Source organism: Oncorhynchus gorbuscha, linkage group LG16 (genome assembly GCF_021184085.1).
Source record: "Oncorhynchus gorbuscha isolate QuinsamMale2020 ecotype Even-year linkage group LG16, OgorEven_v1.0, whole genome shotgun sequence".
NCBI classification, from domain to species: domain Eukaryota; kingdom Metazoa; phylum Chordata; class Actinopteri; order Salmoniformes; family Salmonidae; genus Oncorhynchus; species Oncorhynchus gorbuscha.
Genome location: NC_060188.1, coordinates 87,975,976 through 88,048,064, shown reverse-complemented (window position 1 = coordinate 88,048,064; position 72,089 = coordinate 87,975,976). Strand labels below are relative to the sequence as shown.

Here is a 72,089-nt window from a genome sequence, read left to right as displayed (position 1 = left end):
GTTGTGGTTCTCCAAGGAAGCCTTCCCAAATGAACATGAATGACCCCTCTCATCAATCACTCCTGGGAAAGAGACTCTTCCTCCATCATCCTCTTCCTAACACGGACCTGTGGTCCTTTTGGGGTGGGTTTGTAAATGTTTACTACTAATCATCTGGTGTCTCCAATGGAAGCGGTTCCTTCTCTGGGGTGAAGGTGGACTTACATGGGTCTTGTTGCCACTGGAGGCTTTGTTACTTCCTCAGTGTGTGACTGTCTCTCCTCTAATAATAATCCATACCTGTGTTTTCCTCTGCTGTTTTCTGACTGTGCTATTTTAATTTACTGTATGTGGTGGTTTAAGGGTGATGTGTTTTTTTTATTTTTATGAAATCAGTTATTGACAATCTTGAAAAATCAATCATTTCATTGCTCTAATCTGACCTCTTGACAAACTATTTCATTTGTGAAATGGACTTTAAATAAAGTTTGATTTTAATTTCCTCACCCAGACTCCTCAGATGCGTTACCAGAGCCTGAGGAAGAGGCAAAGGGTCAAAGTCCGACCCGCACACCACCCAGCACCCCTGTCAGAGCAGAGGAAGGTTAGTTGGCCTAGTCTGCCCGGCAACAAGCAACACAACATTTCAGCATGGCTTCATCTGGGCGACTATTGAGTGACAACATTCAGGGTCAAGGGTCAACAACAAGAAATGCTGGGACTGGGCTTCCTTTCTATGTCTTCCTTTGATGTCTTTAACATTGCAACTGTAGGTGCTGTTGAATGCGATGTTTAATGTGTAATAACAGGCCAAGAGGTTTGAGGCTAATTGAGGTCGATAGGGGGGTGAATTGGATTGTATGGGAAACAAACCAACTGTAACGTCAGGTAATGTTCAGTTGAATTCAGATGGAGAATTATGACATTTTCATTCCAAGGAATTAGATTATGATTCCTCAAGATCAGTAGATTTCTACAAATGGGTACTATACCAAAGAGCCATAACTTTTAGACAGCTGGGTGATTTTTTTTTTCTTACGTGAGATTAAGATCGAAGTTGGTTATGTTATTTTAAGAAAACATTTTTGTTTTATATTATATTTATCCCTCTTGGTCTTTATTACGGTTGGATTACACCTTTTAACGACGGCAAGAGAATGTCCAATATAGTGACATTACTGGATGTCTAATATGTCTAATATAATGAGACTACTGGTTCTAAAACCATAAAGTACAGTTTCTCAGACACTTGCCATGGCTTATACAAGAAGGAAGGCATCGAGATCTACGGATCCCTGTGAAGAGACGTGGCTATCCCCTGACATTCACAAGTCAGGATGTGCTCTCCCAGTATAAACCATGGACAAACTGTTCTCTCTTTACTAGGCCATTTACTGGTGTAATCTAATCAACGATGGTCTTACAAGACTGTAACACATGTTTCCGTTACTTCCCATCCCTGTTCACTTCTCCATTCTCCATCTTTTGGAGTCCTCGAAGAATGGCTTGTCGCCATTCTTTTTTCAAAATTTAATTTCTCCTGGTGTTTCTCCTATTTTCATTTTGACGTTATAATTTTAACACTGTGGTGGCTGTGATTGACCTGCATCTATAGACGTGTGTTTCTACCTGTGCTTCTTCTTCTTTTTTGTGGCTGCGTTACTATCAGGAGATGGGAATGCTAAAGAGTACCTGTTGCCATAGTAAGTACGTACTGTTCCAGCCACCTCCACCCTCATGGCTTGTGATCAAACCATTAAACCCCTCCGTTCCTTTTGCATGGCTTCACTTTTCCGACTCTTCTTCCTCTCTCTCCGTTCTCTTTCTCTGTGGCCCAAACCCATCCACTCGGGTTGAGTATCTATTCCTCCTCACTATGGTCCTTGACTTCCCGTTCTTTTCATTCTTATTGCCTTTTGTTGCCAGGTGCCAATTCTGAGGTCCTCCCTGTCGTAAAAAGTTTTCACAAATTATGAGTGATGTACAAAAGACAAAAATGGCGGCCTCTGTTCTCAGGCTTTTCTTCATAGTGCAAAATCTCAAAAGAATACGTAGAGATCATTATCAGATGATTATTCATATGGTGACTCATAGGATGGATAGGTTTCTCTCCTGTTTGAACTGAACACCACTCAGAAAGGTTAGACACCCATCCTCTATGGACTTATTCCCATACAGTTTATGGTCTGTGACAGTGGAGAGATCTGAGATAGACCCAGCAAACGCATCTCGTTTTAGGTTTCTATTCCTTCCCGGAGTTGACCTATTGTGAACTTGAACCTTTTGAGTATTACATGCAAACAATCTTATAATAAATCTATATTAAATCCCTACGTTCCTGCATTACGATTCACATGAAATGGGTAATGTATGTAGTTTTTTTTTTAGTTTTAAATGTATTGAATGTTCTATTTATTTTCCAGATGAGTCCAATCTCAGGTATACAGCGTTCATGTATTTGGCTGTAGTAGAATAAATGCTTTTGTCGCTTTGCTAAGTGTGAAGCTTGCTGTTGGCTTAGCGGTAAAGGTGATAAACAGCTGTTTTTCTCAGTGCTTTGTGTTATGCCTTATCTTTGACTACATTCTGAGGAGCTTCAACACTTCTGTGGATAATTAGTCTTAATGTTGATATCAATAGATCAGTAATACCAGTTGGAAACTGAGCACGTTGTCTGGTTTGTTGTGTACACGGTCACAATTAGAGACAATGGTTCTTCAGCAGAATGAAGTCGATGCACTGTACCGATGGATATTAGCGAGGAGCTAGTTAACACTACAAGATCCCTCGGCACTGAATATACATGTGTATCTGAATAAATCAATGATTTAAATACTTGGAGCACATGAATATGGTCCTACTGGACCCTTTTCACACTACTGAGCCAAGCTGTACTGTGCCGGCCTGGATACATGTCCACAATAGTTGCTGAAAAGGACAGTTTAAAAAATTTAAAAAAACACACAAAAAACGTTTGAATATATCTTTTTTGAGCATTAAATCATTGTTGGGCTTGGCTTTGTGGAATGATCTAGTGTTGTACTTGTCTGAGTCGTCAATGTAAAGCTAGTTGGTGGAGATGGCTAGCGTTGTACTATGTATAGGCATGCCTCTGCTGAGGAGCATGCTGTTTGATTGGTGCCTAAAGATTCTGATCTGCAGAAGTACTGTAGCCTGTCAGTTTTCATGGATGATGTAGTGCTACAGGCCTTTAGTTCTGTGTTCTCCACGAGTTGAACTATGGAACAAAGACTAAATGATTGCAGAAGAAAATTAGAGATATCACTCCTCCCAAGTGAGAGTAAAGTGAATCTGTTAATAGCTACATATCTTATTAGCTTTGAAATGGGCAGTTTTGTCTGTATTGCAGCCGCTTTTCAGGCCCTGCAGATGAACCATTTCCTCCCCCTCCTCACAGATTCTCAGCTGGAGCACACCTATAAGGATGAGAGTGATCAGGCTACACTGAGACAGACCCTCCCTGACCTGACCCCAGACGATGAACCCTCTGACGCCCCAGTCCCCGCCCTCCCTGCCGAAGATCCTGCCACTCCCGCTGCCACCGAACAGCCCACCGCCGTGGGAGAGGAGCCTGCTGATGCTGCCGGCGACCAAGACTGCGAACAGGACGGCGATGAATCCCCCAGCAAATCGCCTTCCAAGAAGAAGAAGAAGTTCCGCACTCCTTCCTTCCTCAAGAAAAACAAGAAGAAGACTGAAGAAAAGGAAGGCAAATGAAAGGAACCCTAGACCAGACCTCCCCTATTATGCTTTGTAACCCTTCGCTTCCCCTTGAGCGAGCCACAACCTTTGACCCTACGTGCTTAGTATTATTTGTCTGGCTTTATAACTCTGTTCACCTCCTAATGTGTGCCAATTTTATATATATAAAAATTTAAAAAAGGGGTCAATTGCTTATGAAGTTTTAAAAACGGTCGCTCTGTGGTGAATGACTGTGTGCATCCGGTCTGGTTCAGTGCAGCTGCGTGTCTATTTAGGCTTGCTACTTTAAGTGAGAAGTAGGTTTTTATTTCCCTTTTTTTTCATTTGTTTAAAACAATGTGTTTTACTAAAACCTGATTTAACCACTAGAATGTATCTAATTATATCAGTGTCTTAAAAAACAAAACAAGGAGGGCAAAAGCAAAGAAATGCTTGAACATTTAATTAAACTGGTGGAAACTGATTCCAGATTTAAAAACTACCAACTGCACGGTGCTAATTTCTGATGTCTAATATTAGCGCTAAATCTGTTCACTCAAACAGCATTGGGTACAAGAGCAGGTTTTCCTCTCTGCAGTATAACTGGTGGGTGTATATGAAAGGGGAAAGGGCCAGATGGCCAAGGTAAAACACTACCGTTTATACAGATGCATTGTGTGACTCCTCGTGCCCTGCGACCCCGTAAGAACTCAAATCATGTTGAGAATATCAGTCACCACCTCTATCAACCAGGGTTGGTGGTACCTGGTGAGACTGCTGGTAATCACACCAGTCTACACAGGCTGTATGGTCATGGGGCGGGAATGTGTAGGGACTCGGGCAGAAGGTTTTATTGTATACTCCTGTATCCTTGGCTTGCTTTAGCTCTCCCCTCCTTCCTAACCTAATCACTCCAATCACAGGAAAGACTAATGGAACATAAGAGGACAACATATGGCTACAGTTACAAGAGGGAACGCAGATTTTGTATGGTTAATGATATAGTCATCTTTTTTTGTTATTCTCAACAACAACAAAAACAAATTGAGTCATTTTCACTTGCTGTGAACTGAAACACCTCAATTACAATATAACACTGCCTGGAACTCACTGTTGTTTTACCATTTTGCTTTTAGAGAACCGATGGCTTGTCTGGATCCAAACAGAGGAAACGAAACCATTCCATCTGAATTCAGGCTAATAGTGGGTATATGGAATGTAGGAATATCGTTGCTTTAAGGCACATCTCACTATTTTAATGCTGCATGCATAACCAGTGACCACACCTCAATGGACTATCCTGTGAAACCCCTCTGAAATGAAAAGACTGTCTCAAGAAAACATCTCGCTTTCAAGTTGCACTCAAGACCCTATGGAGATATAGTACAGTAACCAATTTAGTTGGTGAGATCGTACAGCCTGGTCCCAGATCTGTTTGTGCTGTCATGCCAAACTGGGACGATAGGAGTTGGCAAGGCGACACAAACAGCTCTGGGACCAGACTAGCGATCTTACACCTTGTCTTTTAAAATGTTTGGCAAGCAGATGCATTAATACTGGATAATGTCATTAATTAATTCCACTTGTCTGTGAAGCTTGGTTTAGCTTGGGGCGGCAGGGTAGCCTAGTGGTTAGAGCGTTGGATTAGTAACCGGAAGGTTGCAATTTCAAATCCCTGAGCTGACAAGCTACAAATCTGTTTTTCTGCCCCCGAACAGGCAGTTAACCCACTGTTCCTAGGCCGTCATTGAAAATAAGAATTTGTTCTTAACTGACTTGCCTAGTTAAATAAAGGTAAAATAAAAAAATAAAAAGCTTGGTTTAGACCACTATAAAAATCTAGCCTTGTCCCAGATCAGTTTGTGCAGTCTTGAGAATGACCAAAGGAGTTAGGAAGGCTGCAATAACTGCTCTAGGACAAGGCTATTATAAACCTGCTATATTATGTGATGTAAGCTGAGAACATTAGCCTGTTCCCTGAACCTGAAGGACTGCATGGCATGAAACTAAGGCTTTGAGCTTGTATTGTATGTCTGTCTCTCTCCATTATGACTGTAACTCACTACTACTTTGCAATTGTTGTGCAATTCTTCTTTTATTTTGTGGTCAATTGTTTTAAACTCACAGTAATGTGTTCTTTGAACTATTTCCCATACAAACGTGTCATCATCCCATCTATCTCTTCACCTCCATTTTCTTCGTGGAACTGTTTGTCTTTTAACCATTAATAAAAATCCTTCCTTCAAAACCAATTTGTTTTTGTGTGATTTCAATTAAATATTTGTCTTAAATTACATTTGTTTTATACAGTGGTGTAAAGTACTTGTGTAAAAAATACTTTCAAGTAGTAAAGTTTTTTTGGGGTGTATCTGTACTCTACTATTTATATTTGTGACTACTTTTACTAAACTACATTCCTAAAGAAAATATTGTACTTTTTACTCCATACATTTTCCTTGACACCCAAAAGTACTCATTACATTTTGAATGCTTAGCAGGACAGGAAAATAGTTCAATTCACACACTTATCATCCAAACCTCCATGGTCATCCCTACTGCCTATGATCTGGGGGACTCATTAAACAGAGAACATCCCTGGTCATCCCTACTGCCTCTGATCTGGGGGACTCACTAAACAGAGAACATCCCTGGTCATCCCTACTGCCTATGATCTGGGGGACTCACTAAACAGAGAACATCCCTGGTCATCCCTACTGCCTCTGATCTGGGGGACTCACTAAACAGAGAACATCCCTACTGCCTATGATCTGGGGGACTCACTAAACAGAGAACATCCCTGGTCATCCCTACTGCCTCTGATCTGGGGGACTCACTAAACCGACATGCTTTGTTTGTAAATTATGTCAGTGTTGGAGTGTGCCCCTGGCTATCCATAAATTAATAAAAACAAGACAATGGTGCCATCTGGTTTGCTTAATATAAGGAATTTGAAATGATTCATCCCTGGTCATCCCTACTGCCTCTGATCTGGGGGACTCACTAAACAGAGAACATCCCTACTGCCTATGATCTGGGGGACTCACTAAACAGAGAACATCCCTGGTCATCCCTACTGCCTATGATCTGGGGGACTCACTAAACAGAGAACATCCCTGGTCATCCCTACTGCCTCTGATCTGGGGGACTCACTAAACAGAGAACATCCCTACTGCCTATGATCTGGGGGACTCACTAAACAGAGAACATCCCTGGTCATCCCTACTGCCTATGATCTGGGGGACTCACTAAACAGAGAACATCCCTGGTCATCCCTACTGCCTCTGATCTGGGGGACTCACTAAACAGAGAACATCCCTGGTCATCCCTACTGCCTCTGATCTGGGGGACTCACTAAACCGACATGCTTTGTTTGTAAATTATGTCAGTGTTGGAGTGTGCCCCTGGCTATCCATAAATTAATAAAAACAAGACAATGGTGCCATCTGGTTTGCTTAATATAAGGAATTTGAAATGATTTATAATTTTACTTTTGATAGTTAAGTATATTTTAAACCAAATACTTTGACTTTCTCAAGTAGAATTACTGGGTCACTAACTTGATTCCTTTTCTATGAAGGTATCTTTACTTTTACTCAAGTATGATGGTTGGCTACTTTTTCCACCACTGTTTTTATATTGTATAGGATACGAGCACAACTAATTATGTTCAGACCAAAGCTCTCTCACTGGTTCTATATTGTATAGGATACGAGCACAACTAATTATGTTCAGACCAAAGCTCTCTCACTGGTTTTATATTGTATAGGATACGAGCACAACTAATTATGTTCAGACCAAAGCTCTCTCACTGTTTTTATATTGTATAGGATACGAGCACAACTGATTATGTTCAGACCAAAGCTCTCTCAATGGTTTTATATTGTATAGGATACGAGCACAACTAATTATGTTCAGACCAAAGCTCTCTCACTGTTTTTATATTGTATAGGATACTAGCACAACTAATTATGTTCAGACCAAAGCTCTCTCACTGGTTTTATATTGTATAGGATACGAGCACAACTAATTATGTTCAGACCAAAGCTCTCTCACTGTTTTTATATTGTATAGGATACTAGCACAACTAATTATGTTCAGACCAAAGCTCTCTCACTGGTTTTATATTGTATAGGATACGAGCACAACTAATTATGTTCAGACCAAAGCTCTCTCACTGGTTTTATATTGTATAGGATACGAGCACAACTAATTATGTTCAGACCAAAGCTCTCTCACTGGTTTTATATTGTATAGGATACGAGCACAACTAATTATGTTCAGACCAAAGCTCTCTGACTGGTTTTATATTGTATAGGATACTAGCACAACTAATTATGTTCAGACCAAAGCTCTCTCACTGGTTTTATATTGTATAGGATACTAGCACAACTAATTATGTTCAGACCAAAGCTCTCTCACTGGTTTTATATTGTATAGGATACGAGCACAACTAATTATGTTCAGACCAAAGCTCTCTCACTGTTTTTATATTGTATAGGATACGAGCACAACTAATTATGTTCAGACCAAAGCTCTCTCAATGGTTTTATATTGTATAGGATACGAGCACAACTAATTATGTTCAGACCAAAGCTCTCTCAATGGTTTTATATTGTATAGGATACGAGCACAACTAATTATGTTCAGACCAAAGCTCTCTCAATGGTTTTATATTGTATAGGATACGAGCACAACTAATTATGTTCAGACCAAAGCTCTCTCACTGTTTTTATATTGTATAGGATACGAGCACAACTAATTATGTTCAGACCAAAGCTCTCTCAATGGTTTTATATTGTATAGGATACGAGCACAACTAATTATGTTCAGACCAAAGCTCTCTCAATGGTTTTATATTGTATAGGATACGAGCACAACTAATTATTTACAGACCAAAGCTCTCTCACTGGTTTTATATTGTATAGGATACTAGCACAACTAATTATTTACAGACCAAAGCTCTCTCACTGGTTTTATATTGTATAGGATACTAGCACAACTAATTATTTACAGACCAAAGCTCTCTCACTGGTTTTCTATTGTATAGGATACTAGCACAACTAATTATTTACAGACCAAAGCTCTCTCACTGGTTTTATATTGTATAGGATACCAGCACAACTAATTATTTACAGACCAAAGCTCTCAATGGTTTTATATTGTATAGGATACGAGCACAACTAATTATTTACAGACCAAAGCTCTCAATGGTTTTATATTGTATAGGATACTAGCACAACTAATTATTTACAGACCAAAGCTCTCTCAATGGTTTTATATTGTATAGGATACGAGCACAACTAATTATGTTCAGACCAAAGCTCTCTCACTGGTTTTATATTGTATAGGATACTAGCACAACTAATTATTTACAGACCAAAGCTCTCTCACTGGTTTTATATTGTATAGGATACTAGCACAACTAATTATTTACAGACCAAAGCTCTCTCACTGGTTTTATATTGTATAGGATACTAGCACAACTAATTATTTACAGACCAAAGCTCTCTCAATGGTTTTATATTGTATAGGATACTAGCACAACTAATTATTTACAGACCAAAGCTCTCAATGGTTTTATATTGTATAGGATACGAGCACAACTAATTATTTACAGACCAAAGCTCTCTCACTGGTTTTATATTGTATAGGATACTAGCACAACTAATTATTTACAGACCAAAGCTCTCTCAATGGTTTTATATTGTATAGGATACGAGCACAACTAATTATGTACAGACCAAAGCTCTCTCACTGGTTTTATATTGTATAGGATACTAGCACAACTAATTATTTACAGACCAAAGCTCTCTCAATGGTTTTATATTGTATAGGATACGAGCACAACTAATTATTTACAGACCAAAGCTCTCTCACTGGTTTTATATTGTATAGGATACTAGCACAACTAATTATTTACAGACCAAAGCTCTCTCACTGGTTTTATATTGTATAGGATACTAGCACAACTAATTATTTACAGACCAAAGCTCTCTCAATGGTTTTATATTGTATAGGATACGAGCACAGCTAATTATTTACAGACCAAAGCTCTCTCACTGGTTTTATATTGTATAGGATACTAGCACAACTAATTATTTACAGACCAAAGCTCTCTCACTGGTTTTATATTGTATAGGATACTAGCACAACTAATTATTTACAGACCAAAGCTCTCTCAATGGTTTTATATTGTATAGGATACGAGCACAACTAATTATTTACAGACCAAAGCTCTCTCAATGGTTTTATATTGTATAGGATACTAGCACAACTAATTATTTACAGACCAAAGCTCTCTCAATGGTTTTATATTGTATAGGATACGAGCACAACTAATTATTTACAGACCAAAGCTCTCTCAATGGTTTTATATTGTATAGGATACTAGCACAACTAATTATTTACAGACCAAAGCTCTCTCAATGGTTTTATATTGTATAGGATACGAGCACAACTAATTATTTACAGACCAAAGCTCTCTCAATGGTTTTATATTGTATAGGATACTAGCACAACTAATTATTTACAGACCAAAGCTCTCTCAATGGTTTTATATTGTATAGGATACTAGCACAACTAATTATTTACAGACCGAAGCTCTCTTTTTAGTTGGCTATGTAAGTGCACTGTTAAGGGTTTACACAAGGTGGTGCTGTATAGCAGGTCAAATCACAAGGAGTCGCACTCCTACTTCAAAGATTGACCTTGTACATGCTGGGTTTCTGTCGTGAAACAAAGCCAAATAATGACACTCTAAAATACAGTTGAAGTCAGAAGTTAACATACACCTTAGCCAAATACATTTAAACTCAGTTTTTCACAATTCCTGACATTTAATTATAGTAAAAATTCCCTGTCTTAGGTCAGTTTGGATCACCACCGAATTTTAAGAATGTGAAATGTCAGAATAATAGTAGAGAGAGTGATTTAGTGGGTCAGAAGTTTACATACACTCAATTAGTATTTGGTAGCATTGCCTTTAAATTGTTTAACTTTTGTCAAACTTTTCGGGTAGCCTTCCACAAGCTTCCACAATAAGTTGGGTGAATTTTGGACCATTCATCCTGACAGAGCTGGTGTAACTGAATCAGGTTTGTAGGCATCCTTGCACGCACATGCTTTTTCAGTTCTGCCCACACATTTTCTATGTGATTGAGGTCAGGGCTTTGTGATGGCCACTCCAATACCTTGACTTTGTTGTCCCTAAGCCATTTTGCCACAACTTTGGAAGTACGCTTGGGGTCATTGTCCATTTGGAAGACCCATTTGCGACCAAGCTTTAACTGATGTCTGATGTTCCTTAAATATATCCACACAATTTTCCTACCTCATGATGCCATCTATTTTGTGAAGTACACCAGTCCCTCCTGCAGCATAGCACCCCCACAACATGATGCTGCCACCCCCGTACTTTACAGTTGGGATGGTGTTCTTCAGCTTGCAAGCATTCCCATTTTTCCTCCAAACATAACGATGGTCATTATGGCCAAACAGTTCTATTTTTGTTTCATCCAACCAGAGGACATTTCTCCAAAAAGTATGATCTTTGTCCCCGTGTGCAGTTGCAAACCGTAGTCTGGCTTTTTTATGGCAGTTTTGGAGAAGTGGCTTCTTCCTTGCTGAGCAGCCTTTCAGGTTATGTCGATATAGGACTAATTTTACTGTGAATATAGATACTTTTGTACCTGTTTCCTCCAGCATCTTCACAAGGTCATTTGCTGTTGTTCTGGGATTGATTGCACTTTTTGCACCAAAGTACGTTCATTGTTAGGAGACAGAATAAACTTGCTGATGCAGAACGCCACAGGATGTTTTTGTGCTGGTCAAGGGCAGTCAACTCTGGGGTGAACCAAGGGCTATAACTGTTCTTAGTTCTACTTTTTTTGAATGGGGCATACTTATTTAAGATGGTGAGGAAAGCACTTTTGAAGAGCAACCAGTCATCCTCTACTGACTGGATGAGGTCAATTTCCTTCCAGGATACCCGGTCAGGTCGATTAGAAAGTGTTTTAGGGAGCGTTTGACAATGATGAGGGGTGGTCTTTTGACCGCGGACCCATTACGCAAGCAGGCAATGTGTATTTAGAGGGCAAGTTGGTCAGGATGATATCTAAGAGGGTGCCCATGGTTACGGATTTAGGGTTGTACCTGGTAGGTTCCTTGATAATTTGTGTGAGATCGAGGGCATCTAGCTTAGATTGTAGGATGGCCGGGATGTTAAGCATGTCCCAGTTTAGGTCACCTAACAGTATGAACCTTGAAGATAAATGGGGGGCGATCAATTCACATATGGTGTCCAGGGCTCAGCTTGGGGCTGTGCCCAGCAGTGGCGAGAGAGAAGGGGGTAGAGGAGAGAAAGAGAAACAAAAAGGAAGTAATCTATAAGTAAGTAAAGATGTACGTAGTGCTGCCTCTTATTTTGATATAATCATTTGTATGTTTAAGATAATGACTAAAGTATCCCACCCTGAAACCATATAATTGTATGAAATGTGTTAGTCATAATCCAATAATGTGTGTGTAAAACAAGTTAAGACTAAAACATTGTGTAACTATTTAGCAATAAGATAAATGTATAGTTGAGACATCAGAGAACAACTGAACTGTCTACAGATAACCTTGTGATAACTCTGAAACCAATAACAGGAAAGTGGCCTCCCCAACCTAAGTAGGGGAGTAACTGTTAGAAATGACTAGGCTTGCAGAAGAAAATGAGATGTGTTAGTATAGTGGAAAAATACAGACTATCTGAGCAGGGAATAGCCTCTGACAGGAACTTGTATGTGTGTATATATAAGATGGGCTCTGAACTTGAGAGGGCAGAACACTCTTTGAATAAAGTATTGATCTATTGCAGAATCTGAGACTTTGCCTAATTTGGGAAATAGACTAAGTTTGAGTGATAGTTGAGTTCAACCATTGAGATAGCAAAATAAAGACAAAAATACTATCTCTTGAATTAGGGACCATAACAATGACATTTTCTCATCCATCTGTCCTCCAGGCAAGCTGACTGCATCCCACTTCGGAGGAGGAGGCCTACTGAGAAGGAAGACCCCAGGAGAGAAGGACGATAAGGGGAACCACAAAGTCAAGTCCAGACAGCAACTCTCAAGTTCAAACAGGAAAAGGTGAGCTTCCCTCACCTACTAGAGGATACACTTTATTGTCGTCATAGCCCCACAGTGGAGGTAATGTCATAATACCCATAAAACCTAGCCATCAAACAGGGAAATGTTTTTTCCATCATGAATTTTTCCCATATGTGATTTTATAAACCCTTATGTAGACTTACCCTGGCGGGACATTTTGAAAACCATTTAAATCTCTCTCACAAGGTAACTTTTTGTCTGATAGAGAGGCATTGTTAGGCAAATCATGGCTGGGTCTTCCTGTATTAATCCGTAATGGACTGTAGCCCCTGCCACATACGCAGGGTGTCAGAGCCTGTGTAGTATGATTCCACCTTATTCCTATATTGTCCTTTTGATGACTCTTTGGAGGTCGTAGCTGGATTTCTTGTACTTGTTTCTGTCCTCAGCCACAGCATTAGGGTTGTCTGCCCTGTGTGCGGTCGTCCTTTAGTTTAGCGCCAACCTCTATTTTAATCCAGGGCTTTTGATTGGAGGAGCAGCGAACCTTAGGGGACAACGTCTGCCGACGCATTTCGTAATGAAGCCAATGATGGTGATTATCTTACCTTATTGTATGTCTGTGGGTAATTTAAGCAATAAGACCAGAGGGGGTTCTGCACGATGCAATGCGGAGTGCCTGGACACAACCCTTAGCCGTGGTACATTGGCCATATCTCCTAAACCCCCTAGGTGCCTTACTGCTATTATAAACTGTTTACCAACGTAATTAAAGCAGTAAAAATGATTGTTTTGTCATACCCGTGGTATACGGTCTCGCCTCGATATGGTACTTACAGTATATGGTTCTGGTTCCTACCACTTGTAGTCAATGAACAATTGTACTTTTCTGTGTGAAACATGTCAGGTCAGGAATAAAGACCGGGAAATAACCGTCTGACAAATGTGGATTCTGTTCCATTCGTTTCCTGACAGTGAGCTCCCGACTTCTGTGCAAATTGTTTTCTTCTGTCTGACAGTGTTCTGTCAAGTTGACGTGTTAGTGACGTCTTTCTCACTCTCTATTTCCCTGTTGTGCGCTCGATCTCTCTCTCTCTCTCTCTCTCTCTCTCTCTCTCTCTCTCTCTCTCTCTCTCTCTCTCTCTCTCTCTCTCTCTCTCTCTCTCTCTCTGTCTCTCTCTCCCTCTCTCTCTCTCTCTCTCTCTCTCTCTCTCTCTCTCTCTCTCTCTCTCTCTCTCTCTCTCTCTCTCTCTCTCTCTCTCTCTCTCTCTCTCTCTCTCTCTCTCTCTCTCTCTCTCTCTCTCTCTCTCTCTCTCTCTCTGTCTCTCTCTCTCTCTCTCTCTCTGTCTCTCTCCCCTCTCTCTCTGTCTCTCTCTCTTCTCAGCGCTGCTGTTCCCCACCTCACCCCGTTAATCACCCAACTTTACTGTACATCAGCCAGGCCCTCACCAATGTTATTATCCTAGCGTGTGTGTGCCTGTGTCAAGTTGTCTGGAATGGAAAAGTTCTTCCTTCACAACCATAGAAACACAAAAAGTATGTTTCTCAGCTAATTTAAAGACTTCTCACTTCACCCTCTTCTTCTCTGTTCTCAACGAATCCATCCTGTCTACCTTCTGAAGGCTTATCTTTCATAGGATTTCATCATCTCCATCTCTTATCCACTTCGAATCGACCCTTTTCCCTCAGTAGGAGTCTCTCTTGGCCTCCAGTCTCCCTTTTGAAGGGAGTTGGAGATCCAGACCTGGATTCAAATACTATTTGAAATCTTTCAAATACTTTCAGCATTTGCTCTAGCCTGGTCAGGGTGCCAGATGGGCGGGGTTTGCGACTATTCAAGTGGATCCATTGTGCCAGGCAAGCTCAATCAAGCACAACTAAAGTATTTGAAATGATTTCAAATAGTATTCGATTCCAGGTCTGCTTTGAACCGGTTTGAGAGGAGAAGAGCGCCGTGTTCTCGCTTTGATCATGATGTTTATGTAGTGGGCTCAGCTCCAGATGTTGCTCAATTGTTTATGTTGCCACATGCCTGCACTTTCATTAAGACTCAGACTTTCCTTTTGACCCAAGGAGTCCTGTTGTTTTTCTGTGTCGGATATGGTGGTGTTGTCAAAGCAAACCTAGCCAGGGGAAAAGATGATGAAAGGAAGTTGTATTCTTATGTAACATCCACACTCCAACAACTTAATGAGTTTGTGGTTATGTGAACAGGCCGGAGAACATCAGAGCCTTCCCCAACACAGATAATTGGTGGTATCACTTCCCTGGCTAGCAAGATGAAGCTAATGATGACAGTTGGAGAAAAGACCAGAAGTGTCAAAGGTCATCGAGTAGTAGGAGATAGACATTGTTTTTCATATTTATGTTTGTATTATGGTTGATCTGCATATGTGTATGTTTGCCTCTTTTTAGTACGTTAGCAAAGTTGTGATTTTTGACTAGTCATTTCACTAGTGTGTGTGTGGGTGTGTGCTAGGGTTTTTCTACAGTTGCTGTACCATAATGGGGTATTCGGTATTACCTGAAGTGCACACAAGGGATGCACAAAACAAAACTATTTAAACAACATGGATCTTGATCCAGGGGGGGATTGATTGTCTTAGCTAGCAAGTTAGCAAACCAAATCATAGCTGGGCTGCATATCATTTATTTGGCACATTTTAGATAGTTATATATATATTTTTAAGGTATTGAAAATCATACAGTCGGTTTGTCTAAATACCCCAGGATGAGTGTCAAAACAAACACTTTGCACATTGACGAGTCGATCTCAAACGCTAGTTGGTGAGTCCTCTAGGGCTCCGCTGAGCCCCTTGGAAGCCTCTTATTGACTTGGCGCCCTTGGCAGCAACATCTTCCCATTTAGTTTTAATATGTTACCTAGCAACAACAGTCACTACAACAGTCACCACAACAGTCACCACAACAGTCACCACAACAGTCACAACAACAGTCACAACAACAACGGCCTCAAAAATAAGTCAGAATAAATCAAGATATCTTTAAATTATTTGAAGTTTTATTTCGAATTTGTCTTTGTTACATATAGGTAAGGAGTTTCATGTTTTTTGTTGTTGTTAAGTTTGATCATGTAAGTTACACGAAAACTGTCCATTATTAACTAGCTAAGCTTTAGCTCTAAACCTGAGCCTGTGACTTCATATGAAACCAAAGAGAAGATAACAAACCAGCTAACGGAGCTAATGCAACACTAAATACAATGCTCCTTCCATAAACTAGCTACTGTATGTAGTAACATTATTTCATCATAGCCTGCTCTGTCCCGAGTCAGTACAGCAGCGAGTCTGTTGCTGTGTGTTTAGCTGACCCAATGTTACAATGTAGTGATTGGTGTTTTGGTACGGACTGACTGCTGGGAACATGTCTACAACATCAGCAAGCTGTCAAACGATTGTAAATAAGTGACAAGCTACATGCTGTTTATCAGTTCAGTGCCTAACATCTAAGCTAGCTATCTAAAATTCCATCCCTGTGTTTGTCAGTGAAGCTAATTATCAGCAGACAGCCTACAACAAGCTTAAACCAGCTGGTGAAATCACTGGCGACTGATATACTATCACATATTTTGTAGAGAAATATATGTTTGTTCTCACTGTCTATCGGAGTAACGTCTGTGGCTGCCCCAGGTCCCCTGTACCCAGGTTTTGTAGCAAATTGAGTCATGCTATTTTGTTATATTGATAAGTGAGTTGGGACGTCGACTGCACATCGTCTCAATGCTCATTTTGTCCAAAACACTTGCAGACTCGAGTGATCACCATCGAACACAACAGCAAGTAGCCCTTTATCAAGGGGCCAATATTCTGTTTTAGATTCAACCGGTATATCGTCCAAGCCTAGTGTGTTGTGTCTGTGAATGTTTGTCATAATTTCTGCCTAAAGGATGTGACACCAGGCCTGGGGTGCTGTGCTGCCCGACTGTAGAGTACCTCCTTCTCAAAGATGAGCTCAGGACAGAACCTCAACTTCCTGCTGGGTGTACTGCAACTGGCCGTGCCAGACGAGACCTCTACAGGTAATGATGTCACTGTCTCTCTAACTTCATGAGTTATTGCCCTATCTTCTCAGCAACTCACTTGGTCCTATTCAAGCCTTTCTTATTGGACAAATTCAATTAGGTCCCTCCTCCTTTCAGCCTCTTTGCTTCCATTTGGTTCCTACTGAACATGACCCAGGTTAGCAGTCTAATACCAGGGTTGGATGCCATCATATGTAGCACATTCATTTCTGGAGCAAACGATTGCTGAATTCTGTGTTATTTAATTAGCGGTCGTTTGTAGCTCAGTTGGTAGAGCATGGTGCTTCTAACGGCAGTAGTCGGTTCGATTCCCCCGTACCACCCATACAATGTATGCAAGCATGACTGTTAGTCGCTTTGGAAAAAAGTGTCTGCTTAATGGCATGCATTATATTATTCAAACATCGCTACAAACTGAAGTCCACTAAGTCTATCAACATGAACCGACATTGAGATCTTCACATCTAGCATAGCTTAAATTCTGCCGATGACGGCTTGGCATAGCTGTGAAACTATTTCACCGGGCACTGCGAGTGCCATGGTGTCCTGACTGCACTCGACAGCACTCTGCAGTATTAGACGGTGGCTGGCAGACACAGCGGGGCGATTGCAACAGAGACAGTCAGGCTGTCATAGGTTGTTGGTTATTTATGTGTTCATTAGGACCACAGTGGAAGAGCAGCGTTCTACTGCTCTGATGTCACAGATGTGATGATAACAATGGATCTCTGAGAGTGAGAGGGACCATGCCTACGTGGCTGACTGAGTTGCATAGCAGCACATATTATGCAGACTACACACAGCAGTGTGGATTGGCATGTAAACTGACATCACAGTGGGTGTGGCTGATTATGCTACTACGGTACTGAAGGTCCGGTGGCTGGGTAGACTGCAGGGTTGGGGTCAATTTAATTTCAAATCATTCAATTCAGGAAGTAAAATCAAATGTTAATCATGAGGAGTCCTTTGTCTCATCAAAGCCCTGTCTGTTTTAATTTTGAAATGCTAAGGCCGATCCCCTCGGTCTGAGCCCCAGGCCCCTGACATGACAGGCTGCTGTGTCATACTCCTTCCCTCCAGGTTACTCAGTGGTGCAGCCCTTCAGGCAGAGCTGGAAGGGCAGTGTCCCGCTGGTGCTGTCAGACCCACAGCCTGCCTCTGTCTGCCACGCTGCAGCTCACCTTCACCACAGATCACTGCAGGTGAGACTGAGAGAGCAGATCTGTAAGATGGAACACTGATTCTACCTATCCAGACCGTTCAGATACACAGCTCCACCTCTACACTGATTCTACCTATCCAGACCGTTCAGATACACAGCTCCACCTCTACACTGATTCTACCTATCCAGACCGTTCAGATACACAGCTCCACCTCTACACTGATTCTACCTATCCAGACCGTTCAGATACACAGCTCCACCTCTACACTGATTCTACCTATCCAGACCGTTCAGATACACAGCTACACCTGTACACTGATTCTACCTATCCAGACCGTTCAGATACACAGCTACACCTCTACACTGATTCTACCTATCCAGACCGTTCAGATACACAGCTACACCTGTACACTGATTCTACCTATCCAGACCGTTCAGATACACAGCTACACCTCTACACTGATTCTACCTATCCAGACCGTTCAGATACACAGCTACACCTCTACACTGATTCTACCTATCCAGACCGTTCAGATACACAGCTCCACCTCTACACTGATTCTACCTATCCAGACCGTTCAGATACACAGCTACACCTCTACACTGATTCTACCTATCCAGACCGTTCAGATACACAGCTACACCTCTACACTGATTCTACCTATCCAGACCGTTCAGATACACAGCTACACTGATTCTACCTATCCAGACCGTTCAGATACACAGCTACACTGATTCTACCTATCCAGACCGTTCAGATACACAGCTACACTGATTCTACCTATCCAGACCGTTCAGACACACAGCTACACTGATTCTACCTATCCAGACCGTTCAGACACACAGCTACACTGATTCTACCTATCCAGACCGTTCAGACACACAGCTACACTGATTCTACCTATCCAGACCGTTCAGACACACAGCTACACTGATTCTACCTATCCAGACCGTTCAGATACACAGCTACACTGATTCTACCTATCCAGACCATTCAGATATACCTATACACTGATTCTACCTATCCAGACCATTCAGATATACCTATACACTGATTCTACCTATCCAGACCGTTCAGATACACAGCTACACTGATTCTACCTATCCAGACCATTCAGATACACAGCTACACTGATTCTACCTATCCAGACCATTCAGATATACCTCTACACTGATTCTACCTATCCAGACCATTCAGATATACCTATACACTGATTCTACCTATCCAGACCGTTCAGATACACAGCTACACTGATTCTACCTATCCAGACCATTCAGATATACCTCTACACTGATTCTACCTATCCAGACCATTCAGATATACCTATACACTGATTCTACCTATCCAGACCATTCAGATATACCTCTACACTGATTCTACCTATCCAGACCATTCAGATATACCTATACACTGATTCTACCTATCCAGACCGTTCAGATACACAGCTACACTGATTCTACCTATCCAGACCATTCAGATATACCTCTACACTGATTCTACCTATCCAGACCATTCAGATATACCTATACACTGATTCTACCTATCCAGACCGTTCAGATATACCTCTACACTGATTCTACCTATCCAGACCATTCAGATATACCTCTACACTGATTCTACCTATCCAGACCATTCAGATATACCTATACACTGATTCTACCTATCCAGACCGTTCAGATACACAGCTACACTGATTCTACCTATCCAGACCGTTCAGATATACCTATACACTGATTCTACCTATCCAGACCGTTCAGATATACCTATACACTGATTCTACCTATCCAGACCGTTCAGATACACAGCTACACTGATTCTACCTATCCAGACCGTTCAGATACACAGCTACACTGATTCTACCTATCCAGACCGTTCAGATATACCTATACACTGATTCTACCTATCCAGACCGTTCAGATACACCTATACACTGATTCTACCTATCCAGACCGTTCAGATACACAGCTACACTGATTCTACCTATCCAGACCGTTCAGATACACAGCTACACTGATTCTACCTATCCAGACCGTTCAGATACACAGCTACACTGATTCTACCTATCCAGACCGTTCAGATACACCTATACACTGATTCTACCTATCCAGACCGTTCAGATACACAGCTACACTGATTCTACCTATCCAGACCGTTCAGATATACCTATACACTGATTCTACCTATCCAGACCATTCAGATATACCTCTACACTGATTCTACCTATCCAGACCGTTCAGATACACAGCTACACTGATTCTACCTATCCAGACCGTTCAGATATACCTCTACACTGATTCTACCTATCCAGACCGTTCAGATACACAGCTACACTGATTCTACCTATCCAGACCGTTCAGATATACCTATACACTGATTCTACCTATCCAGACCGTTCAGATACACAGCTACACTGATTCTACCTATCCAGACCGTTCAGATATACCTATACACTGATTCTACCTATCCAGACCGTTCAGATACACCTATACACTGATTCTACCTATCCAGACCGTTCAGATACACAGCTACACTGATTCTACCTATCCAGACCGTTCAGATACACAGCTACACTGATTCTACCTATCCAGACCGTTCAGATACACAGCTACACTGATTCTACCTATCCAGACCGTTCAGATATACCTATACACTGATTCTACCTATCCAGACCGTTCAGATACACAGCTACACTGATTCTACCTATCCAGACCGTTCAGATATACCTATACACTGATTCTACCTATCCAGACCATTCAGATATACCTCTACACTGATTCTACCTATCCAGACCGTTCAGATACACAGCTACACTGATTCTACCTATCCAGACCGTTCAGATATACCTATACACTGATTCTACCTATCCAGACCATTCAGATATACCTCTACACTGATTCTACCTATCCAGACCGTTCAGATACACAGCTACACTGATTCTACCTATCCAGACCATTCAGATATACCTATACACTGATTCTACCTATCCAGACCGTTCAGATACACAGCTACACTGATTCTACCTATCCAGACCGTTCAGATACACAGCTACACTGATTCTACCTATCCAGACCGTTCAGATACACAGCTCCACCTCTACACTGATTCTACCTATTCAGACTGTTCAGATACACAGCTACACTGATTCTACCTATCCAGAACGTTTTAGATCTCCACGTTGAATGGTTAGGCCCAATGTTAAGGGGTAGGGAACAAATTGGGATGTGTGTCTTCAGAGATGAGACCAAGATCAGGCAGGCAGTGAGTGTGGGCAATGGGATAATTACAATTGGTCAGAATTAGTCAGCAGTGTTCTATTTCTCCTTCACACTACATCTGGTGTGTAGGCGGAGGGAGCGAGGGAGCGAGGGAGGGAGTGAGGAAGGGAGGGAGGGAGGGAGCGAGGAAGGGAGGGAGTGAGTGAGCGAGCGAGCGAGGGAGGGAGTGAGGGAGTGAGGGAGGGAGGGAGCGAGAGAGGGAGTGAGGGAGGGAGGGAGGGAGTGAGGAAGGGAGGGAGGGAGGGAGCGAGGAAGGGAGGGAGAGAGGGAGGGAGCGAGCGAGGGAGGGAGGGAGTGAGGGAGTGAGGGAGGGAGGGAGCGAGAGAGGGAGTGAGGGAGGGAGGGAGGGAGGGAGGGAGGGAGGGAGGGAGGAGTGAGTGAGTGAGCGAGGGAGGGAGTGAGCGAGTGAGGGAGGGAGGGAGGGAGGGGAGGGAGGGAGGAGGGAGGGAGGGAGGGAGGGAGGGAGGGAGGGAGGGGAGGGAGGGAGGGAGGGAGGGAGGGGGGAGGGAGGGAGGGAGTGAGGGAGGGAGGGGGAGGGAGCGAGGAAGGGAGGGAGTGAGGAGGGAGCGAGGGAGGGAGTGAGGGAGCGAGGGAGGGAGGGAGCGAGAGAGGAAGTGAGGGAGGGAGGGAGGAGGGAGGGGGAGGGAGGGAGGGAGGGAGGGAGGGAGTGGGAGTGGTGAGTGAGTGAGTGAGTGAGTGAGTGAGTGAGTGAGCGAGGGAGGGAGGGAGTGAGGGAGGGAGGGAGGGAGGGAGGGAGGGAGGGAGGGAGGGAGGGAGGGAGGGAAGGAGTGAGTGAGTGAGTGAGCGAGGGAGGGAGGGAGGGAGGGAGGGAGGGAGGGAGGGGGAGGGAGGGAGGGAGGGAGGGAGGGAGTGAGTGAGGGAGGGAGGGAGGGAGGGAGGGAGTGAGGGAGCGAGGAGGGAGCGAGGAAGGGAGGGAGTGAGGAGTGAGTGAGGGAGGGAGCGAGGGAGGGAGTGAGGGAGCGAGGGAGGGAGGGAGCGAGGAAGCGAGGAAGGGAGGGAGTGAGTGAGGGAGGGAGCGAGGGAGGGAGTGAGGGAGCGAGGGAGGGAGGGAGCGAGAGAGGAAGTGAGGGAGGGAGGGAGTGAGGGAGGGAGGGAGGGAGGGGAGTGAGTGAGTGAGTGAGTGAGTGTGAGTGAGTGAGTGAGCGAGCGAGGGAGGGAGTGAGGGAGGGAGGGAGGGGGAGGGAGGGAAGGAGTGAGTGAGTGAGCGAGGGAGGGAGGGAGGGAGGGAGTGAGTGAGTGAGTGAGCGAGGGAGGGAGTGAGGGAGGGAGGGAGGGAGGGAGGGAGGGAAGGAGTGAGTGAGTGAGCGAGGAGGGGAGGGAGGGAGGGAGGGAGGGAGGGAGGGAGGGAGGGAGGGAGGGAGTGAGGGAGGGAGGGAGGGAGGGAGGGAGGGGAGGGAGGGAGGGAGTGAGGGAGGGAGGGAGGGAGTGAGGGAGTGAGCGAGGGAGGGAGGGAGGGAGGGGGAGGGAGTGAGTGAGGGAGGGAGGGAGGGAGGGAGGGAGGGGAAGGAGTGAGTGAGTGAGCGAGGGAGGGGGAGGGAGGGAGGGAGGGAGGAGGGGAGGGAGGAGTGAGGGAGGGGGAGGGAGGGAGGGAGGGAGGGAGGGAGGGAGCGAGGGAGGGAGGGGGGGGAGGGAGGGAGTGAGGGAGTGAGCGAGGGAGGGAGGGAGGGAGGGAGGGAGGGGGAGGGAGTGAGGGAGGGAGGGAGGGAGGGAGGGAGGAGTGAGGGAGGGAAGGAAGGAGTGAGTGAGTGAGCGAGGGAGGGAGGGAGGGAGGGAGCGAGGAAGTGAGGGGAGGGAGGGAGTGAGGGAGGGAGGGAGTGAGTGAGTGAGTGAGTGAGCGAGGAGGGAGGGAGGGAGTGAGGGAGGGAGGGAGGGAGGGAAGGAGTGAGTGAGTGAGCGAGGGAGGGAGGGAGGGAGGGAGGGAGGGAGCGAGGGAGGGAGGAGTGAGTGAGGGAGGGAGGGAGGGAGCGAGGAAGGGAGGGAGTGAGTGAGGGAGGGAGCGAAGGAGGGAGTGAGGGAGGGAGGGAGCGAGAGAGGGAGTGAGGGAGGGAGGGAGGGAGGGAGGGAGGGAGGGAGGGAGGGAGTGAGGGAGGGAGGGAGTGAGGGAGTGAGTGAGGGAGGGAGCGAGGGAGGGAGGGAGCGAGGAAGGGAGGGAGTGAGTGAGGGAGGGAGCGAGGGAGGGAGTGAGGGAGCGAGGGAGGGAGGGAGAGAGGAAGTGAGGGAGGGAGGGAGGGAGTGAGGGAGTGAGGGAGGGAGGAGTGAGTGAGTGAGTGAGTGAGTGAGTGAGCGAGGGAGGGAGTGAGGGAGGGAGGGAGGGAGGGAGGGAAGGAGTGAGTGAGTGAGTGAGCGAGGGAGGGAGGGAGGGAGGGAGGGAGGGAGTGAGTGAGTGAGGGAGGGAGGGAGGGAGGGAGCGAGGAAGGGAGGGAGTGAGTGAGGGAGGGAGCGAAGGAGGGAGTGAGGGAGTGAGGGAGGGAGGGAGCGAGAGAGGGAGTGAGGGAGGGAGGGAGGGAGGGAGGGAGGGAGGGAGTGAGGGAGGGAGGGAGTGAGCGAGGGAGGGAGGGAGTGAGGGAGGGAGGGAGGGAGTGAGGGAGTGTGCGAGGGAGGGAGGGAGGGAGTGAGTGAGTGAGGGAGGGAGGGAGGGAGGGAGGGAGTGAGTGAGGGAGGGGGAGGGAGGGAGGGAGCGAGGGAGGGAGGGAGTGAGGGAGGGAGCTAGGGAGGGAGCGAGAGAGGGAGGGAGGGAGTGAGGGAGGGAGTGAGTGAGGGAGGGAGGGAGCGTGAGAGGGAGTGAGGGAGGGGAGTGAGTGAGTGAGTGAGTGAGTGAGTGAGTGAGTGAGGGAGGGAGTGAGGGAGGGAGGGAGGGAGTGAGGGAGGGAGTGAGGGAGGGAGCGAGAGAGGGAGTGAGGGAGGGAGGGAGTGAGTGAGGGGGGGGAGGAGGGAGGGAGGGAGGGAGGGAGTGAGTGAGTGAGGGAGGGAGGGAGGGAGGGAGGGAGGGAGGGAGTGAGGGAGGGAGGGAGTGAGTGAGGGAGGGAGGGATTGAGGGAGCGTGGGAGGGACTGAAGCAGTGTAGCTAATAAGCCATATCCTATGAATGTGCCAGGACCTTCTCTGCCATTATCCTAGCCCTCATTCTGAATTATAGGTTTAGTAATGAGGTGTCAAATTCAAGTACACCCCTCCTCTGAAGTTGTTGAGTGGGACGATGTACGGTGCACCCTATTCCCTATGTAGTGCACTACTTTTGATCAGGGCCATTAGAGAACAGGGTGCCATTTGGGATGCATTTGTAGTGTAGGAGGAGTGAAGAGGGTTGACGTGGATGAACTAGTGCTATTCTGTCATCATTGTCATCAAAATATGTACTGCTGTTAGTTGTAGGGCTGACACGGTAATTGTATAATTGTGTAACTGACGATTGTCAAATCACATTTTATTTGTCACCTGCCCCGAATACAAAAGGTGATTATGGAGATACACCACCATGAAAATAAAATAACAGTCATAATCGTTTTAATGAACTTCATTTTCAAGTTGACGAATAAAGTAAAGGTCAGCCTATCCAGAACCGCAGATGTTTTTTTTCACGTATTTTTTACTTTTTTTCCCTCCCCAATTTTGTGATATCCAAATGGTAGTTCACAGTCTTGTCCCATCGCTGAAACTCGGGAGCCACGCTTCCTCCGAAACACGACCCAACCAAACCACGCTGCTTCTTGACACACTGCTCGCTTAACCCAGAAACCAGCCGCACCAATGTGTTGAAGGACACATCGTCCAGCTGGCGACCGAAGTCGGCGTGCAGGAACCTGGTCCTCCACAAGGAGTCGTTGGAGTGCGATAGGACAAGGAAATCACACATGCCAAAACCCCCTCTAACCCGGACGATGATAGGCCAATTGTGCGCCACCTCATGGGTCTCCCCCACAGCCTGGAATCGAACCCGGGTCTGTAGTGATGCCTCAAGCACTGCGATACAGTGCCTTAAACTGCTGCGCCACTCAGGAGGCCAAACAGTCTAGCCAGTTTTAGAATGGTGTTGTGGAACAAACAGCTGACTGAAGACAGCTTCAGCCAATGTTCTGTTGAGTCTGTTTCCGTGGCAACATGCAATCTTTACGTGATGGAACTTTGTTGCTCTCTGTTTTGGAGCAAATGAGTATCATTAAATACATGTACCCAATTCCTTAGTAAAAACAGCACCCATGTCGTGGCAGTCAGGAGCAAAGGAGAGGAGACCCATGACCGTCACTGCCCTAATTAGTTTATTTGAGCAGTAATGATACTCATAAACCATTTATACCTATAGCCACTTGGTGTGCGGTCATATCCTAACTGTCTAGATTCTTGTGGGGCTTACAAAGGCCGATGCAGGGCTATGCTGAGTGAATAGACGGAGTGTGTGTGAAGTGTCAGCCCTGTGGTAATTATCAACACTGTGTTAGCTGCTAGGAATCAGCCTCAAGAGATTAGAGTCAGTATGACCCTGTAGGGTAGTGGACTGCATTCACACACTCCTCCCCCGGGCGAGAGAGAGAGAGAAGTGTGTATGTTTTCTGTGTGTATGAGTGAGTGTGTCCGAGTGTGTTTTTCCGTTAATTCTCGTGTGTATGTGCCTGTTTGTTGAAATGGTCACTAAATCAGTGTGTACTTGTATTCTGTCCTAATGATGTCCCACTGTCTGTCCTCTCCATGGGCTCTCTTTGGCCACTTGTCTAGACCTGCTGTAGTTCTGATCCTCACTCTCACTTCCTCACTTCCTGTAGCCACATCTTCCAGCCAATCAGCATACTGCTCTCCAAACACCGTCCTGTCAAAACGTGCCCTACAGCCTTACAGGTGAGTGGAACTGCATTGTCAGCAAGCCCTGGGCAAATGTTGCTTTTTGACGCTAAATTAGTGTCCAAAATCGAGCATAGAAAAATAAAAAAGTTTGTTTGCTTAAAAGAAGCAGTGGTCCTTAGTGACCCTGTATGTAACACTATGGCCAGGGTCAATTTCAATAAGGAGAATTGGAATTTCAATTTACTTCTTGAAATGACTGACTTGAAATGGAATTGATCCCAACTCCGGGCTTCCCCGTAGTTCCCCAGTCTGCCGCTACAGTGAGTCCTTGTTTTTGTCCATCACCAAATGCGAATAATGGTCAATCAGCAGATAAATGACCTTCACCAGAGGTCACGCAGACCAGAAAGATGCTTATTCACAGCTCACCCTCACTGAAATGAAGACTATTTCACCACTAGTTGTCAATGATTGCAAGTCCACATGTTTTGGTATAGGAGGTTTTCCTCTACACAATGGAATGTATTATAAACACATATGATCTTCTAGCTGGTTGGTGAGTGGATGGTATCTGACAGCAAAACAACTTTTTAAAGCAAACCAACACTTTTCCTATTTGACCTTTTATCTGTGGACGTTGGCTGACTGATTTAACTCATATTAGACAGTTGTAATATAACCTTGTACTTTGTGTTTCTGTTATCCCAAGAGGATCATGGGAAAGTCCTTGGGGCCATATCTGGCTCCAAGACATCACATCCTCCTTGGTCTTGGAGAAGAAGAAACCCATTCCTCTTAAACTGCTCACACCAAAGATTGTAGAAGTGAGTAAGACCTCTGAATTCAGTCATTTGTATAGCATGGCTTTCTGAAGATTGGGATAGAGAAGGATGATATTCCTCTCTTAACCCATGATGCTCGCACCAAAGATAGTAGAAAAAATATAGAAGTGTGAGAGAGAGTTGATTTGAGTTCATTGTGAAAAATGACTCCTTGAAGATTTAGGTAGTGGAACTATTTCCTCCTTAGTGTGTTACCTTCACTTAGACGTAAACCTTTTAACATTTGAATTACATTTTTTACATGGCATTCATTTTGTACTTTCTCTCGATTCTTCTTTTTTTCTCTCTAGGCTGGACTATGGGAAGAAGCAAGGGAACATGAAGGAGGAGAGGGAGAAGGAGAGGTTGAACCACAAGTATAAGAAGGAGTTAAAGGAAGCTCTGACAGAGATCTGTAAAGACACCCACTTCCTGGCCTCAGAGAAACTCAGCGAGGTCATGGGCAGGTCTGTAGGACAACCTCTTCTCTCTTAATCTGTAAGGTCCTGGGTGTCGTGAGGGTGAAATCAGGCTCAGGAAAGCAGAGTTCAGTAAAGTGCCTCTTTAATGCACACACGGTGAACTACGGTCCCCCCACTACAGGTGCTCAAACCAAATGCCCCACACACGGTGAACTACGGTCACCCCACTACAGGTGCTCAAACCAAATGCCCCACACACGGTGAACTACGGTCACCCCACTACAGGTGCTCAAACCAAATGCCCCACACACGGTGAACTACGGTCACCCCACTACAGGTGCTCAAACCAAATGCCCCACACACGGTGAACTACGGTCACCCCACTACAGGTGCTCAAACCAAATGCCCCACACACGGTGAACTACGGTCACCCCACTACAGGTGCTCAAACCAAATGCCCCACACACGGTGAACTACGGTCACCCCACTACAGGTGCTCAAACCAAATGCCCCACACACGGTGAACTACGGTCACCCCACTACAGGTGCTCAAACCAAATGCCCCACACACGGTGAACTACGGTCACCCCACTACAGGTGCTCAAACCAAATGCCCCACACACGGTGAACTACGGTCACCCCACTACAGGTGCTCAAACCAAATGCCCCACACACGGTGAACTACGGTCACCCTACAACAGGTGCTCAAACCAAATGCCCCACACACGGTGAACTACGGTCACCCCACTACAGGTGCTCAAACCAAATGCCCCACACACGGTGAACTACGGTCACCCCACTACAGGTGCTCAAACCAAATGCCCCAGACACGGTGAACTACGGTCACCCCACTACAGGTGCTCAAACCAAATGCCCCACACACGGTGAACTACGGTCACCCCACTACAGGTGCTCAAACCAAATGCCCCAGACACGGTGAACTACGGTCACCCCACTACAGGTGCTCAAACCAAATGCCCCAGACACGGTGAACTACGGTCACCCCACTTACAGGTGCTCAAACCAAATGCCCCAGACACGGTGAACTACGGTCACCCCACTTACAGGTGCTCAAACCAAATGCCCCAGACACGGTGAACTACGGTCACCCCACTTTCGGGTGCTCAAACCAAATGCCCCAGACACGGTGAACTACGGTCACCCCACTTTCGGGTGCTCAAACCAAATGCCCCAGACACGGTGAACTACGGTCACCCCACTTTCGGGTGCTCAAACCAAATGCCCCAGACACGGTGAACTACGGTCACCCCACTTTCGGGTGCTCAAACCAAATGCCCCAGACACGGTGAACTACGGTCACCCCACTTTCGGGTGCTCAAACCAAATGCCCCAGACACGGTGAACTACGGTCACCCCACTTTCGGGTGCTCAAACCAAATGCCCCAGACACGGTGAACTACGGTCACCCCACTTTCGGGTGCTCAAACCAAATGCCCCAGACACGGTGAACTACGGTCACCCCACTTTCGGGTGCTCAAACCAAATGCCCCAGACACGGTGAACTACGGTCACCCCACTTTCGGGTGCTCAAACCAAATGCCCCAGACACGGTGAACTACGGTCACCCCACTACAGGTGCTCAAACCAAATGCCCCAGACACGGTGAACTACGGTCACCCCACTACAGGTGCTCAAACCAAATGCCCCAGACACGGTGAACTACGGTCACCCCACTACAGGTGCTCAAACCAAATGCCCCAGACACGGTGAACTACGGTCACCCCACTTTCGGGTGCTCAAACCAAATGCCCCAGACACAGTGAACTACGGTCACCCCACTTTCGGGTGCTCAAACCAAATGCCCCAGACACGGTGAACTACGGTCACCCCACTTTCGGGTGCTCAAACCAAATGCCCCAGACACGGTGAACTACGGTCACCCCACTTTCGGGTGCTCAAACCAAATGCCCCAGACACGGTGAACTACGGTCACCCCACTTTCGGGTGCTCAAACCAAATGCCCCAGACACGGTGAACTACGGTCACCCCACTTTCGGGTGCTCAAACCAAATGCCCCAGACACGGTGAACTACGGTCACCCCACTTTCGGGTGCTCAAACCAAATGCCCCAGACACGGTGAACTACGGTCACCCCACTTTCGGGTGCTCAAACCAAATGCCCCAGACACGGTGAACTACGGTCACCCCACTTTCGGGTGCTCAAACCAAATGCCCCAGACACGGTGAACTACGGTCACCCCACTTTCGGGTGCTCAAACCAAATGCCCCAGACACGGTGAACTACGGTCCCCCCACTTTCGGGTGCTCAAACCAAATGCCCCAGACACGGTGAACTACGGTCACCCCACTTTCGGGTGCTCAAACCAAATGCCCCAGACACGGTGAACTACGGTCACCCCACTTTCGGGTGCTCAAACCAAATGCCCCAGACACGGTGAACTACGGTCACCCCACTTTCGGGTGCTCAAACCAAATGCCCCAGACACGGTGAACTACGGTCACCCCACTTTCGGGTGCTCAAACCAAATGCCCCAGACACGGTGAACTACGGTCACCCCACTTTCGGGTGCTCAAACCAAATGCCCCAGACACGGTGAACTACGGTCACGCCACTTTCGGGTGCTCAAACCAAATGCCCCAGACACGGTGAACTACGGTCACCCCACTTTCGGGTGCTCAAACCAAATGCCCCAGACACAGGGAACGAAAACAGTCTAGCACAAACACGTACATCTAATGCAAACACCAGGGTTACAATAATCAATCCCGCACAAAGAACCAGGTGGGCCGGCTGACTAATAAAGCCTCACTATTATAACCAACTCAAAACAGGTGCATTCAATAAACACATCAGGAGGGGGAGGAAAGAATCTGTGGCAGCTAGTAGGCCGGAGACGACGACCGCCGAGCGCCACCCGAACGGGAAGGGGAGCCACCTTCAGTGGCAGCTAGTAGGCCGGCGACGACGACCGCCGAGCACCACCCGAACGGGAAGAGGAGCCACCTTCTGTGGCAGCTAGTAGGCCGGCGACGATGACCGCCGAGCACCACCCGAACGGGAAGAGGATCCACCTTCTGTGGCAGCTAGTAGGCCGGCGACGACGACCGCCGAGCGCCACCCGAACGGGAAGGGGAGCCACCTTCTGTGGCAGCTAGTAGGCCGGCGACGACGACCGCCGAGCGCCACCCGAACGGGAAGGGGAGCCACCTTCTGTGGCAGCTAGTAGGCCGGCGACGACGACCGCCGAGCGCCACCCGAACGGGAAGGGGAGCCACCTTCAGTGGCAGCTAGTAGGCCGGCGACGACGACCGCCGAGCGCCACCCGAACGGGAAGGGGAGCCACCTTCAGTGGCAGCTAGTAGGCCGGCGACGACGACCGCCGAGCGCCACCCGAACGGGAAGAGGAGCCACCTTCAGTGGCAGCTAGTAGGCCGGCGACGAAGACCGCCGAGCGCCACCCGAACGGGAAGAGGAGCCACCTTCGGTCGGAGTCATGACATAATCAATCTAAAAGTTACTACATTTTTATTTTTATTTTTATAAAGCATTTGATTTGGTCTGGCTAGGGTTTGCACTTTTTGCACTTTTTAATTGGTTCCAGGCAGCCAGGCTCAATTAAACACAGCTAAACTATTTGAACTACTATTTGATTCCAGGTCTGCACACTGCAAAATACACTTTTCCCTGTAGAAATGACCTGATGTTTTTTTTGTATGTGTAGGGATGCGAAGAGGAAGGTGAAGGAGCTGTTTGGCAGTCTGGCCACTCAGGAGGGAGAGTGGAAGACTCTGAAGAGGAGGAGGAACAGCAGACAAAGACCTATTCCCAACTGAAGAGGAGGAGGAGAAGACACTGACCTATTCACAACTGAAGAGGAGGAGGAGGAGGAGACACTGACCTATTCACAACTGAATAGGAGGAGGAACAGCAGACACTGACCTATTCACAACCGAAGAGGAGGAGGAGAAACAGCAGACACTGACCTAATCACAACCGAAGAGGAGGAGGAGAAACAGCAGACACTGACCTAATCACAACCGAAGAGGAGGAGGAGAAACAGCAGACACTGACAGTTGTAATATAACCTTGTACTTTGTGTTTCTGTTATCCCAAGAGGATCATGGGAAAGTCCTAATCACAACCGAAGAGGAGGAGGAGAAACAGCAGACACTGACCTATTCACAACTGAAGAGGAGGAGGAGGAGGAACAGAAGACACTGACCTATTCACAACTGAAGAGGAGGAGGAGGAGAAACAGCAGACACTGACCTATTCACAACTGAAGAGGAGGAGGAGGAGAAACAGCAGACACTGACCTATTCACAACTGAAGAGGAGGAGGAGGAGAAACAGCAGACACTGACCTATTCACAACTGAAGAGGAGGAGGAGGAATGGCAGACACTGAGCTAATCACAACTGAAGAGGAGGAGGAGGAATGGCAGACACTGAGCTATTCACAACTGAAGAGGAGAAGGAGGAATGGCAGACACTGAGCTATTCACAACTGAAGAGGAGGAGGAGGAATGGCAGACACTGACCTATTCACAACTGAAGAGGAGGAGGAGGAATGGCAGACACTGACCTATTCACAACTGAAGAGGAGGAGGAGGAATGGCAGACACTGACCTATTCACAACTGAAGAGGAGGAGGAGGAAGAACAGCAGACACTGACCTATTCACAACTGAAGAGGAGGATGAGGAATGGCAGACACTGACCTATTCACAACTGAAGAGGAGGAGGAGGAAGAACAGCAGACACTGACCTATTCACAACTGAAGAGGAGGAGGAGGAGGAACAGCAGACACTGAACTATTCACAACGGCTTTGTACTGTCAGTTACAGAGTTTGTAGTATTTGTTTTAAATATAATTTTTTTGTTTTCAACATTGTTGAGTCAAATTTCTGAGAACAACTACAGTACAAACGTATTCCGACCCCTTGGATTTCATTTAGTTACAAAATGGGATTAAAATGGATTTAAATTTGTTACAAAATGGGATTAAAATGGATTTAAATTTGTTACAAAATGGGATTAAAATGGATTTAAATTTGTTACAAAATGGGATTAAAATGGATTTAATTTAGTTACAAAGTGGGATTAAAATGGATGTAATTTATTTTTGATAAATTCCTAACTAAAATAGTTGCACCCCATTTCCCCTCAGAATAGCCTCAATTTGTCGGGGCATGGACTCTACAAGGTGTTGAAAGCGTTCCACAGGGATGCTGGCCGATGTTGGCTCCAATGCTTCCCACAGTTGTGTCAAGTTGGCTGGATGTCCTTTGGGTGGTGGACCATTCTTGATACATACGGGAAACTGTTGAGCGTGAAAAACCCAGCAGAGTTGCAGTTGTTGACAGTCTCACACCAGTGCACCTAGCCCCTACTATCGTACCCCGTTCAAAGGCACTTAAATCTTGTCTTGCCTATTCGCCCTCTGAATGGCACACATACATAATCCATGTCTCAGTTGTCGCAAGGCTTAAAAATCCTTCTTTAACCTGTCTCGTTCCCTTCATCGCCACTGATTGAAGTGGATTTAATAATTGACATCATAGCTTTCACTGGATCAGTCTGTCATGGAAAGAACAGGTGTTCCTAATGTTTTGTACACTTGGTGTGTAAGTGTTCTGCCCTTTTGTTTAGGCAATCCTAAATTAGTTCAGGAGTAAAAAATGGCTTAACAAATCACTTAAGGTACATGGACTCTGTCTGTGTTAAATAATAGGGGTTGGCATGATTTTTGAATGACTAACCCTTTCTCTGTCCCCCATACATACAACATCTCTAAGGTCCCTCAGTCAAGTGTTACATTTCAAGCACAGATTCAACTACAAAGACCAGGGAGCTTTTCAAAAGCCTAAAAGAAGCGCAGTGATTGGTCGATGGGTAACAATAATAAATCAGACATTGAATACCTCTTTAACCGTGGTCAAGTTAATAATGATGCTGTGGATGGTTTATTAAACCACCCAAACACATCAAAGATGCCTTCGTCCTGAACTGAGCAGGAATGAAACTGCTCAACAAGGCACTAAAGTAATACTGAAAAAAAAATAAACATCAATGGAATAGACTTTGGGCCTAAATTCAAATCCTTATGTTTGGGCCAAATCCAACACAACACACTGAGTAACTGCCTCCTTATTTTCCCTCATGGTGGTGGCTGCATCATTGTATGGGTATGCTTGTCATCGGACTAAATAGAAATAGGATAGAGATGAGCACAGTCTGCTTTACAACAGAGACTGGGAGCAGGACAATCTACAACACAATACCAAATATACACTGGAGTTGCTTAACCAAGAAGAGTGAATGTCCCTGAGTGGGTCAAATGACCATTTTCACTTGCTTGAAAATCTATGGCAAGACTTGGAAATTGCTGTCTAGCCATGATCGTCAACACCTTGACAGAGCTTAACATTTTCTTTTAAGAATAATGGGAAAATATTGCACAAGCCAGGTGTGTGAAGTTCTTATAGACTTACCCATGAAAACAAATCTGTAATCGATGCCAAAGGGAGTTGAACACTTATGCAAACTACTACATTTTGAGTTATTTAACTTCTATTCATATTTTTTATCATTTCTTCCACTTTGACATTAGAGTATTTTATGAGGATTATATAAAATACAAAAAAAGACATACATTTTAATAGCACTTTGTAACACAATAAAATGTGAAGAAATCCAAGGGGTCTGAATACTTTTGCAAGACACTGTTTGTGTTATAATATATAATATAATAATAATAAATATAATAATAATAATAATATAATAATATAATAATAATAATAATATAATAATAATAATAATATAATAATATAATAATAATAATAATATAATAATAATATAATAATAATATAATATAATAATATATAATATAATAATAATAATAATATAATAATAATAATAATATAATATAATAATAATAATATAATAATAATATAATAATAATATAATAATATAATAATATAATAATAATAATAATAATAATATAATAATAATATAATAATATAATAATATAATAATAATATAATATTATAATTATAATAATATATAATATATTATAATAATATAATATACTAATATAATAATATAATATAATAATAATATAATCATAATAATATAATAATTATATTATAATAATATAATATAATAATATAATAATATAATAATATAATAATAATATAATAATATAATAATAATATAATAATATAATAATAATATAATAATATAATAATATAATAATATAATAATAATATAATAATATAATAATATAATAATATAATAATAATATAATAATAATATAATAATATAACAATATAATAATAATATAATAATATAATAATATAATAATAATATAATAATATAATAATAATATTATAATAATATAATAATATAATAATAATATAATAATATAATAATAATATTATAATATACTAATAATAATAATAATAATATAATAATAATATAATAATATAATAATAATATAATAATATAATAATAATATAATAATAATATAATAATATAATAATATAATAATAATATAATAATATAATAATAATAATAATAATATAATAATAATATCATAATATAATAATAATATAATACTACTACTAATAATAATATAATAATAATAATAATATAATAATAATAATAATAATATAATAATATAATAATAATAATAATAATAATATCATAATATAACAATAATAATAATATAATAATAATATCATAATATAATAATAATAATAATAATATAATATAATAATAATATAATAATATAATATAATAATAATAATAATAATAATAATAATAATATAATAATAATATATGCCATTTAGCAGATGCTTTTATCCAAAAAGTGCTTGGTTCTAACCAGTGGTTTTGCTTATGGCTTTGATGTTATTGACTCTTGTCACTGACACATCCTATCATGAAAATATGTCTTACATTTTGAGTGTCAACTCCTTGCACCACTATGGGTCAAGGCCAGGGTATGCAGTATCTATTTGTTGTACTTGAAATGTAATTCAAATGTTCTTCCTTTGTCCCAATAGCCTTCGCGTTGACTTATCTTACCATGCACATTTGCAAATAAAAGTATGCATCTGTTGAAAGTCATAAACATTCTAATTGTATTGATGATATTCTAATACAAGGTGGATAAGAACTTCTACTTCTCTAACAAACTCAGTCATTTTAGATTGACCATGTTTAGAGATGTGCAATTATTACCAGAAACAAACCAAAGCACCTGTAATGCACTCAAGTCAAGCTTTGTTTATTAAGTAGTACATGGTATACATTTATGTGAACGTCTTCAGTTATGTTACATAACATGAAAATAGGTGGGGTAAAGGGGGTTTAAATGACATTTGAAATAAAAGTGATGTGTTGTTTTGATGAGTTAACCATACGGCAGCACAGCGTGACATGACAAGGGCTGACAGGGGCGGGCTGGTTGGGAGGAGGGGGTGGTGGGGGGCTGACAGGGGCGGGCTGGTTGGGAGGAGGGGGTGGTGGGGGGCTGACAGGGGCGGGCTGGTTGGGAGGAGGGGGTGGTGGGGGGCTGACAGGGGCGGGCTGGTTGGGAGGAGGGGGTGGTGGGGGGCTGACAGGGGCGGGCTGGTTGGGAGGAGGGGGTGGTGGGGGGCTGACAGGGGCGGGCTGGTTGGGAGGAGGGGTGGTGGGGGGCTGACAGGGGCGGGCTGGTTGGGAGGAGGGGGTGGTGGGGGGCTGACAGGGGCGGGCTGGTTGGGAGGAGGGGGTGGTGGGGGGCTGACAGGGGCGGGCTGGTTGGGAGGAGGGGGTGGTGGGGGGCTGACAGGGGTGGGCTGGATGGGAGGAGGTGGTGGGGCTGACAGGGGCAGGCTGGTTGGGAGGAGGAGGTGGGGTTGACAGGGGTGGGCTTGTTGGGAGGAGGTGGTGGGGGGCTGACAGGGGCGGGCTGTTTGGGAGGAGGTGGTGGTGGGGGGCTGACAGGGGCGGGCTGGTTGGGAGGAGGTGGTGGGGTTGATAGGGGTGGGCTGGTTGGGAGGAGGGGGTGGGGTTGACAGGGGTGGGTTGGTTGGGAGGAGGTGGTGGTGGGGGGCTGACAGGGGCGGGCAGGACTGGGATGAGGGGGTGGGGTTGACGGGTGGGCTGGTTGGGAGGAGGTGGTGGTGGGGGGCTGACAGGGGCGGGCAGGACTGGGAGGAGGTGGTGGGAGGTTGACGGGTGGGCTGGTTGGGAAGGTGTGATGGAATGTGCTAGGGGTTGACAGTGTGTAGGGGCAGAAAGAGGGTGGGGGCTGATAGGGTGGGCGGGTAGGTGGAACAGAGGAGTGAAGGTAGGGGGAGTTGACAAGCTTGGTGGTAGGGGAGAACGTGGGGTGCTCAGGCAGACCGTCTGGCAGCTGGTGAGTCTCCACACTGCAGGACATTGAGGTGGTCCTCTGTGACAGCTCCTACAGGGGAGGAGAGAAACATGGTCTGTATAGAGGGTCAAAAACACAGGGAGCATAGACAGAAAGTAAACAGAACAATTTAGGAATGATCTAATCTGGAAGTCTACCTTTTGATCTGAAGCGCTCCTCTGTCTGGAATGATATTTAGACACCTAAACAATGGGAATAAAAGTTGCTCTATTTTAAGTGTCAACGGTGCTCTGCTTGCAAGCAGTACGATCAGTGATTTTGTACAATTGACTTGGTAATTATTTTCTGATATCACCACCTTTCTGTAAGCCTCACACTTTGATGAGCGCTAAAGAAACTTGTATTAATGTTTCCCCAACAGTTCCTTCCAATCTGACATGACTCATGCCCTACTAGTGGAGCTGTTGCCCATCCATGATGACCATTAACCAACACACCTTAAGCTTCTGGTTGTTTCCCTGCAGAGATCCCCAGCCTGCTCTCCTCTCCCTCCAGCAGCTTCCTGTAGACGGCGATTTCAGCGTCCAGCTTCAGCTTGATGTGCAGCAGCTCTTGGTAGTCGGCCAGGTACTTGCCCATCTCCATCTTGGTCTCGCAGAGCTGGTGTTCCAGCTGGGCAATGATGCCCTCCAGGCCTCCAACCTTATCCATGTGGGCCATCTCCATGTCCTCCAGCTGCTGCTCCAGGGCTGCGTTTCTCGCCCTCAGCCCGTCGATCTGGTTCTGGAGGTCTGTCACCTGGTTGTGGAAGGTGGTGATCTCTTCTTTCATCGACTTCATCTGCTCTTCTTTCTTGCCAGCGACTTCTTTGAGGGTTTCAAACTTGCCCTTGTACCACTTCTCGGCTTCCTGGACGTTCTTGGCCGCCACAGTCTCGATCTCGGCTCGCATGTTGCGGAGGTAGGCGGCGAGGTCGGGGCGGTCACCGTCGACTTCCGCGGTCACCTTGGAGTCCTCGATCTGCTTCATGAGGTCGGCAACTTCCTCGTCATGCAACTTCTTGAGGAACTCAATCTCGGCCACCAGCTGTTCGACACTCTTCTCGAGCTCAGCCTTCTGCAGAGTGGCATTGTCAACGTCTTGACGGAATTCCCTCAGGATCATCTCTGCCTCCTCTGGAGACGGACAAAGAGAGAGTGGATGGGTTGGAAACACGACAGCAGTGATGTTAGTACTCTATAAAGTATTGGCATCAATTGTATTTGATGGGGGTGTATGATAAGCCTGTATACACACTAATCAAATGTGATTATACATCGGAGGAAAATATCTGGTTCCATTTTTCATGCAAACAAAAGTACATCATACCCTCTCCAACAACTGTTTATGTCTATATAACAATGACGTGAATCTATATGATTTGTTTCAGCCAATCTCCCCACTTCCCAGACAGTGTGAGACCCTACCTTTCAGTGCCAGCTCCTCTTCCAGTTTCATTCTCCACACCTCCACCTCCTCCTCAATGTATCCCCTCTCGATATCAGCAGCTCCCTTCTCATTGGTCAAGGCTTCGATCAGCTCCCTCATCTCCTTGAACTTGAGGTTGTACTCTTCTCCGATACCGGTGGGGCCTCCCTTGAAGCGGCCCTGTAGCGCAGCCAGCTCGGCCATCAGCAGGGCGTTCCTCTGTTCAAGGGCCTGGACTTTCTCGATGTAGCCTGCAAACCTCACGTTTAGCTCCTGCATCGCCTCCTTCTCGTTGGCATGGACCTGGTGTATCTCTGTGCCCAACTCCACAGCCGAGGACACGTGGCCGTCCTGATATCCGGAGCGTCCACGGTTGTTGTACGAGGATCCACGGCACCGGGAGGGAGAGGGGCTCTGAACTCGCATACTGCTGCGTGCCCCACTCACCTGCAGGGACTGGGATTTCTGGGAATAGGAAGATCCTCTCATGTTTGGTTCTCAGTGTGTTACAAAGTGTCTTCTAGAATCAGATGATTTGTTTGTTCTTGAGTATAGTTCCAGTTCCACTAAACAGGAAGGCCTCTTCTGGTGTTCTCTCCCTTTGCTGGCTGGCCCACCTTGCTGTTGTGCTGACAGTCTCTCAGATCGACCTGTGGCTTTTATAGGGCCGCAAAGAATGTCTCAGACTCCCTTGAAAATCTTGCAGGGTTTTGAAATGTTTTAAATGTGGATCATTACTCTCTTCAAAGACCTGCAGCACCACAGTCTTCATTTGCTAGCTAGCATTGCATTGTTAGTCGTGGGGACGGGTGGAGTTTGCACGGCCCTAACGCCTCCATATGAAATAGTGATATGAGCATGTATGCCCGCTATTTTTCACTCTCTTCTCACTTAGGGCGCCACTAGGGACTCGGGAGGGTGTGAGGCAGGGTAGGGAGGGCTTTAAGCGCATTGGAAAACGATGACCAAGTGACTTATGTTCTTCGGCAACAGTTTTTCCAGTAAGACTTTCTGACACATGTTCCCTCATATATGAATCAAGGTGTCAGACACCAGTCTCCAGTGGAGACATTATTTAAACAATACTATTAACCTTCTCCAAGAATACCAAGAGACTTCCTAATGCTGGTAGTGACGTTAAGGAGAGCAGTAGGGCTCCTACTTCATTTGAGTCTCTGTCGTCTCAGGATATGGACTACGCCAAACAAGGCAGTTACAATAGTAAAGCTATGTCTTGATATTTTAGATACAGGTGCCTCTATTTGTGTTAGAAAAGTATTTTACTGGATCTATGGACAACCACAATTTACTAGTAATAATGGTTTAAAGCACCTGCACACTATTGGAATGTTTGGCGATGTTTTGACTTGAAGTGGTAATCTGACAAAAAGGGAAATCTGCATAATTGATGAGACACTACTGGTTATGATTGATTGGACACTATTGTTTATGATTGATGAGACCCTATTGGTTATGATTGATGAGACCCTGTTGGTTATGATTGATGAGACCCTATTGGTTTTGATTGGTGAGACACTATTGGTTATGATTGATGAGGCCCTATTGGTTTTGATTGATGAGACACTATTGGTTATGATTGATGAGACCCTATTGGTTTTGATTGATGAGACACTATTGGTTTTGATTGATGAGACACTTGGTTATGATTGATGAGACACTATTGGTTTTGATTGATGAGACACTATTGGTTTTGATTGATGAGACACTTGGTTATGATTGATGAGACACTATTGGTTATGATTGATGAGACACTATTGGTTTTGATTGATGAGACACTATTGGTTTTGATTGATGCAACCCTATTGGTTTTGATTGATGAGACCCTATTGGTTTTGATTGATGAAACACTATTGGTTATGATTGATGAGACACTATTGGTTTTGATTGGTTTTGATTGATGAGACACTTGGTTATGATTGATGAGACCCTATTGGTTTTGATTGATGAGACACTTGGTTATGATTGATGAGACACTATTGGTTTTGATTGATGAGACACTATTGGTTTTGATTGATGAGACACTATTGGTTATGATTGATGAGACCCTATTGGTTTTGATTGATGAGACCCTATTGGTTTTGATTGATGAGACACTATTGGACACTATTGGTTTTATTGATTGATGAGACCCTATTGGTTTTGATTGATGAGACACTATTGGTTATGATTGATGAGACACTATTGGTTTTGATTGATGAGACACTATTGATGAGACACTATTGGTTTTGATTGATGAGACACTATTGGTTATGATTGATGAGACACTATTGGTTATGATTGATGAGACCCTATTGGTTTTGATTGATGAGACCCTATTGGTTTTGATTGATGAGACACTATTGGTTATGATTGATGAGACCCTATTGGTTTTGATTGATGAGACACTATTGGTTATGATTGATGAGACCCTATTGGTTATGATTGATGAGACCCTATTGGTTATGATTGATGAGACACTATTGGTTTTGATTGATGAGACACTATTGGTTATGATTGATGAGACACTATTGGTTATGATTGATGAGACCCTATTGGTTATGATTGATGAGACCCTATTGGTTATGATTGATGAGACCCTATTGGTTATGATTGATGAGACCCTATTGGTTATGATTGATGAGACCCTATTGGTTATGATTGATGAGACCCTATTGGTTATGATTGATGAGACACTACTGGTTATGATTGATGAGACACTACTGGTTATGATTGATGAGACCCTATTGGTTATGATTGATGAGACCCTATTGGTTATGATTGATGAGACCCTATTATTTTCTGTAGTTTGTACAGTTGGTTCACACACTCTGTTCCTCCTCACTCGAATCACATTTAAAATCAATATACTACCTATTTTTTTAATGACATTTTTACTCCACTCTACATTCATGGACATGAGATTATTGCACTTTTAGGTGATATCCTCTGGGTCCACATTGTACAATTTGTTGTATATGTCTGTTACCCAAATAAATGAATGTTGTTACCAAATGGTAACTCTTGTATTAGCTAACATCAGCTGTGTCTAACATAGCTAGCTGTGGAGTGTGTATCTATCTGTGTGATGCCTTCAGCCCCTGTTGGCAGTCCCTTGCGAGGGCTCTACATTCATGGATATAAGATGACATGTCTTCACCAAATGGTGAATACCTCGATATACTGTACCACATGTTTAGTAGTGAGTCATGATTAGCTTGCTGTTAGCGTGGTGTGAGTGGGTGTAGCCATCTATCTGCCTTCCCTGTGAGGGCATCAGCTCTGAGCAGGTTCAATCGCTAGTCTACATTCATTGACATGAGATTACTTTTTTATTTTATTTTTTATTTCACCTTTATTTAACCAGGTAGGCTAGTTGAGAACAAGTTCTCATTTACAACTGCGACCTGGCCAAAATAAAGCAAAGCAGTGCCACACAAACAACAACACAGAGTTACACATGGAATAAACAAGTGTACAGTCAATAACACAATAGAAAAAAATCAAGTTTATATACAGTGTGTGCAAATGATGGGAGGAGGTAGGCAATAAATAGGCCATAGTAGCGAAGTAATTACAATTTAGCAGATTAACACTGGAGTGATAAATGAGCAGATGATGATGTGCAAGTAGAGATACTGGTTGGCAAAAGAGCAGAAAAGTAAAAAAAAAACTAAAACAATATGGGGATGAGGTAGGTAGATTGGGGGGCTATTTACAGATGGACTATGTACAGCTGCAGCAATCTGTTAGCTGCTCACATAGCTGATGTTTAAAGTTAGTGAGGGAAATATAAGTCTACAGCTTCAGCGATTTTTGCAATTAGTTACAGTCACTGGCAGCAGAGAACTGGAAGGAAAGGCGGCCAAAGGAGGTGTTGGCTTTGGGGATGACCAGTGAGATATACCTGCTGGAGCGCGTGCTTCGGGTGGGTGTTGTTATCTTGCCCAGTGAGCTGAGATAAGGCAGAGCTTTACCTAGCATAGACTTGGAGATGACCTGGAGCCAGTGGGTCTGGCGACTAGAGCACACAAGTCGCAGTGGTGGGTGGTATAAGGGGGTTTGGTAACAAAACAGATGGCACTGTGATAAACTGCATCCAGTTTGCTGAGTAGAGTATTGGAAGCTATTTTGTAGATGACATCGCCAAAGTTGACGATCGCTAGGAGAGTCAGTTTTACTAGGGTAAGTTTGGCGGCGTGAGTGAATGAGGCTTTGTTGTGAAATAGAAAACCGATTCTAGATTTGATTTTGGATTGGAGATGTTTGATATGAGTCTGGAAGGAGAGTTTACAGTCTAGCCAGACACCTAGGTATTTGTAGTTGTCCACATATTCTAGGTCAGAACCGTCTAGGGTGGTGATGCTAGTCGTGGTTGCCGGTGCGGGCAATGTATGGTTGAAAAGCATGCATTTGGTTTTACTAGCGTTTAAGAGCAGTTGGTGGCCACGGAAGGAGTGTTGTATGGCATCGAAGCTCGTTTGGAGGTTTGTTAACACAGTGTCCAAAGAAGGGCCAGATGTATACAGAATGGTGTCATCTGCATAAAGGCGGATCAGGGAATCACCCACAGCAAGAGCGATATCATTGATATATACAGAGAAAAGAGTCAGCCCGAGAATTCAACCCTGTGGTACCCCCATAGAGACTGCCAGAGGTCCGGAGAACAGGCCCTCCGATTTTCACACTGGACTCTGTTTGCGAAGTAGTTGGATAAACAGGCGAGGCGGTCATTTGAGAAACCAAGGCTATTGAGTCTGCTGATAAGAATGTGGTGATTGACTGAGTCGAAAGCCTTGGCCAGGTCGATGAAGACGGCTGCACAGTACTGTCTTTTATCAATGGCGGTTATGATATCGTTTAGTACCTTGAGCGTGGCTGAGGTGCACCCGTGACCGGCTCGGAAACCGGATTGCACAGCGGAGATGGTACAGTGGGATTCGAAATGGTCAGTGATCTGTTTATTAACTTGGCTTTCGAAGGCTTTAGAGAGGCAGGGCAGGATGAATATACTGTAGGTCTATAACAGTTTGGGTCTAGAGTGTTACCCCCTTTGAAGAGAGGGATGACCACCGGCAGCTTTCCAATCTTTAGAGATCTCAGACGATACAAAAGAGAGGTTGAACAGGCTAGTAATAGGGGTTGCAACAATGGCGGCGGATAATTTTAGAAAGAGAGGGTCCAGATTGTCTAGCCCAGCTGATTTGTACGGGTCCAGGTTTTGTAGCTCTTTCAGAACATCTGCTATCTGGATTTGAGTGAAAGACAAGCTGGAACTTGTCTTCTTGACCAAAGTAATTAATATCTACTGAACAAAAATACAAACACAAAGTTCAATAAGGTTCATATGAGGAAAACAATCAATTGAAATAAATTCATTAGGCCCTAAATCTATGGATTTCACATAACTGGAAATATAGATCTGCATCTGTTGGTCACAGATACCTTAAAAAATGGGCCTCAGGATCACATCACAGTATTTCTGTGCATTCAAATTGCCATTGATAAAATGCAATTGTTGGTTGTCTGTAATTTACACCTGCTTATACATTACCATAACCCCACCTCCACCATGGGCACTCTGTTTACAACTTGATGCCATACACATGGTCTGCAGTTGTGAGGCTGGTTGGACGTACCTTCAAATTCTCTAAAAACGATGTTGGATGCGGCTTATGGTAGAGAATTTAACATTCAATCCTCTGGAAACAGTTGTGGACATTCCTGCAGTCAGCATGACAATTGCACATCAAAGCCTGAGACATCTGTGGTATTATGTTGTGTGACAAAACTGCACATTTTAGAGTGGCTTTTATTGTCCCTAGCACAAGGTTCACCTGTGTAATGACCATGCTGTTTCATCAGCTTCTTGATATGCCACACCTGTCAGGTGGATGGATTATCTTGGTAAAGGAGAAATGCTCTCTAACAGGAATGAGAAATAAGCTTTTTGTGTGTACAGAACATTTCTGGGATCTTTTATTTCCGCTCAGGAAACATTGGACCAATACTTTACGTTTATGTTGCATTGATATAGGTTTTCAGTGGATATACTGTATATAATAGCTCATGTCCAGTAGACAGTCATGATGATTAGCTAGCTAGCTAGCTATGTGTATCTGTATCTATGATGCCTCCAGTCCCCCCCCCCCCCCCCATTGAACCCCATAGCCTATTTTCATAACAATTTCCCTCTACATTCATGGACATAACCAAATGGTGAAGTAATAGCCAATATTAGCTAACATTAGCTATCTGTGCTGTGTAGAGGGATGCATCTGCCTGTCCAGTCCCCTGTGGGGGCATCAGCACAGAGCAGGTTCAATCTCTAGTCTACATTCATGAATTTGACATAACTTCTCCAGACCAAATGAAGTAATACTGTTGTATTACCCCAAACATTAGCTATGTATTACATGGCTATCTCTGTGTGGGTGTGTCTTTGTGTCTGTATAATGCATCCAGCCTCAGTCATTCTCCTGCTAGGTCATCAGCACTGAGCAGGTTCAATCTCTAGGGCGCATGTTAATTGGCTTGGGCCTCTGCTGTGACAGGAGTCACGGAGACCAACCCCGCAGGCTCCAAACACACACTAGGTTTCGCTCCAAATGCAGGCCAGGGTCATATTGAGGAAGTAGGTAGGAGGAAAATGTGTTCTGAAATGGAAAACGGACAGAAACAAGCTTTCTTATTGAACAAGATCAATTAGTACCACTTCGGCGAGTCATCACTTACATTTCGTGTCTACTTAATAACGCATTCCAGGTTTACAACTGTCACTCAAGTTTGTGACCGAACCTACCCTGTAGACCGGATAACTGTAACCATGTTTACAGGGACTTTAGAGGACGCTGTTACAAGCATTTCACTACACCTGCAATAACATCAGATAAATATGTGAATGTGACCCAAAAAATGAGATTTGATTTAGAGAGTGTTGTTGAAGTGTACAGTTGCCCTTTTGACTCTCGGGTTGTTTAGTGGCAGAAGGCTGTAGAAAATACACATCTCTATGGCAACAGAACCAAATCAGACACTGGGTAATTCATATATAAACGTTAAAGCTCTGACGAGTGACTAATGCCTGGTAACAATGAGACTACCATTTTAGAGAAGTACTGTACCATAACTTACTAATGATGGTTTTGTATTTCATTTTCAAGAAAACTTGGATGATTTTTTGATGAATCAAGTGTGTTTCTCTTTGTTTTGTGTGAGAATCGCCTCGTTAAAGCCACATGAAGAGCATTATCTGAAACATCTGATTTACATCATCTTGAGTCTCTGGTGATTAAGATGTGTTTGGCACTGACTACACACACGCACGCACGCACGCACACACACACACACACACACACACACACGCACGCACGCACGCACGCACGCACGCACGCACGCACGCACGCACGCACAAACAACAACTAGTGTCTTTGGGGACTGTCACTGCCTTCTGTCCCATTTCCTTCAGCACCCACCGTGTCTCTGAGCTGATGTAATGAGGATATGTTGCCTTGAGACCATGCTGAGACTGGCGTTGGTGGTGGAAAAGCCTCTATCAAATTCACTCAATTTAAGGGCTTTATTGGCATGGGAAACATATGTTAACATTGCCAAAGCAAGTGAAATAGATAATAAACAATAAAAATTAACAGTCAACTTTACACTCACAAAAGCTCTAAAAGAATACACTGAGGATATTTTTGCAGAATTCTGCATGCAGCTTCAATTTTGTGTTTGCCCCATTTTGTGAAATCTTGGTTGGTGAGCGGACCCCAGACCTCACAACCATAAAGGGCAATGGGTTCTATAACTGATTCAAGTATTTTTTAGACAGAACCTAATTGGTATGTCAAATTTTATGTTCCTTTTGATGGCATAGAAGGCCCTTCTTGCCTTGTCTCTCAGATCGTTCACAGCTTTGTGGAAGTTACCTGTGGCGCTGATGTTTAGGCCGAGGAATGTATTGTTTTTTGTGTGCTCTAGGGCAACGGTGTCTAGATAGAATTTGTATTCGTGGTCCTGGCAACTGGACCTTTTTTGGAACACCATTATTTTTTGTCTTACTGAGATTTACTGTCAGGGCCCAGGTCTGACAGAATCTGTGCAGAAGATCTAGGTGCTGCTGTAGGTCCTCCTTGGTTGGGGACAGATCTAGGTGCTGCTGTAGGTCCTCCTTGGTTGGTGACAGAAGTACCAGATCATCAGCAAACAGTAGACATTTGACTTCAGATTCTAGTAGGGTGAGGCCGGGTGCTGCAGACTTTTCTAGTGCCCTCGCAAATTCATTGATATATATGTTGAAGAGGGGTGGGGCTTAAGCTGCATCCTTGTCTCACCCCCCGGCCCTGTAGAAAGAAATGTGTGTGCTTTTTGCATATTTTATCCGTACACTTATTGTTTGTGTACATGGAAACGTTGTTCCCTCTGCTGCTATTGGACCAGGTCTCTCTTGGAAAAGAGATGTTATCTCAATGAGAAAATAAAGGTAAAATAAAAAAAATTAAAACATGGATTTTATAATGTCCCATGTCTTTCCCCCAACGCCACCTTCCATCAAATTGTATAGCATGCGCTCATGCCAAATTGTGTCAAAAGGCTTTTTGTAAATCAACAAAGCATTAGAAGACTTTGCCTTTGTTTTGGTTTGTTTGTTTGTCAGTTAAGGTATGCAGGGTGAATATGTGTTCTGTCGTACGGTCATTTGGTAAAAAGCCAATTTGACATTTGCACAGTACATTGTTTTCGCTGAGGAGATGTATGAGTCTGCTGTTAATGATAATGCAGAGGGTTTTTCCAAGGTTCCTGTTGACGCATATCCCACTGTAGTTATTGGGGGTCAAATTTGTCTCCACTTTTGTGGATTGGGGTGATCAGTCCTTGGTTCTAAATATTGGGGAATATGCCAGAGCTGAGGATGATGTTAAAGAGTTTAAGTATTGTCAATTGGAATTTGTGGCCTTTTTGGGTTGGAGGGTTTGTATTTAGTCCTGTAGTTCATTCAATTTAATTGGAGAATCTAGTGGGATCTTGTAGTCTTTAATAGCTGATATTAAGATTTGTATTTTATCATGTATATGCTTTTGATGTTTGTTTATATAGCCAAAAAGATTGGATAAGTGTTTATCCATACATCTCCGTTTTGGATAGATAACTCTGTGTTCTTGTTGATTTAGAGTTTTCCAATTTTCCCAGAAGTGGTTAGATTCTATGGATTCTTTAATTACATTGAGCTGATATCTGACGTCTTGTTCCTTCTGTTTCCGTAGTGTATTTCTGTATTGTTTTAGTGATTCACCATAGTGAAGGCTCAGATTATCTGAAAGGTTATCTGTCTCTATGTTTTTGGTTGGATAGGCTTCTCAATTTCTTTCTTAGGTTTTTGCATTCTTCATCAAACCATTTGTCATTGTTGTTAATTTTCTTAGGTTACCTGCTTTAAATGGTTTGATTTGATAGGGAAGCTGAGAGATCAAATATACTGTTTAGGTTTTCTACTGCTATGTTTACACCTTCACTATTACAGTGAAACATTTTGTCCAGGAAATTGTCTAGAAGGGATTGAATTTGTTGTTGCCTAATAGTTTTTGCTAGATTTCCACACTTTCCTTCCATCTATAGCATTTCTTAACATTATTCAGTTCCTTTGGCTTGGATTGAGCACAGCTCTGTTCAAGTAGAGTGTGATTTTGCTGTGATCTGATAGGGGTGTCAGTGGACTGACTGTGAACACTCTAAGAGACTCTGGGTTGAGGTCAGTGATAAAGTCATCTACAGTACTTCTGCCAATACATGAGCTGTAGGTGTACCTACCATAGGAGTCCCCTCAAAGCCTACCGTTGACTATGTACATACCCAGGATGTAACAGAGCTGTAGGTGTACCTACCATAGGAGTCCCCTCAAAGCCTAGCGTTGACTATGTACATTCCCAGCGCCTGACAAAGCTGCAGGAGTTGTGACCTATTTTTGTTGGCTATGTTGTCGTAGTTGTGTCTAGGGGGGGCATATGGGGGAGGGAATGCTGTCACCTCCAGGTAGGTGTTTGTCCCCTTGTGTGCTGAGAGTGTCAGGTTCTTGTCCAGTTCTGGCATTTAGGTCACCACAGATTAGTACATGTTCCTGGGCCTGGAAATGGTTGATATCCCCCTCCAGGATGGAGAAGCTGTCATCGTATGGTGCTTCCATTGGAGGGATATAGGTAGCACACATGAGGAAATTTCCTCTGTTGGGATCATTTCCTTATTAATTTCTAGCCAGATGTAAAATGTTCCTGTTTTGACTAATTTGATAGTGGGTTAGGTCTGTTCTATACCAAATTAGCATTCCCCCTGAGTCTCCTCCCTGTTTCACACCTGGTAGTTTGGTGGATGGGACAACCAGCTCTCTGTAACCTAGAGGGCAACTAGTGGGTACCTCTCCTCTATACCATGTTTCTTGTAGGTCTGTATTTCCAATTTATTTGATGAAGTCTGGGTTCCTGCTCTTTAGGCCAAAGGCAGATGACCTCAGACCTTGTATATTCCAGGATGAGATAGTAAAAGCTTTGTGTTCCATAGTGTCTAGTGTTGCTATTTGTGTGGTTTAGGCCCGGACCATCACAGTTGGTGTGAGCAGAGCATGTTGAGCATCTGATACATATCTCGATCACAGGGTGGGGGGCATGGGGTGGGCAGAAGGGGCATGGGGTGGGCAGAAGAGGCATGGGGTGGGCAGAAGGGGCATGGGGTGGGCAGAAGGGGCATGGGGTGGGCAGAAGGGGCATGGGGTGGGCAGAAGGGGCATGGGGTGGGCAGAAGGGGCATGGGGTGGGCAGAAGGGGATCTTCCTGTGGTGTATAGAATATTCACCCTCCCTCCCCAGTAATGGGCTGATCTTCCTCCCTCCCCCCCTCCCTCCCTCCCTCCCTCCCTCCCTCCCTCCCTCCCTCCCTCCCTCCCTCCCTCCCCCTCCCTCCCTCCCTCCCTCCCTCCCTCCCCCTCCCTCCCTCCCCAGTAATGGGCTGATCCTCCCTCCCTCCCTCCCTCCCTCCCTCCCTCCCTCCCTCCCTCCCTCCCTCCCTCCCTCCCTCCCTCCCTCCCTCCCTCCCTCCCTCCCTCCCTCCCTCCCTCCCTCCCTCCCTCCCTCCCTCCCTCCCTCCCTCCCTCCCCAGTAATGGGCTGACCCTCCCTCCCTCCCTCCCCCTCCCTCCCTCCCTCCCTCCCTCCCTCCCTCCCTCCCTCCCTCCCTCCCTCCCTCCCTCCCTCCCTCCCTCCCTCCCTCCCTCCCTCCCTCCCTCCCCAGTAATGGGCTGATCCCTCCCTCCCTCCCTCCCCAGTAATGGGCTGATCCTCCCTCCCTCCCTCCCTCCCTCCCTCCCTCCCTCCCTCCCTCCCTCCCTCCCTCCCTCCCTCCCTCCCTCCCTCCCTCCCCCTCCCTCCCCAGTAATGGGCTGACCCTCCCTCCCCCCTCCCTCCCTCCCTCCCTCCCTCCCTCCCTCCCTCCCTCCCTCCCTCCCTCCCTCCCTCCCTCCCTCCCTCCCTCCCTCCCTCCCTCCCTCCCCAGTAATGGGCTGATCCTCCCTCCCTCCCTCCCCAGTAATGGGCTGATCCTCCCTCCCTCCCTCCCTCCCTCCCTCCCTCCCTCCCTCCCTCCCTCCCTCCCTCCCTCCCTCCCTCCCTCCCTCCCTCCCTCCCTCCCTCCCTCCCACTCCAGTAATGGGCTGATCTTCCCCTCCCTCCCTCCCTCCCACTCCAGTAATGGGCTGATCTTCCCCTCCCTCCCTCCCTCCCCTCCCTCCCTCCCTCCCCCTCCCTCCCTCCCTCCCCCTCCCTCCCTCCCTCCCTCCCTCCCTCCCTCCCTCCCTCCCTCCCTCCCTCCCTCCCTCCCCAGTAATGGGCTGATCTTCCCCTCCCTCTCTCCTGTTCAGAGCTTAACTTCTCCTCTTCCTGACAACAGTATGACAGATAGGATTTATTGTAATGGTATTGGATGATGGTGGTAAGTCTTCTAAACAGGACCTCTTATTGATCGTCTGCTGCTCGTCATCTCTCAGTCGGCTCGCCTGTCACATACTAATCTTGTACTGTGAGAAAGCAGGCTAACCATAGAAATATCATCTCTAGAATGGAAATCCTCTACCAGGTCAGCCATATTGAGTGAGTGTACCCTTGAGTTCACCAGTCACAGCCATAGGGAGAGGTTCTATAACCCTTCTATGGCAAACACGCAAACACACAGTTGTTGTGAATAGATGAAATAAGGCAAACTGATAAATACATATTCTTAATTGTTTTATTTATACTTTATTCAACATTTAACAAATGTAACTAAACTCCATGTTACAGTTAGTTGAATTGTTTGGTTCCATGCTTGTGTTTGTTTCAAACTCCATCCAATATTGTATCTTTATCACTGACCTCAACCCAGAGTCTTTTAGAGCGTTCACAGAACATAAAAATACAGTATATGAATCCATAAATACCTCATATAGCACTGTAGTCCACCACAAACAACTGTGACGATTTACACACAAAAATAGAGTATTGTATACTTCATTTCAAATTCATATAGTCGTTATATCATTATATGGATACTTAGGTGCTTTTTGATAAACTGTAACACTGTGCACTTCGCATATAGTGATAATCTGTGCAGGACTGTCAGCGATTGATCACTATACAGTATTCACTATCAGCAGAGTGGTGTATACAGTATTCACTATTAGCAGAGTGGTGTATACAGTATTCACTATTAACAGAGTGGTGTATAGGGTATTCACTATTAGCAGAGTGGTGTATACAGTATTCACTATTAACAGAGTGGTGTATACAGTATTCACTATTAGCAGAGTGGTGTATACAGTATTCACTATTAACAGAGTGGTGTATACAGTATTCACTATTAGCAGAGTATACTGTATACAGTATTCACTATTAGCAGAGTGGTGTATACAGTATTCACTATTAACAGAGTGGTTTATACAGTATACATTATTAGCAGAGTATACTGTATACAGTATTCACTATTAGCAGAGTATACTGTATACAGTATTCACTATTAGCAGAGTGGTGTATACAGTATTCACTATTCGCAGAGTATACTGTATACAGTATTCACTATTAGCAGAGTGGTGTATACAGTATTCACTAACAGAGTGGTGTATACAGTATTCATTATTAACAGAGTGGTTTATACAGTATACATTATTAGCAGAGTATACTGTATACAGTATTCACTATTAGCAGAGTATACTGTATACAGTATTCACTATTAGCAGAGTGGTGTATACAGTATTCACTATTCGCAGAGTGTACTGTATACAGTATTCACTATTAGCAGAGTGGTGTATAAAGTATTCACTATTAGCAGAGTATACTGTATACAGTATTCACTATTAGCAGAGTATACTGTATACAGTATTCACTATTAGCAGAGTGGTGTATACAGTATTCACTATTCGCAGAGTGTACTGTATACAGTATTCACTATTAGCAGAGTGGTGTATAAAGTATTCACTATTAGCAGAGTATACTGTATACAGTATTCACTATTAGCAGAGTATACTGTATATAGTATTCACTATTAGCAGAGTATACTGTATACAGTATTCACTATTAGCAGAGTGGTGTATACAGTATTCACTATTAGCAGAGTATACTGTATACAGTATTCACTATTAGCAGAGTATACTGTATATAGTATTCACTATTAGCAGAGTATACTGTATACAGTATTCACTATTAGCAGAGTATACTGTATACAGTATTCACTATTAACAGAGTGGTGTATACAGTATTCACTATTAGCAGAGTATACTGTATACAGTATTCACTATTAACAGAGTGGTGTATACAGTATTCACTATTAGCAGAGTGGTGTATACAGTATTCACTATTAGCAGAGTATACTGTATACAGTATTCACTAACAGCTTTTCACTGAAGGTGACAGCTGGACCAGAAGGGCATATAGACCGCCCTCAGGACTGACTGACGAAGACACCAGAACACACACTGAATTACACACACTCACTGACGTACAGAAACAAACATACACACACTGACGTAGGCTATACACACACACACACACACACACACACACACACACACACACACACACACACACACACACACACACACACACACACACACACACACACACACACACACACACACACACACACACACACACACACACACAGCACAGACTCCATTGAGGACCACAACGAGGCACGACGGGACTTGGCAGTGCGACATGGAATGTTTTAATCATTGATTCTGGATGGTAACAGTAGTTCTGGATAATGCTCGTTGTGAGATAATGCAGTGTACTCTAATAGCCATCAGAATCCTCCTGCAAGGACAGAGAGGGAAAAGTTATTTCAGGAATTATTAGTATTACGTTATTATGTTCCTATTTGTGTAATAACTGATAACAAATGATCACAAAGTGAATCACAAACATACCATAGACGGAGGGTGATGATGGTGGATGAAACCCAAAAACATTACTGTGAAGTCACGGGAACCTCGCCCTTCTGAACGGAAATCCACAACAAAAGAAACAATTAAACACAAACTATGTAAAACAATCTGATGAATGAAACATGGAGGATGATGACTCAGTAAAAACGGGAGGATGATGAGGAGTTAACCATTAATCACTGATTCAATGACTTTGATCCTCTGTAATCTCAGAAATCAGGGCTCTCCAACCCTGTTCCTGGAGAGTTACCGTACAGTCCTGTCAGGATTTGGCCAGGGTTGTTCCGGTTTTTGGTCACTAGATGCCCCCATTGTGCCTTTTGACCTTTTCTTTTCCCTTGATCCCCATTATTATTTGCACCTGTGCCTCGTTTCCCCTGATTGTATTTAAACCCTTTGTTTTCCTCTGTTCTTTGCTCTGTGTTTGTATGTTAGCACCCAGCCCTAGTACTCTGTGATCTCTTGTTGATTCCAGTGGACTCTCTTGTGGAATTCTGTTTTTTGTTCTTGTTTGTTTGTTTGTTTTTGAGTATCTTTTGAGGCTTTTTTGTGCTTTACCTTCCACCTTGTGGATTTACCTTTTTGTCTTGGAGGATTACCTTTGTTCTTGTGGAATTCCTTTTGAGGTTGTGGAGTTACATGTTTTCCTGAAGAACTTCACTTTTTACTTCATTAAATACACCGTCTCAAGTACTGCTGTGCCTGCCTCATCTTCTGGGTTCTGCTGACTATTCGTGGCTCAGTTGGTTTAGTGACTGTTTCTCACTCCGGAGACCTGGGTTCGTAACCGGGTCCTGACAAGTCCTGTAGGTTCTCTCTCCAACCCTGTTCCTGGAGAGCTACACTCCTGTAGGTTTGAACTCCAACCCTGTTCCTGGAGAGCTACCGTCCTGTAGGTTTTCATTCCAACCCTGTTCCTGGAGAGATACCCTCCTTTTGGTTTTAACTCCAACCCTGTTCCCGGAGAGATACCCTCCTGTAGGTTTTCATTCCAACCCTGTTCCTGGAGAGATACCCTCCTTTTGGTTTTAACTCCAACCCTGTTCCCGGAGAGATACCCTCCTGTATGTTTTCAATCCAATTCCAGTTGTAACTAACCTGATTCAACTTATTAACCAGTTAATTACAAGAGTCAGGTGCGCTAGGTTAGGGTTGGAGAGAGAACCTACAGGACTCTACAGTAACTCTCCAGGAACAGGGTTGGAGAGAGAACCTACAGGATGGTACTGTAACTCTCCAGGAAAAGGGTTGGAGAGAGAACCTACAGGACGGTACTGTAACTCTCCAGGAACAGGGTTGGAGAGAGAACCTACAGGACTCTACAGTAACTCTCCAGGAACAGGGTTGGAGAGAGAACCTACAGGATGGTACTGTAACTCTCCAGGAACAGGGTTGGAGAGAGAACCTACAGGATGGTACTGTAACTCTCCAGGAACAGGGTTGGAGAGAGAACCTACAGGATGGTACTGTAACTCTCCAGGAACAGGGTTGGAGAGAGAACCTACAGGATGGTACTGTAACTCTCCAGGAACAGGGTTGGAGAGAGAACCTACAGGACTGTACGGTAACTCTCCAGGAACAGGGTTGGAGAGAGAACCTACAGGACGGTAACTCTCCAGGAACAGGGTTGGAGAGCCTTGGTCTACAGCCTCGGACCCCGAGGTTCCATCTACAGAAAGCCAGTGTAAATAGTGATCTAGAAGATGTTCAGCGTGACGGTAAATGTCCCACCTCTGCAGCATCATCGCCCTCTGGGTCCGCTGGAGACTCGTTGATGGGCAAGTCTTTAGACAAAGCATCTTCATCCTGCAATAATAACACATTCACTGACCAGGTCAACAATGGACAAGTGTCCCAAATAACCCTGTTCGACTATTACCTTGTGTTAGTTGGTTGCTGCTGCAGTATTTTCCTCTTGTTGGTAATGACAACCATACTAACACAACACACATATACACACATATACACACACACACACACACACACACACACACACACACACACACACACACACACACACACACACACACACACACACACACACACACACACACACACACACACACACACACACACACACACACACACACACACACACACACACACACACACACACACACACACACACACACACACTAGCTTGATTGGTGCTTGGCATTGGTATGACCTTCTCTAATAAGATACACAGGTGATACACACAAATCCACTCCCAGGCTACCAGCTGACACAACCTGAGAGTTACAGGGTAGTGCAGATCCAGGTGCTCTCTCCCTCTCTCTCCCTCTCTCTCTCTCTCTCTCTCTCTCTCTCTCTCTCTCTCTCTCTCTCTCTCTCTCTCTCTCTCTCCCTCCCTATCCCTCTCTCTCCCTCTCTCCCCTCCCTTTCTCTCTCTCTCCCGCCCCCTCCAAATCTCTCCCCACTCCCTATCCCCTCCCCATCCCCTCCCTACCTCCCCACTCCATATCCCCTCCCTCTCTCCCGCTCTCTCTCTCTCCTCCTGCCATTCCATTTAACACCGCCCACCGTGTCTCCATCTGTTCACACAGCAGAGCCAGACACACACACACAGACACACACAGACACATACAGACACACACAGACACACACAGACACACACCACACGTCATCTCCCAACACTCACCATGGCAAATAAATACTGTTTCTACTGTTCTTCTTTCTCTTCTGCTAGTCAACTCAAGAAACCAAAAGACATGAAAAGTATGTGGACACTTCAAATTTGTGGATTTGGCTGTTTCAGCCACACTCGTTGCTGACAAGTGTATAAAATAGAGCACATAGCCATGCAATCTCCATAGACAAACAGTGGCAGTAGAATGGACCATACTGAAGAGCTCAGTGACTTATACACTTAGTTATGTACATGATAATACTTATCCTATAAAGATAATATCTTATCCAGCTAAGTATTAACTTGTAACTAAGTAATAAGTTCATTCTTCACAATTTCTTGAGCCTTTAATTTCCCATATGAAACATTGACGAGATATTGATTGGGTTCCTCTTGTCTAGTGGCTCATCAACAGGACATAAACAGAACAGCATCTGTGACTTGAGTCAGTGAGTCAGTCTATGGGAGCTGATGAGGTGGGTGTGGGTGTGTGTGTGTCTGTCTGTCTGTCTGTCTGTCTGTCTGTCTGTCTGTCTGTCTGTCTGTCTGTCTGTCTGTCTGTCTGTCTGTCTGTCTGTCTGTCTGTCTGTCTGTCTGTCTGTCTGTCTGTCTGTCTGTCTGTCTGTCTGTCTGTCTGTCTGTCTGTGTGTGTGTGTGTGTGTTTATTAAATTAAAAAACAATGAGTCAGAACGTTGATCTTAAAATGTTGATAAACTACTACTTCTTCACATTATGAGTGCAGCAATGCCCATAAGGCAGTAGGCTAACTGGAGCCCCACATGGCTACCTGGCGCCCCACAAGGCAATAGGCTACCTGGCAACCCCACAAGGCAATAGGCTACCTGGCGCCCCACAAGGCAATAGGCTACCTGGCGCTCCACAAGGCAATCGGCTACCTGGCGCCCCACAAGGCAATAGGCTACCTGGCACCCCACAAGGCTACCTGGCGTCCCACAAGGCTACCTGGCGCCCCACAAGGCAATAGGCTACCTGCCGCCCCACAAGGCAATAGGCTACCTGCCGCCCCACAAGGCGGTAATCTACCTGCCGCCCCACAAGGCAGTAGGCTACTTGACGCCCCACAAGGCGGTAATCTACCTGTGCCCACAAGGCGGTAATCTATCTGCCGCCCCACAAGGCGGTAATCTACCTGCCGCCCCACAAGGCGATAATCTACCTGTCGCCCCACAAGGCGGTAATCTACCTGCCGCCCCACAAGGCGGTATTCTACCTGCCGCCCCACAAGGCGGTATTCTACCTGCCGCCCCACAAGGCGGTAATCTACCTGTAGCCACACAAGGCGGTAATCTACCTGTAGCCACACAAGGCGGTAATCTACCTGTAGCCACACAAGGCGGTAATCTACCTGTAGCCACACAAGGCGGTAATCTACCTGTAGCCCTACAAGGGGCCCCACAAGGCAATAGGCTACCTGCCGCCCCACAAGGCAGTAATCTACCCGTAGCCACACAAGGCGGTAATCTACCTGTAGCCACACAAGGCGGTAATTTACCTGTCGCCCCACAAGGCGGTAATCTACCTGTAGCCCTACAAGGGGCCCCACAAGGCAATAGGCTACCTGCCGCCCCACAAGGCGGTAATCTACCCGTAGCCCCACAAGGGGCCCCACAAGGCAGTAATCTACCTGTCGCCCCACAAGGCAGTAATCTACCTGTCGCCCCACAAGGCGGTAGACTATCTGCCGCCCCACAAAGTGGCAGGCTACCTGCCGCCCCACAAGGCAGTAGGCTAGACGTGAATGTTCATCCATAATGCAATTAGCGAATAAACTGTTGTCAAACGGGCACTGCACATGCATACTGCCTCCAGCTCATTGCAAGTGGTGTGTGACGCTCTGATGAAGCCTGCCTTCAGTTGCCGTTTGATGCCGCTTTCAAAACAACTGGGAACTCGGAAATCTCTGAGTTTCAACTTCAGTGGATTCAAGATTCCTGGGAAAAATACGAGCTCCGACTAGGAAAAATAGTTTTTAACAGTCATCAAACTCAGAATTCCAACTCGGGAACACAGGCCTCTTTCTAGAGCTCCGACTTTCTGACCTGAAGTTCACTGACCTCATGATTTGACCTCGTATTTTTCAGAGTTCCCAGTTGTCGTGAAAGCACCACAAGATGCTGCAGTAGCAGCTCTGCCACTTTCGGACAGATTTCCACTCATAGGCTCTGTATCTGCATGCTGTACGCATGTGATAAATAAGATACATAACCAATATAAACATAACAAAGATACATAAAGAATATACAAATATAAATTATTCATATTAACCTATAGACCCATAAGCATGACCGGTAAAATGTATTTCCATCAATGAAGAGGCTAAAAAGCGTTACTTCACAATGGTGTTTTTTCTTCTCTTCCCGGACAATTTTATTTATCAGCTTTTCTATTTTTTAATCGGACAAAAGCCGGCTATTACCGGCTAATGGAAACCCTGGTGTGCGTGTGTTCTATCCAGCACACAAACAAACAAGTAACATCCTCACTCTTCCTCTTTCGTCGTCAGACAGCCCATCTCTCACACTGTCTAATTGATGGCTGGTGGCTGGCTGCTGTGGACAACCACATGAAAGTGGATCACTCAGCTCCCTCGCCTGCTGTTCCCTTGCTTGCTTTAGGAAGGAGGGATGAGAGAGACAGATAGATAGAGGGATAAATAACGGTAACGAGAGATGGAGCCTGGGTCGGAGACCCCTAGGCAGGGAAGCCCCTTTGATGGGCTCTAACATGGGGTCGGTTGGTCGATTGGACCTTTTTAATTTGATCGATAGCAATGGCACTGTAATGACTGGCGCTCAGAACACAAGCAGGGAACAGACAGGCACTAAGGCTACCTCCAAATGAGATCAATCCAATTCTGTGCACAGTCTCTGGCTTCGCCCCAAATGGCACTCTATTCCCTACATAGTGCACTACTTTTGACCAGGGCCCATAGTGCATTACTTTTGACCAGGGCCCATAGTGCACTACTTTTGACCAGGGCCCATAGTGCACTACTTTTGACCAGGGCCCATAGTGCACTACTTTTGACCAGGGCCCATAAGTGCACTACTTTTGACCAGAGCCCATGTAGAGAATTAGGGAAGCAGTCTCTGTGTTTTCACTCTGACACCCGGAGGACGCAATTAGGCGTTACACGGAGGACATGATAAAGCGTTACACAGGGTTTGGAGATAAAGAGCTAGGTGGCCAATCAATGGCCACAGGAAATATCCACAATCAAACCTCTTTCAAAACAAATCAAATGGACGTAACAAAATGTGGGGTCAAAATACTTTCCGAACGCACTGTATAATGCTGAGGACATTATTCAACTGCTGATGACCAGTTACAAGGAGTTGTTTACTGTCCACACCCAAATAGTTATTTATTTACATTTCACTACTTTATGTTATTCATCAGTGGCATTTGTGTGTGTGTGTGTGTGTGTGTGTGTGTGTGTGTGTGTGTGTGTGTGTGTGTGTGTGTGTGTGTGTGTGTGTGTGTGTGTGTGTGTGTGTGTGTGTGTGTGTGTGTGTGTGTGTGTGTGTGTGTGTAGGTGCGCGTGCGTGTGTGTGTGTGTGTCGGTAATTATCGTTATGAAGTCCTTGATTTTCAAACCCAGATTTTGTTTATCATTTCCTCTCAGTAGCATAATCACAGGATAATTGTGTAATCCTCTAGAATGATGTCCCACTAAACACTAAATTAATCTGTGAGTGTCTGTGTCATGTAACCCCTCTAGTCATAAACAAAGGAGGAAGGGGGCTAAAGGTTTTTTTCCCTTCTAATTAGTGAGGTTTTCTCTCTGATTGATGTTGTTGATTTGTTCTTACGATAAGGCCATTGTACAGGAAATGTGTGTGTGTGTGTGTGTGTCTGTGTGAATAAGGGCAATTTACAGTTAATGAATGCAGTGATTGTTGAGTACCAGAGACATCAGCTGTATGCTTTGGGTGGCTAATTCACCTGGCAGATTAACACGGTTAAAGCCACAATCTGTCATTTGTTTTTGTTGTTTACAATTGAAAGCCCCTCCACCTGTTTTGCTATAAAGCTGAGGGATGGGTCTGGAGTATTTAACCATTCTCAAATGCATAGATGGAGTTGACTTGTACTAAGCTCATTAGGCAAGTTATATCCCTTCAATAACCAATGGGTGTTTGTTATTAATTGAATTGACTGTTGAACAGCAGTAAATATTGCACATTGTCCCTTTAACTGAGAGAACATGTAAGAGCAGCCTGAAGAAAACCTGTTGCTCTGCTGTTGGTTTGAAGATGAATCATCACTACGACCACAAGGCTTTCCTTTTATCTATCCGAGACTATGTTGGGTTTTGTTTTGAAAGAGAGACAATCATTTTTCATCTTCAGAGACCGTCAGGCCTGCAAATTGTCTCAGTCTTTCAGGATATTGGACCTCACCTCTCTCTCTCTCTGTCTCTCTCTCTCTCTCTCTGTCTTCCTTTATCAAAACAGACTTTCAAACAGACGATGGAGAATCCATCCTGTTTTTTAATGACTGAGAACTAAGAATGTCAGAGACTATAAGAGGAGAAGAAGAAGCTAGCTGTAGAGGACTGAAGGTCAGGGTCCATTTTGACACAGACAGGAGCAGCCAGTGAATAGCTGTCATATAAAATGGATCGAAAATGTTTCATTGAAAATGGAGGACAGCATTGAAACGCAACAGGTCCGTTCTGATGAAGTTTCAAAAAACAAATAGCAATGGTCGGCTCTGTTTTCTCTCCTAGCATGTGATGTTAAAGTTTATTCCCTGACAAACATGTATTCAGTCAGACAACCATAAATTACACAACAATACTTTCTCCTTATGAGAAAGTTTAGCTACAGAGAACCACAACCAATTCACTGCTAATGTGATGGTGAGACAGAGACCGTAGCTGAGATAGAAAATAAGTTCCCCCTGAAAACACATTTGTGCTGAAGAAGAAAAAGTAAGCCACCTGTTTTGTCATTCATCTCAATTGAATAGGTTGTTGTGAAGGACGAGAGAGAGAGGTGGAAAGTGTGTGCCTGAGGGAAAGAAAGGCAACGCTCTCAGGTATCATTCTCACCTGTTTGGCTGGGTCTTTCTTGACCAATCCGGTCGCAGCAGCGATATTCCCTGCCCCCTCCACAGTCTTGTTGCACACTGCTGTGACACCTGTCACCATGGCACCGCCCACCTGGGACACCCCAGATACTGTTTTACCTGCAACTGTGGAGAGAGTGAGAGAGAGGAGGAGGAGAGGGAATAGGGAGAGAGAGAGGAGGGAGAGAGAGAGAGGAGTCAGAGAAGGAGAGGAGGAGGAGGGGGAAGAGAGAGAGAGAAAGAGAGGGAGAGAGAGAGGAGGAAGAGAGAGAGAGAGACAGAGAGAGAGAGAGAGAGAGAGAGGGGGGGATATGACTAGGTTAACATCCAGAGGTACATGGTTAGAGAAGATACTGTTGTGATATGGGGGACAGTTAGTGTTAGGACACAGGCAAACACACTACCAGGATACACTTCCACATGCCACCCCCAGGTGGCAGCACCAACAGGGTCTAGCTGCTGAACTAAGACTTGATAAGCACATAAGGATGCCATTTAAGGTGATGGTCAGTCAGTGTCCCAGCTGGCAGAGCCGTGAGGCCGCTGGGTTTCTAGCTACAGTTTCAGATATTATAAATTTCTAATTTTGCAGAAAGTTAAAGTGTACGGTTAGCTAGCTGACATTAGATGGCTGGCTCACTAGCTAACAGTATGTGTATGATCTGTGGAGTAATATATCAGAAAGCCATTTGCATTGCTAGTTATAGCCTAATGTTAGCTAGCAAACTAGATAACATTAAACCTATTTGGTTAACTTAAGATAGCTATGACAATCACTTTGTATTGCTAGTACTCTGTGAATTGGGATTATGGTTCATTGTTTAGCTAGTGGCTAGCTTACATGTCTAAACAAAAGACTCCACTTCGCCAGATGATTACATGACCCATCAAGTTAGCCAGGCGTGTTTGACGGTGATTATGGCTATCTATTATAATAATGCAAGAATATTTGTTTCTGGAATTTGTCTTTCAGCATCAGTAGAACACGCCTGACTCTCCTCCACCAGACATCCAAGGAGAATGGTCTAATGCCGTCCCCATCAAAAAGAGAGCTGGCCAAAGCAAGCACTTGTTCAGCGTGAGCGGTCTGTGTACCAGAAGATGGTTGCTGACTGCAAGACTTCCTGTGAAGACCTGTAGTTGTCTCTGGGGGCCCCTACTGAACCAGCAAGCAAAGACATCAGGATACATTACAGCTTTGATTTTGCTCACCAAGTAAGGAACATTTCCTCCTTTATACTGATTAAGGACATATAGTCAGATACACACACACACAACAAAATATATAATATATATATATGGTAAGCAGTCAAATACGTTTCACTGAGTTGTGTAAAGACAGATTGACAGGGGTGAGACAATTCTGTCACGTTCTGATCATCGTTCGTATGTGTTTTCCTTGTTTTAGTGTTCGTCAGGGCGTGAGCTGGGTGGGCATTCTATGTTGTGTGTCTGGTTTGTCTATTTCTATGTTTGGCCTGATATGGTTCTCAATCAGAGGCAGGTGTTAGTCATTGTCTCTGATTGGGAACCATATTTAGGTAGCCTGTTTTGTGTTGGGTTTTGTGGGTGATTGTTCCTGTCTCTGTGTTTGCACCAGATAGGACTGTTTTGGTTTTTTCACGTTTCTTGTTTTGTAGATTGTTGTACTTTCATCTTTATTAAATATGCACAAAACTAACCATTTTGGTCCGCCTCTCTTTCCCTAGAAGAAAACCATTACAAATTCATTTTAATTTATTTTATTTAATGTTCTTTTATTGTTTGCAGGTGCACTATCCTTCTGACCCTTTGCAGCCAGGTCCCATCTACTATCCTTCTGACCCAGGTCCCATCTACTATCCTTCTGACCCTATGCAGCCAGGTCCAATCTACTATCCTTCTGACCCTATGTAGCCAGGTCCCATCTACTATCCTTCTGACCCAGGTCCCATCTACTATCCTTCTGACCCTATGTAGCCAGGTCCCATCTACTATCCTTCTGACCCTATGCAGCCAGGTCCCATCTACTATCCTTCTGACCCTATGCAGCCAGGTCCCATCTACTATCCTTCTGACCCTATGTAGCCAGGTCCCATCTACTATCCTTCTGACCTATCCTTCTGACCCTATGCAGCCAGGTCCCTTCAGGTCCCATCTACTATCCTTCTGACCCTGAGGTCCCATCTACTATCCCCAGGTCCCATCTACTATCCTTCTGACCCAGGTCCCATCTACTATCCTTCTGACCCAGGTAGGTCAGGTCCCATCTACTATCCTTCTGACCCTATGCAGCCAGGTCCCATCTAGGTCCCATCTACTATCCTTCTGACCCTATGCAGCCAGGTCCCATCTACTATCCTTCTGACCCAGGTCCCATCTACTATCCTTCTGACCCAGGTCCCATCTACTATCCTTCTGACCCTATGTAGCCAGGTCCATCTACTATCCTTCTCACCCTATGTAGCCAGGTCCATCTACTATCCTTCTGACCCTATGTAGCCAGGTCCCATCTACTATCCTTCTGACCCTATGTAGCCAGGTCCCATCTACTATCCATCTGACCCTATGTAGCCAGGTCCCAACTACTATCCTCCTGACCCTATGTAGCCAGGTCCCATCTACTATCCTTCTGACCCTATGCAGGTCCCATCCAGGTCCCATCTACTATCCTTCTGACCCAGGTCCCATCTACTATCCTATCCAGCCAGGTTCTACCCTATCTAGCCAGGTCCCATCTACTATCCTTCTGACCCTATGTAGCCAGGTCCCATCTACTATCCTTCTGACCCTATGTAGCCAGGTCCCATCTACTATCCTTCTGACCCTATGCAGCCAGGTCCCATCTACTATCCTTCTGACCCTATGTAGCCAGGTCCCATCTACTATCCTTCTGACCCTATGTAGCCAGGTCCCATCTACCCTATCCTTCTGACCCTATGTAGCCAGGTCCCATCCTATCTCTGACCCTATCCTCCTGACCCTATGCAGCCAGGTCCCATCTACTATCCTTCTGACCCTATGCAGCCAGGTCCCATCTCTATCCTTCTGACCCTTCTGAGGTCCCATCTACTATCCTTCTGACCCTATGCAGCCAGGTCCCATCTACTATCCTTCTGACCCTATGCCAGGTCCCATCTACTATCCTTCTGACCCTATGTAGCCAGGTCCCATCTACTATCCTTCTGACCCTATGCAGCCAGGTCCCATCTACTATCCTTCTGAGGTCCCCCTATCCTTCTGTATGTAGCCAGGTCCCATCTACTATCCTTCTGACCCTATGCAGCCAGGTCCCATCTACTATCCTTCTGACCCTATGCAGCCAGGTCCCATCTACTATCCTTCTGACCCTATGTAGCCAGGTCCCATCTACTATCCTTCTGACCCAGGTCCCAACTACTATCCTCCTGACCCTATGTAGCCAGGTCCCATCTACTATCCTTCTGACCCTATGCAGGCAGGTCCCATCTACTATCCTCCTGACCCTATGTAGCCAGGTCCCATCTACTATCCTCCTGACCCTATGTAGCCAGGTCCCATCTACTATCCTGACCCTGACCCTATCCTTCTGTAGCCAGGTCCCATCTACTATCCTGACCCTGAGGTCCCATCCTATGCAGCCAGGTCCCATCTACTATCCTTCTGACCCTATGCAGCCAGGTCCCATCTACTATCCTTCTGACCCTATGTAGCCAGGTCCCATCTACTATCCTTCTGACCCTATGTCCCATCTACTATCCTTCTGCCAGGTCCCATCTACTATCCTTCTGACCCTATGCAGCCAGGTCCCATCTACTATCCTTCTGACCCTATGTAGCCAGGTCCCATCTACTATCCTTCTGACCCTATGCAGCCAGGTCCCATCTACTATCCTTCTGACCCTATGCAGCCAGGTCCCATCTACTATCCTTCTGACCCTATGTAGCCAGGTCCCATCTACTATCCTTCTGACCCAGGTCCCATCTACTATCCTTCTGACCCTATGTAGCCAGGTCCCATCTACTATCCTTCTGACCCTATGTAGCCAGGTCCCATCTACTATCCTTCTGACCCTATGTAGCCAGGTCCCATCTACTATCCTTCTGACCCTATGTAGCCAGGTCCCATCTACTATCCTTCTGACCCTATGTAGCCAGGTCCCATCTACTATCCTTCTGACCCTATGTAGCCAGGTCCCTCCCATCTACTATCCTTCTGACCCTATGTAGCCAGGTCCCATCTACTATACTTCTGACCCTATGTCCCATCTACTATCCTTCTGACCCAGGTCCCATCTAGGTCCCTTCTGACCCTATGACCCAGGTCCCATCTACTATCCTTCTGACCCTATGTAGCCAGGTCCCTTCTACTATCCTTCTGACCCTATGTAGCCAGGTCCCATCTACTATCCTTCTGACCCTATGTAGCCAGGTCCCATCTACTATCCTTCTGACCCAGGTCCCATCTACTATCCTTCTGACCCTATGCAGCCAGGTCCAATCTACTATCCTTCTGACCCTATGTAGCCAGGTCCCATCTACTATCCTTCTGACCCTATGCAGCCAGGTCCCATCTACTATCCTTCTGACCCAGGTCCCATCTACTATCCTTCTGACCCTATGTAGCCAGGTCCCATCTACTTTTTAACTCCTCGCAAATGTGTCTTGTTTGGTGTCTGCTGTGAAGGAATACCACAACAAGTCAACTACTTGGTTGATGAAGCGTCATCCAGCAACGCAGTCAACAACTAGGGAGTTGGGGAAACACGTGTGGACCTGAAGTGTGATAATTGCAGTGGCCAAAACAATAACCTGTTTGTGCTCTGGTATTGTGCCTGGCGGACCATGCACAAGCTCCACCAGTCTGGACCTTCACTTCCTGATCCTGACGGACCATGCACAAGCTCCACCAGTCTGGACCTTCACTTCCTGATCCTGGCGGACCATGCACAAGCTCCACCAGTCTGGACCTTCACTTCCTGATCACAGGCCACACCACGTGGTGCTTCGGCCTCATCAAGCAGCGCTTCAGAAAGACCAGAGTGAACAAAGTCTGAGATTGCTGGTGTTGTGAAGGTACAGAACCATGACAGGGGTCAACATCCCACAGCTGGTTGGACTGGAGGATGGTACGGTGCTGGTGGAAAGCTATGGTTGGCAACAACACCTGACTCTTTACTTTAGGCCGCTGCCACAGATCAAGCAGTACCAGCACTTCAGGAGAATATCATTTTCATTGCATTGTATGAGGTTATTCTTCTTATCTAAACTTGGGAGGTGAATTGATGTTATGCAAGGTTGTTATGTCTTCTCAATTTTTGTTAGTTATTTCCTGTTTTACAGCTTTGATACTCTGGAGCCTGGTGTCGTAGTCTCCAAGTAGCGTTCACACTCAGTCGGGACCAGGTTTCAGCTGCTGCGCAATGCTAACATCCTTTGCCCCATAGATGGTCTGCCTGTGCAAGCATCACCTGGATACAGCTAGACAAACACATATTTTTGAGAAGATCAGGGAATTTTGCGACGAAGAGGCTATGGACATCACATGTCCTGCACAAAAGTCAAGGGCAGGACAGAAACAGGTTCCACGAACATAGATTCCCTTGTTCATATGTGTTTCGGACGGACCAGTTCATCGCTGGGGTGAGTTCCCAGTCATCAGCACTATCTGCAGTGCCACTAGTCACATGACTCTCTCCAACACACACACTATACAGTACCTGTCAGAGAGAGAATTTCCACACAAGCTTTCCACACAAGAGTGTGGAAAGCTGTTATCAAGGCAAGGTGGCTACTTTGAAGAATCTTAAATAAAAAATATATTTAAATTTGTTTAACACTTTTTTTTGGTTACATGATTCCATATGTGTTATTTCCATAGTTTTGATGTCTTCACTATTATTCTACAATGTAGAAAATAGTACAAATAAAGAAAGACCCTGGAATGAGTAGGTGTGTCCAAACTTTTGACTGGAATTGTACGTTGCTGCTACTATTCATTTTTTTATCCTGCTGCTCAGCCACTTGACCCCTGATCGTATGCATATAACTACCTCATCTACCACTGATATGGTTAGTGATATTGATCTTATACATACTATATATTATTTTGTTCTTTCTCTACTGGCATTGACACGTGTTAATTTTTATATTTTTTATATTTTATATATTTTATATTGACACTATTTCTGATATTGCTACAATGCAAGTAACCATTTCGCTGTACCGTTTACACCTTCTGTAGAGACCCATACACTTATAGCATTTATTTCACATGACCCAATCATTTAGACAAGTGTGTGATCTAATATTTATAAAATCTTTTTTATCTGGACACTTTCTGTTTACCTGGATTTTTTTCCTTATTTTAGGCTACTACTTTTACCACGTAGTCTTAATCTTTACTACACTACTCACTGTTTAGCACATGACCTCACATGTGAATCCTTAAAGAGATGGGTGGGGCTGGCTTAAGAGCGTGTGAACAATGCTGATTGGGTGTAGACAAAGAAGAGCTCTCCAGTAGGTGTAACAAAACATTTAAAGGCCATTTTCTCAAAAGTGGAGTTACAAGTTTATCAACTTTCAAAGCAGGATTACTTTCCCATTGTTCCTACAAATGCTGTGCTTGATATACCATTTTATAGCTCCATGTCTCTGCTTTTATCCAATGAAAAAAACATCATTTCAAATTTTGCTACATAAGATAGAATCAAGGCGGTCGGTCACATATTTATGTTTTGTCACTATTTGAATACATAATAATGTACCTGGTCTGGAGAGAGCTGGCCTTGGATCAAGGTTGCTGACTCCCTTGTCACTTGTACATTCAACACCTAGAGGCATTTCTCATTTCTCACATAGATTCAAACTCAAATTGGATTTGTCATAGGTGTAGACATTAAAGAGAAATGCGTACTTAAAAGACCTTAACCGACAATGAAGTTATAAGAAAATAACAACAACAAAAAAGTAAGAGATAAGAATAACAAAATGCACATCGTAAAAATCAGGTTACAGACCAGGTATCTAGGTCTAAGACCCCTAGACATACAGTAGTCTAGCTATTGGTTACCCAATAGCCTGGTCTCAGATCTGTTTGATAAAGCCAAATCCTATGGTCTGGATTGTATACCATACAGCACAAACATATCTGGGACCAAGATAGATGGGTATTCCCCTATAGATAATGGATTCCCATTCTCATATTAAGGTATAGGAACTAAATTCTCTCTGTATATATTAACCATAGTTACCTCTACTCTGCTCTGCTCTAGGCTAGGCATGGATGGCTTACGCAAGGCTATAACCACAAAACCTGATTAATCCAGTGAGTGGTGGCCATGACAGCAACAAGACATGACTCAAAAGAGGACGCAGCCAGGCACACACACACACACACACCATTCACTCCAATCATAAGACAATTCAGGTACTGAGGACATTCAACATGCAGCCTATCTTTCAATTCAACGGCAAAAGTGAACAGCTGAACAGTGACTCCAAGACAGAGTATACGCTGTCTCTTTCATTTCAATGGAACATAATGAATTCTGTGAGCAGTGACTCTAAGATGGAGTGTATAGGCTGTTAAGGTGAGTTGTATGATATCACTGGTATTATTACTCTGCTGGCATTGGTGTCATAAACCATATCCTTGATTTTCATGACAATATGATCTCTGCTGGCTTTCTGTTAGTTGTTTAGTGTGTGTGTGTGTGTGTGTGTGTGTTGTAAAAATCAGGCATTAAACTAAGTGTGTACAGTAGATTATATTCTATAAAATAGCTTAAATGTTGGTAATGGTGACATCCAACCTACCTGTTGTGACTCCATCTTTTGTTTTGTTGCCTATGAAAAGAACAAACACAGGTGAAAGACAGGTGACAAATAATTAACATCCCATTTATTGACCTTACAAAGCACCGTCATTCAATACAATTATCACTTTATGTTGGCTGATCAAAACCATTGTCATACAGAATTTCTAACATTCAATGTTGCAGCAATGATTCAACAAGAAGTAGTAAAATAAAACAACAGCATGTAAGCTACTATTGTCCACACCTACCGACAAAGATAACACCACCTTTTGTCATCTCTGCCGCCCCAGTCACGCCCTGCTTGGTCTTCTCTGCTGCTGCCGCGACCCCATCCTTGGCTTTTGAGAACCCCTTCATTAGCGCGTCCATGACTGTCCAAATGAAACAGAAACAGGTGTGGAGATGTCAAAACGTGCATTCAGTGCTGTGAAGAACTTCTCCGTAACAAGTGGTGTAATGGTGTGGGAGGGAGGGAGGAGCTTAGGGTCTAGTCACCACCCACCTTTGTCTTTCTTCTGACAGCCAGGTCTGGCTTAAAGACCAAATGCAGTCATTTTTATATCAATATCAAATCATTGCTGGGTAACATTTAAGTACCTTGGGGGGGGGGGGGGGTTGGAACTTTCTTTGAATCTTTGAATTTACCGCATGGTGATGTCACCATGGAAAGCCGAAACTCCTGCCTATGAAACCATGCTGATGTTAAGGTCTTGTGGAAATTATATTTTCAACCAGCAACTATCCGGAAATAACACTGATCAAATGTTTTCTCACTTTTTATAGTGTTAGTTTGATCAGATGTTGTACAATATGATACAGAACATAGGAAAAAATGAATTTTGACTGCACTGGGCCTTTAAAATTTCTTAAAATTCGCTTACACATGCATGCCTATGGACAGACGTTATAGAGAAACAAAAGGCAGGTAGCCTAATTCCCGTTTGAAGCCTTGATGATGCCGACTAGACTAGATTAGCCAGTCTAACCTAGAACACCTGTTGGCAGCACACATCACATCTGTTCTCCAGACACGTTGCCTCTCCATTTGAAGAATTGTATTATAGTTACATTATGTCACCACAACTCAGCCTATTTTTGTGATGAACAATTTCCGATACCTCGTCTTACATTTTTAAATAGAGATAGGAAATCATATTACCATTTTTTAAAATGGAAATAATAAATTAGAAAACAAAATATATCGAGATATTCTCGACTGGTGTTGAAAAAAATGGCATTCGATTTTCTACAAACCTGTGGATTGTTCTCACACCAGTAATTGCCTTCCAACTTCCCTTTCGACGCTGAATTTGAAAGACAATTCAGCCCTTATGCCCTAGAGTTCGAGAAAAACCTGTTGCCTTGTGTTGTAGAACGGATCGATTTCGCCTTGCAGGTTTGACACCGACACTCGTCTCGGCTTTGGAACCAGAGGGCGCATGTAACCGTGTGGTGCTGATGCTGGGAGAGCTCGAGACAGAATGGTTGCTTTACCGTCTGCATCCCACAACCTCGTGCCCCCCCCCCTCACACACACACACACACACACACACACACACACACACACACACACACACACACACACACACACACACACACACACACACACACACACACACACACACACACACACAAACACACAAACACACGCGCTCCCCAATCCCCCTCTCATAGGAGCGTTGATTACGTGGCAGCCCAAACTGACCACCACTATTCTCCTGTGCGTGGAAGGTTAACCTTGCGTTGTCCATCCACGCTAGTTAGTCATCAATCATTTGAAGGAAAGTCTATGATACATAACCGAAACTGATTATACATGCGTGGTTGAACATCCATCCACCATATCATGAACATTTCACATCGTCAGACAATGAGATAATAAATCACAATCGATTTGATTACGTAATGGCTTGATCATCTATGGTCTGATACTCAAATTATAGGCTTAACATACAGCAAAACATCTAGCCTAGAACACGATTCTGCTTTACACTAAAGTCCCCCTCCTATAGCATGTAGAGCCTATCATTGTGGGCTCCCAAAGGAAAAAAGTTCATCTTATATGCTCAATAAAAATGAATAGCATTTGATTAGGCCTGTACAGCTTGTTTGGAATGGAGTTTAAAAGATTTCGCTGAGCTACTCTTGACTTAATGCTTCAATAAGCCCTATAGGCTTCGGCTTGGTGAGATAATGCAGTTGATTATCCTACACATGCCTTCATTCATCATTAATCAAACAGTTCTAGCCAATATAGTAAATGCTGGTGGGTGGTCGTGATGGGTGGTCATGGTGGGTGGTTATGGTCATGGTGGGTGGTTATGGTCGTGGTGGGTGATCATGGTGGGTGGTTATGGTGGGTGGTCATGGTCATGGTGGGTGGTCATGGTGGGTGGTCATGGTGGGTGGTTATGGTGGGTGGTCATGGTGGGTGGTCATGGTGGGTGGTTATGGTCATGGTGGATGGTCATAGTGGGTGGTTATAGTGGGTGGTCATGGTGGGTGGTTATGGTCATGGTGGATGGTCATGGTGGGTGGTTATAGTGGGTGGTTGTGGTTGGATGACAGTTTGCTATGGTTGTGGTGGGTAGGTGGTCATGATTGGATGACAGTTTGCTATGGTTGTGGTGGGTGGTCATGATTGGATAACAAGCATCATGGGAGAGATGATGACTGGAAAGAACACAAACAGATGATGTCACACACTGTAATGACAAATAGCATCTTTGTATCTGATCACCTACCCACCTCCTTCCTTCTTCCCCCTCCATCCTCCACCATCATCCCCCTCTGTGTTTCCTGCCATCCTCTCCTGCCTCGTCACCACCCTCACCCTCTTCCCCCTCTTTCCCTCTGCCTCCACGCCCTCTTCCTCCTACCCCCTGCCGTCCCATCCCCTCTCTCGTCTTGCCACATCCTGTGGACCACCCTGGGGGCCCAGTCAGTCTCTCTCTCTCTCTCTCTCTCTCTCTCTGCATCCTCTCTATCTCTCTCTTTCTGTTTTTACCTCCCTCTCTCTCTCTCTCTCTCTCTCTCTCTCTCTCTGTTTCATCTCTCTGCACCATCTATCTCTCTCTGTGCCCTCTCTATCGCTCTCTTACCCTCTCTATCTCTCTCTCTCTCTGCACCATCTATCTCTCTCTGCGCCCACTCTATCGCTCTCTTACCCTCTCTCTCTCTCTCTCTCTCTCTCTCTCTCTCTCTCTCTCTCTCTCTCTCTCTCTCTCTCTCTCTCTCTCTCTCTCTCTCTCTCTCTCTCTCTCTCTCTCTCTCTCTCTCTCTCTCTCTCTCTCTCTCTCTCTCTCTCTCTCTGTCTCTCTCTCTCTCTCTCTCTCTCTCTCTCTCTCTCTCTCTGTCTCTCTCTCTCTCTCTCTCTGCTCTCTCTCTCTCTCTCTCTCTCTCTCTCTCTCTCTCTCTCTCTCTCTCTCTCTCTCTCTCTCTCTCTGTCTCTCTCTCTCTCTCTCTCTCTCTCTCTCTCTCTCTCTCTCTCTCTCTCTCTCTCTCTCTCTCTCTCTCTCTCTCTCTCTCTCTCTCTCTCTCTCTCTCTCTCTCTCTCTCTCTCTCTCTCTCTCTCTCTCTCTCTCTCTCTCTCTCTCTCTCTCTCTCTCTCTCTCTCTCTCTCTCTCTCTCTCTCTCTCTCTCTCTCTCTCTCTCTCTCTCTCTCTCTCTCTCTCTCTCTCTCTCTCTCTCTCTCTCTCTCTCTCTCTCTCTCTCTCTCTTTCTCTGTTTCAAGCTGATAGTTACAGTTACAACGTTTCCTCCTAAAATCTTCTGGGTTCGAGATGCCAAATTTTGTATTTTTTTTGTCAAAATCATAATGACAAAATGTGGTGTGATATCCTGCTCATTACAATGGCACTGTTTGAAATGTTTACTTGACATCGGGTACTATATGTAAATCTATATAGGCCTAATTACAGTGTTTATTTTCTGGGTTAAGGCTTTGGCCAGATAAATATTGACTCTTGTAACTATGCATGATTGCAGTGTAACACAGTTTTCCAACATAAAATCTTGC

General features: G+C 44.7%; 3 protein-coding genes and 1 pseudogene across 31 annotated transcripts in view; 2 read left to right on the top strand and 2 right to left on the bottom strand.

Moving 5' to 3' along the window:
* Nucleotides 1–5,933, top strand: part of LOC123999372 (alpha-adducin-like) — a 64,061-nt gene extending 58,128 nt beyond the window's left edge. For 11 of the 26 annotated variants that reach the window (XM_046305062.1, XM_046305061.1, XM_046305073.1 and 8 more), the window contains 2 exons: nucleotides 491–583; nucleotides 3,398–5,933. In XM_046305062.1, coding sequence (XP_046161018.1) covers nucleotides 491–583; nucleotides 3,398–3,717 — 413 coding nt within the window. In that variant the 3' untranslated portion in view covers nucleotides 3,718–5,933. Of the gene's footprint in view, nucleotides 1–490; nucleotides 584–1,648; nucleotides 1,687–2,402; nucleotides 2,419–3,397 lie in introns of all 26 variants that reach the window. The other 15 variants (XM_046305080.1, XM_046305079.1, XM_046305078.1 and 12 more) reach the window with 9 other exon arrangements.
* Nucleotides 5,934–21,200: 15,267 nt separating this feature from the next.
* Nucleotides 21,201–31,475, top strand: LOC123999857 (annotated as a pseudogene).
* A 4,221-nt stretch (nucleotides 31,476–35,696) lies between these two features.
* Nucleotides 35,697–38,600, bottom strand: LOC123999856 (desmin-like). Its single transcript, XM_046305864.1, has 3 exons — nucleotides 38,111–38,600; nucleotides 37,167–37,819; nucleotides 35,697–36,731 (listed from the first exon to the last, which is right to left on the bottom strand). The coding sequence occupies exons 1-3, from the start codon at nucleotides 38,598–38,600 to the stop codon at nucleotides 35,697–35,699; spliced, it is 2,178 nt and encodes a 725-aa protein (XP_046161820.1).
* An 11,762-nt stretch (nucleotides 38,601–50,362) lies between these two features.
* LOC124000603 (alpha-synuclein-like) lies at nucleotides 50,363–69,568 on the bottom strand. 4 transcript variants are annotated; one of them, XM_046307105.1, is made up of 7 exons: nucleotides 69,326–69,567; nucleotides 68,320–68,442; nucleotides 68,070–68,099; nucleotides 60,275–60,417; nucleotides 54,299–54,373; nucleotides 52,550–52,617; nucleotides 50,363–52,436 (listed from the first exon to the last, which is right to left on the bottom strand). In XM_046307105.1, the coding sequence occupies exons 2-6, from the start codon at nucleotides 68,438–68,440 to the stop codon at nucleotides 52,591–52,593; spliced, it is 396 nt and encodes a 131-aa protein (XP_046163061.1). In that variant the 5' UTR covers nucleotides 68,441–68,442; nucleotides 69,326–69,567; the 3' UTR covers nucleotides 50,363–52,436; nucleotides 52,550–52,590. The 4 variants fall into 4 exon arrangements, with proteins under 4 accessions (XP_046163061.1, XP_046163059.1, XP_046163062.1 ...); XM_046307103.1 differs by having other exon boundaries at nucleotides 52,550–52,620; nucleotides 69,326–69,565; XM_046307106.1 differs by lacking the exon at nucleotides 52,550–52,617 and having other exon boundaries at nucleotides 69,326–69,568.
* Between the last annotated feature and the right edge of the window lie 2,521 nt (nucleotides 69,569–72,089).

What these genes read in the sequence shown, in the direction of transcription:
- LOC123999856 (XM_046305864.1), bottom strand. Translation starts at nt 38,600, where the DNA reads ATGAGAGGATCTTCCTATTCCCAGAAATCCCAGTCCCTGCAGGTGAGT. An exon ending in AGAGGAGCTGGCACTGAAAG is followed by an intron (nt 37,820 to 38,110) that starts GTAGGGTCTCAC and finishes GTCCGTCTCCAG; the next exon opens with AGGAGGCAGAGATGATCCTG. An exon ending in AGAGCAGGCTGGGGATCTCT is followed by an intron (nt 36,732 to 37,166) that starts GCAGGGAAACAA and finishes CCCCTGTAGGAG; the next exon opens with CTGTCACAGAGGACCACCTC.
- LOC124000603 (XM_046307103.1), bottom strand. Translation starts at nt 68,440, where the DNA reads ATGGACGCGCTAATGAAGGGGTTCTCAAAAGCCAAGGATGGGGTCGCG. An exon ending in AGGTGGTGTTATCTTTGTCG is followed by an intron (nt 68,100 to 68,319) that starts GTAGGTGTGGAC and finishes TTCTTTTCATAG; the next exon opens with GCAACAAAACAAAAGATGGA. An exon ending in AGAAAGACCCAGCCAAACAG is followed by an intron (nt 54,374 to 60,274) that starts GTGAGAATGATA and finishes TTATTATTGCAG; the next exon opens with GATGAAGATGCTTTGTCTAA.